Source organism: Vicia villosa, unplaced genomic scaffold (genome assembly GCF_029867415.1).
Source record: "Vicia villosa cultivar HV-30 ecotype Madison, WI unplaced genomic scaffold, Vvil1.0 ctg.001861F_1_1, whole genome shotgun sequence".
NCBI classification, from domain to species: Eukaryota; Viridiplantae; Streptophyta; class Magnoliopsida; order Fabales; family Fabaceae; genus Vicia; species Vicia villosa.
In genome coordinates, this window is record NW_026705753.1 from 7,887 (window position 1) to 79,975 (window position 72,089).

At 37.8% G+C, this 72,089-nt stretch overlaps 1 protein-coding gene across 1 annotated transcript in view; it reads right to left on the bottom strand.

Annotated features, from left to right (window-relative positions):
- LOC131636923 (protein ENHANCED PSEUDOMONAS SUSCEPTIBILITY 1-like) overlaps positions 1 to 155 on the bottom strand; it is a 1,414-nt gene extending 1,259 nt beyond the window's left edge. The window contains exon 1 of the mRNA XM_058907505.1: positions 1 to 155. This exon is cut by the window's left edge and continues 433 nt beyond it. Within this exon, the coding sequence (XP_058763488.1) occupies positions 1 to 126 (126 nt within the window). The 5' untranslated portion in view covers positions 127 to 155.
- Positions 156 to 72,089: the final 71,934 nt, after the last annotated feature.

Sequence of the window (72,089 nt, forward strand, 5' to 3'; positions counted from 1 at the left end):
ACTGTATCCAAATGGGAGGTATTGTAAATCCCATGGAGTTAGATCGATTGTACGAACTTTGGAGGCATATATATTATGATTTGGTGCATCAAGTATGGTGTTGGAAAGAACTTGGATGGAATTCATGGTATGTTAACTAAGGAATTAGGATTAGCTGTGATGTTATGAGACACCTATTTTATAAAAGAGAATGCTTAAAATGACGAAAATGTCCACAAGAATATAACATGACCCATCATTGTTTTATAGTTAACCCCACACCCATGATTTCTCTCAAGCTGGTACAAATTAGTTTCTATTCTTTTTTCACCTAAAGTTCATACTTAGTTTCACCCTTTTTACAAAAACAAAAAAAATATTAAGTATAAAAGATGATAAATTACAGTTTTTTCATAATTTTATCGGATTTACAAAATTAATCTCTTTACTTTAAATTCAAAAAATTTTAATCCTGTTATATTTTTTAATAAAATATTGATAAAATATTAATTTTTTTAATTTATATTTTTATTTATAAAATTCTATAGTACGTAATTTTATATACAATAATTTGCTATGTTTCAAAAAAAAGTTATTATTTAAAAATAGGAGTATTGTTAATTTTAAGTGAAAAAGTATTAAAAGTGTTAATTTTAGATCTTTCAATTAAAAAAATCATACTTTTCAAAAATTTATATGAATTTTAACATCTTGAATCAAAATATAAGGCGTTCGAAAATTGATTGACGTTCATCTTTTTATCACTCAATTAAATTATGTATGCATCTATACATATCTTTTTCACATAAAGTATATGAAAATTGAATACCAAAAACACCACACCCTTAAAACATATACGTATGTGTTAATTGCGTTGAAGCTTATTTTTAATTTATTCAAAGGAATATACTAAACATTTATTTATTAATGTTTTTAATAAATTACTGTCAAAATCAAAACAAATAACACATTACTTTGTTATGGGAAAAAAATAACACAAGTAGGGTACAAGGCATATGCCAGAAATTATAAGAGGACAAACAAAACATGAGACAACACATAATAATTCTAATAATAATTTCAGAAAAGCTGTTTGGACCCACTACAGGAATCTAAAACGTTTGGAGAATACAATCAAATGGATAAGAAAAAGATAAAATATGCATGGGCCACTTAATTATAACCATATTAAAGATAACACCATAATATCGATGTTATAAATATCAGATGGAATTGTCTGTTCAATCGATTGAACCAAGAACTAAAGCTAAGATTGGTCTGAACCATCATAAAATACCATCAATTTTAAAGAATTGAGGAAACGCTAAAAATTAAAGCAACCATCGGTAAAACCCCGAAGAATCGTTGAGCCGTATTTGATTTAAACTAATTGTCAGATTCAAAAATTGAATTAAAATTTATTATTGCTTTAAACTAATTAGAGAGATAACCGTGCGTTCGTACGAGTACAGTGTGATACGCTCCTTTGTTTTAAATGTTTTACTTTGAATAGAAAATCGAATAAGATAGTTAAATAAAAATTATATGAAATAATAAATATGAAGATATGAAATAATAAATAAAAAAATATTTTTTTTTTAAAAGAGATAATAAATCAGTGCCTATAATTCTTTTAATTAGTAATTTTATGTTTCTGTTAATATTTAATAATTTGAGCAATAACTTCATGTTGTCGTTAAATGATGTTTAGTGAAGATGCGGCATCCTTGTTATTGCTTTGCGTTTATTTATTTAATAAAGGGTTAAATATGTTTTTGGTCCCTCTAAATATAGCGGTTTTCAACTTTAGTCCCTATAAATATTTTCTTCAAAATTTTAATTTTAACTTTTGGTCCCTCATGGCAAAATCGTAGCTAAAACAGTATATAATTCCGTTGCTAAAACCGCCGCTAAAATCGTCACTAATTTGTAAAAACCGTCGCTAAATTACAAGAGGGACAAAAAGTTAAAATTAAAATTTTTAGGAGGACCATTCTTTGAAAAAAATGTTTAGAAGGACTAAAGTTAAAAACCGTTATATTTAGAGGGACCAAAAACTTATTTAACCCTTTAATAAATATTTGTGAAAATCGTGGGATTTTAGAAGGGTGTTAAAGGACACAAAGATGAGTCTTTTATTCTAGCCTCTCAAGCTAGACAAGTGTTATGTATCATTGATCCGACAAATATGAAATGGTCTATAGTGCTTTTATCTAACAGAGTAATTGATGAAAACATTGTAGATCAAGGTGACATTGACGTTGAGAATGAGTCATATATTAGAGGGAATGAATCGTATATTAGAAATGTTCAAGATGGGAATATTATAGCGAATGAATCATATATTAGAAATGATCATAATGAGGGAATTTGGATCAATCCATCCGTCCACGTTGTAAAGAGACAAGTAAATCATATTCCAACTAAAAAAAGAAAGAGATGTTAGTGAAAAAGGTACTACTAAAATGTTATTATGGATTTTTCAACAAAATTATATATTTTGTCATTCCATAAAATTATATATTTGTCATTTTATATATTCAATGGATTATGGATTTTTATACTGTGTTTATGTTTTTCTTTATTACAGGTCAAATGGCTAGTAACGAGGAAAACACACATGAAACTTCTAAGAATGACGGAAATGAATCAGTTCATGACGTGGAAGGAGAAATTACACGGGGAATAACTATTATGAATAGGGAATCATTTGTTCAAGAGATAAATGAATAAAATAGTACGTACATTGGAATCCAATGGACCAACTAGTTGAGCCTAACGGTGCAATGTTGACAAGTTACATTGGTGCAATTGTCCGTTTGCAAATTCCAATCACTTGTGATAATTGGAGAACTCCATCGTTGAAAACCTCTAAAGAAAAAATATGGAGTGAGATACATGTACCATATGTGATGTTATTTGTCTTTGTTGACGATTATGTCTTTAAATTACTTATACTAACACACTCTACATATGTTTTTCATAGAGATATTTTAACATTGGTGATGAACGACAAAATTATTGTCTTCAATGGGCTGGAAGAAGACACAAAGGGTTTTGAACTTTTTTAACAAACAAGTTTCTTAATGATGACTAATGAAAGTTTATTGAAGCAGAACTTCCAAAGAAGTATGCAGACTTGATTTCACCTGAAGAATGGGAAACTTTTGTAGCCAAACTAAGAACCCCAGATTTTCATACAATGAGAGACATAAATCGCCAACGAGCATCAAAACCCGTGTATCCATACAAAAAGGGCGTTTGGGATATGCACGCTTAGAGCAAAGAATAGTAAGTATATAAATGCTATGATATACTTGTTCTCCATGTGTTATAATTGATCTTATTATTATCTTAATGTGTAGTTAGTAGAGGATAAAAGTGAGTTAGTAGAGGAGACAGGTGAAGAAACATCTATTCTGAAACATGTTTTGTGGAAGGCTGCTCGTGTGGGTAAGGATGGAGTTGTTAAGGAAGATGTTCAACAAATTTTTGAGAAATTTTTAAGTATAACATTATTTATTTAATTAAATCAAAAGTTTATTAACATATGATATTTATACTTTTAATCCCAACTAATCTTTTTGATATACATAAGAATTTCAGGAGAATCTATCTCAGTCTTTATCTCTAGCTGAAGACCATGATTGCAAAATCAAACTAAGTCAAATATTATGTGAAGGATAGAAAAACACTTAGAAAGGGGGGGGGGGGGGTTTGAATAAGTGTAGCTTTAAAACTTGTAAGATAAAAATAATTTGCACAATGATTTTTATCCTGGTTCGTTGTTAACTAAACTACTCCAGTCCACCCCCTTGGAGTGATTTACCTCACCTGAGGATTTAATCCACTAATCACACGAGATTACAATGGTTTTCCACTTAGACAACTTCTAAGTCTTCTAGAGTATACTGATCACAACCTGATCACTCTAGGAACAATCTGCTTAGATACCCTCTAAGACTTTCTAGAGTATACTGATCAACAACCTGATCACTCTAGTTTTTACAACTTAATGTAAACAAATTCTAAGAGTTACAATGCTTCTTATAAAGCTATTATCACAACTGTGATTTTCTCTTAAGTTTAAACTTAATCTCACTAATATATTACAACAGCAATGTAGTGAGGTTGAAGATGAAGTTTGAGAGCTTTTGAATTGAACAGCGTTTCAGCGTTTTTGGATCGAGTGTTATGTTCAAAGTTCGTAACCTTGCTTCTTATCAGAACTTCATATTTATAGGCGTTTGAGAAGATGACCGTTGGGAGCATTTAATGCTTTGCGTATTCCGTACAGCATTGCATTTAATGTTTCACTCTTTTGTCAACTACCTCGAGCCTTGCTTTCGCTGTGTCTACTGACGTTGCCTTTAATAGCTTTCAACGTTCCTTTTGCAGTCAGCGTAGCCTGCCAGCTAGTACTTGCTTCTGATCTGATGTTTGTGTAAACAACGTTTGAATATCATCAGAGTCAAACAGCTAGGTGCAGAGCATCTTCTTGTCTTCTGACCTTGAAGTACTTCTGAGCGTGATACCATGAGAACTTCAGTGCTTCTGCTTCTGATCTCAAGTCCTTCTGATGCTTTCATAGACCATGTTCTGATTCTGCTTGACCATCTTCTGATGTCTTGCTAGACCATGTTCTGATGTTGCATGCTGAACCTTCTGAGTCAGTGCTTCTTGCGCTGATTTTGTGCATACTCTTTATATAATTCCTGAAATGGAAATTGCATAGTATTAGAGTACCACATTATCTCATACAAAATTCATATACATTGTTATCATCAAAACTAAGAATATTGATCAGAACAAATCTTGTTCTAACATTATGTCCCCGACTATTCTGGTAGTGTGCGGGGTAGGGGACATGGGTTCACTCCAACAACCTTGTATAAGCACCCAAAGAGTAAAAGTCCTAGCAATAAACAAGTGATGGAAGAGTTGGAAAAATTAAAACTAAAGTTTATGAATTGGAAAAGGATACAGAAAGATATATGTCAGAAAGTCGAGGTTCAAGTATTAAAGATATTAGCGACAATGATAGTATCAATTGTAATGTTCAACAAAAAAGTTCTAAGGTAATTATATGTATTGTTATGAAATTAAATTATCACAATTTTTTTAACTGACATATATACACATTTACAATTTCATATTTATTATTGGTTTAGGGCATTTCACCTTGCCAGCTCTATTTAACGTCACCGACCTATCGCATGGTTGGCAACAGAAAAGTACATAACACGTTGGAAGATGTACTTCATCATAAACCGCTCCCTGATGGGTTTTTGAAAGTATCAATTTATATTTCTTTAGAGGGGGTGCGCTATTACCTATACCTGACGATGTTTCAGATGCAACATTTGTGGGAGACACAATAGGATCGTATGTTGCATGGCTGTCAAACCTCATTTTCATAGATGATGAGGTATGTTGAAAATCATTATGAACCTTTGAGTATTCAAATGTTTTATGAGCAATGTAAGTTATTCTTACATTGACGTACATTTTATTTACATGAAAATGTTAGACTCCTACAAAATCCAAATCAAAAGATAAGGGGATTATGCGGCACAACGAGTCAGTTGCATAAAAAAAGAGGTACATTGATATATATATATATATATATATAATGTTAATTCTATCCTCCAAAATCAAAATCTTAATGATCTTATACATTATCTAACTTATATGATATTTAGATTCATGCTCAAGAGTTGCGACAAGTCAACAGGAATAAGAAGCCTGCATTTAGCAACATGTCCAAAAATACAGAATCTTGCAAAGTTCAGGCCTAAAAAAACATCTATTTCTCGATTTAGATCGTGCCTTGAAACATATGTCGGAACAACATATGTGATGGAAGGTGGAAGTCGTTATTTATTTATGGAGGAAGGTATTTTTGGTTTTTCTTATTCCGAAACAATTGCTAAATAGGATATGGATCAGATTTTTCATCATTCTAAATTAGGCCTCGGTGCTATCAATTCATACATCAGGTACTCCGATAAAATTTATTTAATTAATTGAACAATATATTTACTCATTTCAATGAATAGTTTAATGTCAAATATATTTTTGTTTGAGGTTCTTGTATGACAAATTGGTGCTGTCATACCCCAAAATTTGCCCATATTATTTCTCTTGTGCAAGTTCAAATCAACATACAAAATTCCAAGACCACAGTTAATTGAATTAAAATTGAGGGAGTTAGGGATGGCACAGGTCGGCTAAAATTTGAAGAATACATAAGTGCTAATTCAAAGAATTTAGAGATTTTTTCACTAATGGGCCTATCATGTGAAATCTAAAATGCCCATGACCTCATGAAGCCCATAAACCCATCCTTACCTATTTTATGATTTTTATTTTTGTTTTTGTATTTATTCATTTAAATACCAAAAAATCAAATAAATCATAAGTTGGCAATTAAAGGTCATACATTTGATTTTCAATCAATTCAGATCAATATCATGAATAATCTGAAACGTGGAAAAGGTGTGAAAAGTAGAGTTGGACCAATTTGGCAAAATCTCATAACCAATTTCAATCAAGTTTCAATAAAATCTCAATTATTGGAATCAATTGATTCTTCTCCAATTTCAGTAACCTAATCCATCTCATATAGGGGTGGAAATAGGCTGGGCCGAGCTAGGCTTTGCCAAGCCTAAGCCTGGCCTGTCAAAAAAACGGAAGCCTAAGCCTGGCCTGTGGCCTTTCGTAGGCTTATTTTTTAGGCCTGAGCCTGGCTTTTTCGAAGGCCTGATTAGCCTGTTAGCCTATATAAAAGCCTATTTGTTTTAGACATATGTATATAAGCAATTAAAATAATGTTTAAATAGACTAACTAACTAAAATATCAAGAGACTAAAAATTTGTTTGCATTGACTTATTTTAACTTATCTCTTAGTATAATTTTTACAAGACTATTTGTTTAAGAGAACTTATGAAAACAATGTTCATCAGATGTTTTCATCTTATTTTTACAAGTTCTTCAAGATAACCAAATTTTATTTATGTATTTTAATTCAAAGTATAAAACATAACATAATGATAATAAAAAAAGTATACATATTTATTTAAATAGGCCGGCCTGATAGGCTTAAAAGGCTTCTTTTAGGGCCTGAGGCATAGCCTTTTTAACTAAATAGGCTTATAAAAAAGCATAGACATTTTCTATTTAAAAATAATGTGTGGCCTGACCTGAGCCTATATAGGCTAGCCTGTAGGCCCCTGTTATTGGCCTGACCTATTTCCACCCCTAATCTCATATATAACAAAGGGTGATCAGATGAAAAAAAAAAAAAAAATGGTTACCGCAGCCAGAACCTTGACGAGAAGTTTCAAAAACCGTAAAAAAAAAAGCTACATAGCAGACAGAATCAGAGGCCAATTCAAGGAGATTTGTGAACTTTAACACGTTCCAGATGATTTGCTGAAGCTGCTCTCATCGCCATTCACGAGCAAAGCCGTCGGAATCACTCCTATGTGTCTTACGATTTGCATCAATTTCTTGTTTTCACTTCGGCTCGTATACTCATCATAAATCACATATGAATATATATTTGGAATCGTGATGATGTTTAGAAGCAGCCGGTACCGTTTAATTTGTGTTTAGCTTCGGATTGTAGAGGGTGCCATGGCTAGGGTTTCTGAGTTAAAAATTGGGAATTCTGGATACACGCAAAATCGGCCGAAACCAGGGGTTCTATTGGAATCGTGACGTATCAAATAGTTAATCTGGGCTATTGGTTTGTGTTTATTGTCTGATTATTGCAGGTTTCATGGAGGAAGTTCAAATGGTCATGACCTTCTGTTCTAACGAAGAAGAAGAACAAGGGCGCTGAGTTCTTGTTTTCATTTTTTTTTTTTTTTTATTTATTTCGCGTTATTTTTACATATGCCAATGGAAAGATTTTACTTTCAGCATATAGATGTAGCACAGATGGTAAAGGCGAATTTATATTGGGAGCTGGGACGCACCGGTTCGATCCCTAGCTCCATCAATATTTTTATTTCTTAATTTTCTGATTCTAGATTCCGTGCGTCACATACGTGGATGGTTACCCTGCGCCCTCACACTCAGGCCATAAGATCATCAGATCCCCAAATCCAACGCGCCTAGAGCTGAGGGTCTACCATGATCCCTCTTCGCCTGCCACACAGGATCCCAATGCTAAGTTTCCAAATTTTTTTCTTTTTTATTATATGAACCCATGTTTTGCTTATTTTATTAAATACTTTTTTTTTTCACTAAATAAAGCTCTTCTTCAAAGAATTGTTTCTTTTTCTTCATAATTTTTTTTTTTTACAATAAATAAAATATTTATTTATTTTAATATTTTGTTTCTTAATTGTTTTAAATTAATTTATTTTTGATTAAATTATTTGTTTAATTATTTAATCAATGCTTATAAATTAGTAAAAATAACTGTTAGGGTTATAGAATTTAATCGAAATCTTATTTTTGCCGATTTAATTAATTAGGTAGAATACCAATAATTAATTAAATTGATTTTATTTGTCCTATTAAACTTAGTCAATTTGCACCCGGATCAGGGTTTACGAGAATTTGACCTACACTTAAAAATATTTTCTTGTGTCCTTTTCAGGGTTTATTTTTAGATACGTTCCGATTACGCGCCACGCCTTTCACAAAGCTAAGTCCCGATTCAATTTTCTTCATTATTTCTTTTTCTTTTCTTTTTTATATTTAGTACAATATTATTTTTCCATTTATTCTTTTTAATTATTTATTTTGCCTCTTTAATTTAAAAGAACTTTCATACACTCACTTCTTTTTATTTTTTTTTGTTAATTCTCAGATGATCAGAGTCAATGCTCGAGGCAACCTCCAACTGTCAACCTTCTCAATCGAAGCTAAGTTTCTATATCTTTTTCCCCTTTTCTTTTATTCTTTTATTTTCTGATTAGGGTTAACATATTTGCCAAAGGAATTGATAATGCACTCACCTTTTTTTGGTTTTCTATTTTTCCCACCTTTTCAGGGTTTGCCAACCGCCAAAGCTCCAATAGTCGGTAACCCTAAAAACGGTTACCTCTTCTATTTTTGTCTAATTATTACTTATGCCAAACCCGCTGGTTTCTTATTCCCCTCCCCTATTATTATGTATTTTTACTGGCTTGTATTGGTTGGCCTTTTAAAGGCACTTAAACTGTATAATATTAATTGTTGTGGTTAGTAATTTAGGGAGTGCAAGTTTGAATTGAATTAGCCTCACTAATTATAAGATAATATATTGAATTAATCACGTGATTGTTGCATACACGCACCCTTTTGGGGTAACCTCTCTGTTGCCTGTTGCCTTGTTGCCTGTTGCCTTGTGTTTTTTGCAGAATAGCCATGTCCCTCGAATACGAGGATACCTCAGCCATGTTGCCTCGATTAAGATCATGGGTCCCTAATGATGCTGCCTTCGATACACTAACATGATCTCGACCCTCGGAAGTTGCCTACGAAAGGGCTGAGGTATCCTCTGGCTGCCTACGAAAAGGCTATTCTGATCCTTCCCTTAGACTACCTGCCTCTCTATGGCATGGGTCAGTCTTATGGCAAACGATAATGCGACGACCCTTCAACCTCCAAATGAAAGGCTTCCTGCCCAAGGATAGACCCTTTCACCCTGAAAGGCTAAAAGAACTCCTTTTTCAAACTATAAGGTAATTTGCCCTTAATTGCTTTGCCTTGCTCTAAAAAACTTTTTCATATTCTTTCTCATAAATCTTCAATAAGGCTACGCTCATTTGCGAGCTAAAGTCCTTATTACTCTTTTTCTACACCTTCTAAAACTTTTGGCTTCAAAACTAAAGAGCAAAGCAATTAAGAGCCCATGGAAAACCATGGATGCAAAGGGTGCCTTACACCTTCCCTTTGCATAATTACCCCCCGAACCCTATTTTATTTAAAAGGTTTTTCCTGTTCTTTTAGCCTTTCCTAAATTTGGATAAAATAAAAGTCTGTGGCGACTCATGCTTAACCGCGACATTTCGATATAAAAAGTCAGTTCACCGTATTACAGAACTGGCGACTCTGCTGGGGACACTTCGATTAAAAAGAGGGGTTACCTTAAAAGTTTAGGATTCACTTAATTGTTTTCTATTGTTTGCTTTGCTTGCTTTATTTTTTCAGGGCTGTTTTGGGAATAACTGAAGGACGAATCCTATACCCGGATTCAAGAACACTTAAGATTAGGAGTGGCATAGTCATGGCGACCTCTTTCACATATGTGGGAGATGAGTCAATATGAAGTTCACACTTGAGTTAGGACTCCATGGCATATGCACACCTTTCTCAAATGAGGGGGGTCTATGTATGTGTCTGTGGGTGCGCCGGAGCTCAAGGACCTTTAGTTACCTTTAACCCATCCTGGCCTTTAGGAACGCAGTGGGGGGACTACTCTTGACAAATGTTGAGAACTAGTCGCTACCCGATGCTACAATTCAGATAGGTCCTTTTTCAAAGTATCATTGCATGATGCGAATGTATCATGTCCGAGGGTGCTTTAGAAGGGCTGACAATTCTGGATAACTTGTAGAACCCGTTGCTGAAATCTCCTTATCCATAGAAATACCCTTGGGAAAGACACCTGATCAGACCCCACGCAAGCCTTAATCCAAAAAATGTGTGACTTGTGTGACTTGCGTGACTTGCATGTGTTTGCTACTAAACTCCATTTCCTTGCAGGTTTTGTTAAAAGGACTTGTTCGCCCTTACTGTCTCACGCTTTGACTAATGAACTGCATTCGCATAACATCATGACATCATAAGCATAATAGGATTTAACTAACCCTTTCAAGGATCTTAGGGATTTAGGGCGCACGATTTCAGGTGCTCTTATCAAGGACTGGATTCCTAATCAAGGGGCAAGAGGATTTATTTTTCTCTAGCCATATACTTTCCGATTCAGAAATAGCCGGAATTAGAGGCGATGACCCACTCGATATGGTGAGCTTGATTCTCAAAGAAATACGTTCAAAGACAAAATTCAGATTTCTTCAGACAAAGGCGCGACCAAATCATTTTCTAATGTTGCTAACTAAATGCCTAAAAATCTTTGAAAATATTGCATTTGCACTCATAACATCGCATTGAAGGATAGAAAAACACTTAGAAAGGGGGGGTTTGAATAAGTGTAGCTTTAAAAACTAGACAGATAAAAATAAATTGCACAGTTATTTTTATCCTGGTTCGTTGTTAACTAAACTACTCCAGTCCACCCCCGCAGAGATGATTTACCTCAACTGAGGATTTAATCCACTAATCGCACGGATTACAATGGTTTTCCACTTAGTCAGCAACTAAGTCTTCCAGAGTCTTCTGATCACACACTGATCACTCCAGGAACAACTGCTTAGATACCCTCTAAGACTTTTCTAGAGTATACTGATCCACACGATCACTCTAGTTACAACCTGCTTAGATAACTTCTAAGACTTCCTAGAGTATTCTGATCCACACGATCACTCTAGTTCCTTACAACTTAATGTAATCAATTCTAAGAGTATTACAAATGCTTCTTAAAAGCGATAATCACAAACTGTGATATTTCTCTTAATCGTTTAAGCTTAATCTCACTAATATATTACAACAGCAATGTAGTGAGCTTTGATGAAGATGAAGATTCTGAGTTTTGATTTTAACAGCGTTTCAGCAAGTTTGATATGAGTTGTTTTGGTGCAGAATCGTTAACCTTGCTTCTCATCAGAACTTCATATTTATAGGCGTTGGAGAAGATGACCGTTGAGTGCATTTAATGCTTTGCGTGTTCCGTACAGCATCGCATTTAATGTTATACGCTTTTGTCAACTACCTCGAGCCTTGTTCACGCTGTGTCTACTGACATAGCCTTTAATAGCTTTTAACGTTCCTTTTGTCAGTCAGCGTAGCTTGCCACTTGTACTTTCTTCTGATCTGATGTTTGTGAATACAACGTTTGAATATCATCAGAGTCAAACAGCTTGGTGCATAGCATCTTCTGATCTTCTGACCTTGAAGTGCTTTTGAGCGTGATACCATCAGAACTTCAGTGCTTCTGTTCTCTTGTTCTTCTGATGCTTCCATAGACCCATGTTCTAATTCTGCTTCGACCATCTTCTGATGTCTTGCCAGACCATGTTCTGATGTTGCATGCTGAACCCTTTGAGACAAAGCTTCTGAGCGCTGAATTATGCGTACTCTTTATATATATTTCCTGAAAAGGAAATTGCATTGGATTAGAGTACCATATAATCTTAAGCAAAATTCATATTATTGTTATCATCAAAACTAAGATAATTGATCAGAACAAATCTTGTTCTAACAATCTCCCCCTTTTTGATGATGACAAAAACATATATAAATGATATGAATTTGCGATCAGAAAGAACAGACGGCAAAAGACAAATTACACAGCTATAGCATAAGCATATGAATATGTCTCCCCCTGAGATTAACAATCTCCCCCTGAGATAAATAATCTCCCCCTGAAATAAATACTCGAAGAACTTTAATAAAAGACTTCCCTGATTATTTCGGTAGAGACGATCATATAAGCTGTTAGAACAAGATTTGTTCTTATCAATTATCTTAGTTTTGATGATAACAATAATATGAATTTTGCTTAAGATAATATGGTACTCTAATCCAATGCAATTTCCCTTTCAGGAAATATATATAAAGAGTACGCATAATTCAGCGCTCAGAAGTTGTATCTCAAATGGTTCAGCATGCAACATCAGAACATGGTCTGGCAAGACATCAGAAGATGGTCGAAGCAGAATCAGAACATGGGTCTATGGAAGCATCAGAAGAACATGAGATCAGAAGCACTGAAGATCAGAAGATGGTATCACGCTCAGAAGCACTTCAAGGTCAGAAGATCAGAAGATGCTATGCACCAAGCTGTTTTAACTCTGATGATATTCAAACGTCGTATTCACAAACATCAGATCAGAAGGAAGTACAGGTGGCAGACTACGCTGACTGACAAAAGGAACGTTAAAAGCTACTAAAGGCTACGTCAGTAGACACAGCGTGAACAAGGCTCGAGGTAGTTGACAAAAGCGTATAACATTAAATGCGATGCTGTACGGAACACGCAAAGCATTAAATGCATTCAACGGTCATCTTCTCAACGCCTATAAATATGAAGTTCTGATGAGAAGCAAGGTTACCAATTTCTACATCTATTCTGTGAATATCAAACTTGCTGAAACGCTGTTCAATCAAAGCTCAGAATCTTCATCAACTCACTACATTGCTGTTGTAATATTTTAGTGAGATTAAGCTTAAACGTTAAGAGAAATATCACAGTTGTGATTATCGCTTTTAAGAAGCATTTGTAAACTCTTGAATAGATTACATTAAGTTGTAAGGAACTAGAGTGATCGCGTGATCAGTATACTCTAGGAAGTCTTAGCAGTTGGCTGAGCAGTTTGTAACTAGAGTGATCGTGTTGATCAGAATACTCTAGGGAAGTCTTAGGAGTGAACTAAGCCTAGAGTGATCGTGTTGATCAGTAGACTCTAGAAAAGTCTTAGAGGGTATCTAAGCAGTTGTTCCTGGAGTGATCAGTGTGTGATCAGAAGACTCTGGAAGACTTAGTTGCGGACTAAGTGGAAAACCATTGTAATCCGTGCGATTAGTGGATTAAATCCTCAGGTTGAGGTAAATCATCTCTGCGGGGGTGGACTGGAGTAGCTTCGTTAACAGCGAACCAGGATAAAAATAATTGTGCAATTTATTTTTATCGTCCAAGATTTAAAGTCACACTTATTCAATCCCCCCCTTTCTAAGTGTTTTTCTATCCTTCAATTGGCATCAGAGCGCCGGTTCTAAGGTGCAAGCACTTAACCGTGTTTAGAAAAGATTCAGGAAGAGAAAAACGCTTCATTTAAAAGATGGCTGGTGAAACTCCGACAAATCCACCTGCATCTACATCTGGCTCTGCTGAGCAATACAATGGTAACAATGGTTATACTAGACCGCCGGTATATGATGGTGAAAACTTTGAATACTGGAAAGATAAACTGGAAAGTTACTTTCTGGGTCTAGATGGTGATCTATGGGATCTTCTAATGGATGGTTACAAACATCCAGTAAATGCCAGTGGCGTGAAGCTGTCAAGGCAAGAAATGAATGATGATCAAAAGAAGCTTTTCAGGAATCATCATAAATGTAGAACTGTTTTGCTGAATGCTATCTCTCATGCTGAGTATGAGAAGATATCTAACAGGGAAACGGCCTATGACATATATGAGTCCTTGAAAATGACTCATGAAGGAAATGCTCAAGTCAAGGAGACTAAAGCTCTAGCCTTAATCCAGAAGTATGAAGCCTTCAAGATGGAGGATGATGAAGACATTGAAAAGATGTTTTCAAGATTTCAAACTCTTACTGCTGGATTGAGAGTTCTTGACAAGGGATACACCAAGGCTGATCACGTAAAGAAGATCATCAGAAGCTTACCCAGAAGATGGGGTCCTATGGTGACTGCATTCAAGATTGCAAAGAATCTGAATGAAGTTTCTCTGGAAGAGCTTATCAGCGCCTTGAGAAGTCATGAAATAGAGCTGGACGCAAATGAGCCTCAAAAGAAAGGTAAGTCTATTGCATTAAAATCAAATATCAAGAAATGCACTAACGCTTTTCAGGCCAGAGAAGAAGATCCTGAAGAATCAGAATCTGAAGAAGAAGATGAACTGTCCCTGATCTCCAGAAGGCTAAATCAACTCTGGAAGACCAAGCAAAGGAAGTTCAGAGGCTTCAGAAGTTCAAGGAAATTTGAACGTGGAGAATCTTCTGATGAAAGAAGATTTGACAAGAAGAAGGTCATGTGCTATGAATGCAATGAGCCTGGACACTACAAGAATGAATGTCCAAATCTTCAGAAGGAAAGTCCCAAGAAAAAGTTTCATAAGAAGAAAGGTCTTATGGCAACCTGGGATGAGTCAGAAGATGATTCAGAAGATGAGCAGGCCAACTGTGCGCTGATGGCGACAGAAGATGACGGATCAGAATCTACATCAGAATCAGATTCTGAAGAGGTATTTTCTGAACTTACTAGAGATGAGTTAGTTTCCGGTCTAACTGAACTTCTGGAACTCAAGTCTCAGATGAGTCTCAAATACAAAAAGCTGAAAAAGCAATTTGAATTTGAAACAAAGAAGCTTGAGTTGGAGAATTCTGAATTAAAAGAAAAACTTTTAAAATTATCCAATAATGTTGGATCTCCTTCTGATTCAGAAAAATCCACTCCTAGTCTAAACCATATTCTGAAAGAATATGATTTAAGCTTCAGGAAGTTCTTATCCAGAAGTATTGGCAAAAGTCAGCTAGCTTCTATGATATATGCCGTATCTGGAAACAAAAGAGTTGGCATTGGTTTTGAGGGTGAAACCCCATACAAACTTGAACCTGTTGATGAAATGAAAATTACATACAAGCCATTGTATGATCAGTTCAAGTATGGTCACTCTCATGATATTAGGCACACTTCACATGCTCAAAGTTTTCACATAACACACACCAAGAAGCATGTGACACAACCTAGGAAATATCATGAAACTCACATTAAAAATTATCATGCTGTTCCTCCTATTGCTTATAATGTTAAACCCAAGTTCAATCAGAACTTGAGAAAATCTAACAAGAAAGGACCCAAGAAAATGTGGGTACCTAAGGATAAGATTATTCCTATTGCAGATATCCTTGGCTGCAAGAAGGACAAAGCACAACATGTCATGGTACCTGGACTCTGGATGCTCACGACACATGACAGGAAGAAGGTCTATGTTCCAAGACCTGGTGCTTAAGTCTGGAGGAGAAGTCAAGTTTGGAGGAGATCAGAAGGGCAAGATAATTGGCTCTGGAACTATAAAGTCTGGTAACTCTCCTTCCATTTCTAATGTACTTCTTGTAGAAGGATTAACTCATAACCTCTTATCTATCAGTCAATTGAGTGACAATGGTTATGATATAATCTTTAATCAAAAGTCTTGCAAGGCTGTAAATCAGAAGGATGGCTCAATCCTATTTACAGGCAAGAGGAAGAACAACATTTATAAGACAGATCTGCAAGATCTTATGAGTCAGAAGGTGACCTGTCTTATGTCTGTTTCTGAAGAGCAGTGGGTCTGGCACAGAAGATTAGGTCATGCTAGTTTGAGAAAGATTTCTCAGATTAACAAACTGAATCTGGTCAGAGGACTCCCTAATCTGAAATTCAAATCAGATGCTCTTTGTGAAGCATGTCAGAAGGGCAAGTTCTCCAAACCTGCATTCAAGCCTAAGAATGTTGTTTCTACCTCAAGGCCATTAGAACTCTTGCACATTGATCTGTTTGGACCAGTCAAAACAGCATCTGTCAGAGGAAAGAAATATGGATTAGTCATCGTAGATGATTATAGCCGCTGGACTTGGGTAAAATTCTTAAAACACAAGGATGAGACTCATTCAGTGTTCTTTGATTTCTGCATTCAGATTCAATCTGAAAAAGAGTGTAAAATCATAAAGGTCAGAAGTGATCATGGTGGTGAATTTGAGAACGGATCCTTTGAAGAATTCTTCAAAGAGAATGGTATTGCCCATGATTTATCTTGTCCTAGAACTCCATAGCAAAATGGGGTTGTAGAACGAAAGAATAGGACTCTGCAAGAAATGGCCAGAACCATGATCAATGAAACCAATATGGCTAAGCATTTCTGGGCAGAAGCAATAAACACTGCATGCTATATTCAGAATAGAATCTCTATCAGACCTATTCTAAATAAGACTCCTTATGAATTGTGGAAGAATAGAAAGCCCAACATTTCATATTTCCATCCTTTTGGATGTGTATGCTTTATTCTGAACACTAAAGATCATCTTGGTAAGTTTGATTCCAAAGCTCAAAAGTGTTTCCTTCTTGGATATTCTGAACGCTCAAAAGGCTACAGAGTATACAATACTGAAACATTGGTTGTAGAAGAATCAATCAATATCAGGTTTGATGATAAGCTTGGTTCTGAAAAACCAAAGCAGTTTGATAATTTTGCAGATTGTGATATTGATATATCAGAAGTTGTTGAGCCAAGAAGCAACGCATCAGAAGCAGAGCTCCTCAGAAGCAAAGAACCAGAAGATCAAGTATCAGCTTCTCTGGAGGATCTAAGTATTTCTGAAGAACCATCTGTCAGAAGATCATCCAGACTCATCTCTGGTCATTCAGAAGATGTCATTCTTGGAAAGAAGGATGATCCAATCAGAACAAGAGCATTCCTTAAGAACAATGCAGACTGTCAATTAGGTCTTGTATCTTTGATCGAGCCAACTTCTGTTGATCATGCTCTAGAAGATCCAGACTGGATAATTGCTATGCAAGAAGAACTGAATCAGTTTACAAGGAATGATGTTTGGGATCTTGTTCCTAGACCAGATGGATTCAATATAATTGGTACAAAATGGGTCTTCAGAAACAAGCTCAGAATGAGAAGATGAGAAATTCTTACGTATGAGTATCCTTTGATATGAAATTCTTTTTAAGAAGTTCTGATAGAAATCAATTAGAAACTGTGATTCAGTTATTACTAACGTTTCAGTGTCTAAGTTGATTCAGAATCTCTCTAAAAGCAAAACAGCTGTAACTGGCTATCCAGATGGTAAACACGTGTTCACTATTCCTGGACAAGCGTGCGTGCAGTTGAGGGGACGTCTACTTAGGTAACTGTGCAAATCACGTCTTTTGTCATTATTATCTCTCCTCATGTCACGTAACATTAAATGCTTTTCATCATTTACTCTCTTTCAGTTTTTTTTTATATACTCTTCAAACGTTTCTTTTCCCTCTCATATTTCTCTCTCTCTGCATTCGGTTTCTTTTTCATCTCTCTCTTTTCATATCATAAACCCTAGCAGTTTCCAATATCTGAAAAATCATCATGAATCCATCGTCAAGCTCTGGGAATCAAGACAATGATAGGAAACAAAAGAGAAAGGCATCTGCTGAACCAGAAACCAAACCTAAAAGAGTTAGGATCTCCTATGACCCTCTCAAAGTGTATCAACCCCTTGACGGTTCCCGTCAATCACCTCCCTCTTCAAAGACCTCCACCACCTCTTCCTCCTCATTCATCCTCTCGGAACCACCTTCTTCACCATCTGATATCTCCTCTCCTTTAACCCCTCCATCAGATATTTCTTCATCCCTCTCATACCCTTTTCCCACCAGAACACCTAATCCCTATAGTGTTGTTCTTCCCGACTCAAGGTTCACTGTCAACCCTCCAACCCCTACCACTCAAACATATCTGGAGCTTTTACATGCTGATGTAAATGGCTGGTTGGAGATTCTAGGTGCTGCTCACCTTAATCATCTGGATGAGTATGCTACAAACAACCTCTGGAATACCTTTCGTCAGGATTTTCTGGATAAGGCTACAGACACTCAGAGAAGGATTATGTCTGAAGCTCCTGGTGTTCGTGGTCTCCGGTTGGAAGTTGGTGAGAGCAGCCACCACTGTCTCATCAGGAACAGAAGCGTTCTTGAAGAGAAGATACCTGCAGATGAGTTGGAAGAAGAAAATCTCTGCAGAGATATCGTGGTGTGGAAACCCCGGTCTTCTGTGCTCTGGTTTCCTGTGCTGACTGGAGACTTTCAGTGGCTGTTCAACTGGTTCAGAATGAACCCTTCTGAAAAAGCACCTCTCATGGTCTTTCCAGTAGTGGTTTATCGTGCTGAAGTTGCTAGTCCTACTCCTCCAACAAACCTAGCAGCTATTCTTCAAGCATTGGAAGATGGAACTTCTGAGCTGCCTGAACCAGAATATGCCAAGGCTCCTTCTGAGTCAGACTCAGATGAGGAAATGGGAGATGCACAAGCTGAAGATCTTCCAGAAGATCACCCTGCTGAGATTGCTGTCCCTCTGGGCAGAAATACTGGTGCTTCTTCTTCTGGTGAAACCTCAGCTCTGATGGAGACCTTGGAAACTCTTCATCAGAATCAAGCTATGCTGGCTTCTCGTTTGGACGCGCAAGAAGCAGCCAATGCTGAGTTTCGTTCCTTCATGACAAGGCAAGCTACAAGCACTGACGGGATTCATGATGTTCTGGCGCGGATTTTGCGTAGGCTAGGATCTTAGGATTTGGTCTTTGTAGTTTCCTTTTCTTGTTGCATCTGTTTTCCTGCATTCCTGACTTGTAAACCTTTTTGATTTTCAATGAAAAAGCTTCTTTGATTTACTTTCCAGTGACTCAATTTGTCGTTTTATACATCTGAATCTTTTTAAATTTTCTTTTTGATGTTATGACAAAAAGGGGGAGAAGATAAATGATAAATGATTTGATTAATCTATCAGTTGCTGGGTAAAGGCTCCCACACATTCACTAACAAGAACTGCAAGTTCTATATGGTTTGAGTGTTTTGCAGGTACAAAAGTGAAGTGGATCTTCAGAAGCAAACACAAGAAGCAAAACCATGGAAACTGAAGCAAGCTGAGTGCTGTCAAGCTTCAGAGATCAGAAGCAAGAAAGAAGAATGAATCAGAAGCACTGATAATAGAATTTGAATATCATTGTCTATCCTGTTCTGACAAAATTCTATTTGCTCTGATACATATAATGTTATGGCTCTGATACATTATTTGTTCTGATACATTATTTCAGCCTATATGGCTCTGATACATATAATGTGTTCAAACATACATTTTATGTTCTAACTCGTTCATGCTGACTTTTGTCGTTTAGTTTTTGTTCTGTAACATTTCAGGATGTAGAGATGCTCTGATGATGCTCTGGTACATTCAACAATGTTCTGATACAAATCTAGCATGAAGTGATGTTGGTAGACATTCAAAGTTCTGAAGCTATCCGAGGGAAGCAGAAGTCAGAAGCTGTGAATGTTCTGAAGATCAAAGAAATTCAAGTTCTGAAGCTGTCCACGATGGAAGCAGGAATCAGAAGCTGTGAGTGTTCTAAGGATCTAAAGAAATTCAAGATTCTGAAGCTGTCCAATGGAAGCAGAAGTCAGAAGCTATGAATTCTCTGAAGGCAGAAGCTTATATGATCGTCTCTACCGAAATAATCAGGGAAGTCTTTTATCAAAGTTCTTCTAGTATTTATTTCAGGGGGAGATTATTTATCTCAGGGGGAGATTGTTAATCTCAGGGGGAGACATATTCATATGCTTATGCTATAGCTGTGTAATTTGTCTTTTGCCGTCTACTCTTTCTGATCGCAAATTCATATCATTTATATATGTTTTTGTCATCATCAAAAAGGGGGAGATTGTTAGAACAAGATTTGTTCTTATCAATTATCTTAGTTTTGATGATAACAATAATATGAATTTTGCTTAAGATAATATGGTACTCTAATCCAATGCAATTTCCCTTTCAGGAAATATATATAAAGAGTACGCATAATTCAGCGCTCAGAAGTTGTATCTCAAATGGTTCAGCATGCAACATCAGAACATGGTCTGGCAAGACATCAGAAGATGGTCGAAGCAGAATCAGAACATGGGTCTATGGAAGCATCAGAAGAACATGAGATCAGAAGCACTGAAGATCAGAAGATGGTATCACGCTCAGAAGCACTTCAAGGTCAGAAGATCAGAAGATGCTATGCACCAAGCTGTTTTGACTCTGATGATATTCAAACGTCGTATTCACAAACATCAGATCAGAAGGAAGTACAGGTGGCAGACTACGCTGACTGACAAAAGGAACGTTAAAAGCTACTAAAGGCTACGTCAGTAGACACAGCGTGAACAAGGCTCGAGGTAGTTGACAAAAGCGTATAACATTAAATGCGATGCTGTACGGAACACGCAAAGCATTAAATGCATTCAACGGTCATCTTCTCAACGCCTATAAATATGAAGTTCTGATGAGAAGCAAGGTTACCAATTTCTACATCTATTCTGTGAATATCAAACTTGCTGAAACGCTGTTCAATCAAAGCTCAGAATCTTCATCAACTCACTACATTGCTGTTGTAATATTTTAGTGAGATTAAGCTTAAACGTTAAGAGAAATATCACAGTTGTGATTATCGCTTTTAAGAAGCATTTGTAAACTCTTGAATAGATTACATTAAGTTGTAAGGAACTAGAGTGATCGTGTGATCAGTATACTCTAGGAAGTCTTAGCAGTTGGCTGAGCAGTTTGTAACTAGAGTGATCGTGTTGATCAGAATACTCTAGGGAAGTCTTAGGAGTGAACTAAGCCTAGAGTGATCGTGTTGATCAGTAGACTCTAGAAAAGTCTTAGAGGGTATCTAAGCAGTTGTTCCTGGAGTGATCAGTGTGTGATCAGAAGACTCTGGAAGACTTAGTTGCGGACTAAGTGGAAAACCATTGTAATCCGTGCGATTAGTGGATTAAATCCTCAGGTTGAGGTAAATCATCTCTGCGGGGGTGGACTGGAGTAGCTTCGTTAACAGCGAACCAGGATAAAAATAATTGTGCAATTTATTTTTATCGTCCAAGATTTAAAGTCACACTTATTCAATCCCCCCCTTTCTAAGTGTTTTTCTATCCTTCATAAGCTTCTGTCTTCAGAGAATTCATAGCTTCTGACTTCTGCTTCCATAGGACAGCTTCAGAACTAGAATTTCTTTAGATCCCTAGAACACTCACAGCTTCTGATTCCTGCTTCCATCTAGGACAGCTTCAGAACTTGAATTTCTTTGATCTTCTGAACATTCACAGCTTCTGACTTCTGCTTCCATCTAGGACAGCTTCAGAACTTGAATTTCTTTGATCTTCTGAACATTCACAGCTTTGAATTTCTGCTTCCCTCGGATAGCTTCAGAGCTTGAATTTCTACCAACATCACTTCATGCTAGATTTGTATCAGAACATTGTTGAATGTACCAGAGCATCATCAGAGCATCTCTACATCCTGAAATGTTACAGAACAAAAACTAAACGACAAAAGTCAGCATGAACGAGTCAGAACATAAAATGTATATTCGAACACATTATATGTATCAGAGACATATAGGCTAAAATAATGTATCAGAGCAAATAGACTTTTGTCAAAACAAATAGACAAATATGGATCAAATTCTATTATCAGTGCTTCTGATTCATTCTTCTTTCTTGCTTCTGATCTCTGAAGCTTGACAGCACTCGGCTTGCTTCAGTTTCCATGGTTTTGCTTCTTGTGTTTGCTTTGAAGATTCTCTTCACTTTATACCTGCAAAACACTTAAACCATATAGAACTTGCAGTTCTTGTTAGTGAATGTGTGGGAGCTTTACCCAGCAACTGATAGATTAATCAAATCATTTATCATTTATCTTCTCCCCCTTTCTGTCATATCATCAAAAAGCAAAAAAGATTCAGAGACAAACAAAACGAAACACACGGAGGAAGAAGATGATTTCATTGAAGTTCAAACAGCAGATACAGAAGTATATGAAGATAATTAAGATCAGATGCACAAAGACAGATGCAACGAAAAGAAAGAAACAACACAGACTCAATCTAAGATGGCCCTAGTCTTGACAAGATCTTGGTCAGCATCTCTTGAACCATATTGTTGTGTCCTTCTTGCCTCACCATGAAAGCGCTATACTCAGCATTGAGTGAGCTTTGCTCATCCTGTCTCTTCTGAATTTCTTCTAGAGTCCTTGCAAGACGAGAAGATTCATCAGAAGAAGCTTCACCGCTTTCAACCACAGGGATGACATGTTGATCTGTAGCTTCCATGGATAGATCATTTACAGGTATTTCCTCAACAGGAACAGTTTTAGCAACATGATCTTCAGCATCTGCTTCTTGCATAGAAGCATCTCCATATTCTGCAGCAGGAATTTCCGAGTCTCCATTCTCAAGTGCCTGAAGAATGACAGCTAGATTCCTGGGAGCAGAAGGACCTTCAACTTCTGGTGGGTCAACAACTTCTGGAATGACCAAGCTTGGGTCTTTCTCAGACGGGTTTTCCCTCAGATAGTCAAAGAGAGTCTTGAAGTCTCCTAGCAGAACAGGATAATCAGGAACAAAGATAACAATATCCCTGCATGGATTTGCTTCCATTTCAGCAGCCAATCTTAATTGTTCCATCTCATCCAAGAAGGGCTTCTCTTCCAACAGATGTCTTCCTTTGAGACTAGCAAACCAGAAGTCTTCATAATTCCTCAGAATTCCACGAGGCCGTGGGGCAGCAGCTACACAGGCTTCCTGAAGTTCTAAAAACAGAGCATCTGATTCTCTGCGAAAGATCCTCCAGAAGTTCCGCATAGCAACATCATTCAATCCAGAACTTTCAGCAATTCTGAGAGTATCAAAGGTACTTCTGAGATTTCTCTTTATGTTTTCAAAAACTACACCAATAGGATATACAGGGCGGAATTTTATTTGGGTTTTTGAAAAGGCAGGGTTGGAAGTGAAGTACGGATGAGGTTCTCTATCCAACCTATAAGAAGATTCTGCTTCAGTGTCAGAATCTAACACTACCACTTCAGCTTCAGGACGAGGCTTGGGAGTGTAGTTGCAATCACGGAGCAGCTGCTCATGTGATGCAGAGGTTGGAAGAGGGGAATCACAAAGATTGTTTTGAGAGGTGGAGGGAGTATGTTCAAGAGTGGCATTGAGAGAAGGTTGAGATGGAAAGAGAGTTTGAAGAGGTGGTATATCCAGAACAGGATTTATGGTAGGTGGAGAGGAAGGAATGGTTAAAGGAGAAGATGGAGGTGTAAGAACATGGACAAAGACTGGTGATTCTGATGTGGCTTTTTCTGGTTCAGGTGTAGGGACAACCTCTATTGGTGCAGCTTCTGAACAAACAGCAGGAACATAATTAGGTTCAGAAATGCATATACCTTTGGAACCTCTCAGAAAAGCTTTGGCCACATCCTCAGTCTTCTTCTGCTTCTTACTCTTCGGCTCTTCAAAAATCTTTGTTTTGCCGCTAGCGATTTCTTTCCTTCTGACATATGCCAGAACTTCTGGTTGATTCTCAGCCTCTTGAGAGATATTTTCTTCATCAGATTCTTGAAGAATCATCTTTCTTTTTCCGATTTTCTTCTTCTCAACAACTTCAACAATCTCAGCATTGTTATTACACTTCTTCTTCTTTTTCTCAGCTTCCTTCTTTTTCTTCTCAAAATCAGCAGAGACAGCCTTAGCAACCTTTGCAATGACTTCTTCTGGGACCACTTCTTTATTGGTGGTAGCAGCAGGATGATCAAACTTTCTTTTGGTCCTTTCTTCCTTCTTACGATTCACTTTAATAGGAGCACCTTTGTCTTGATCTTTAAGACTCTTATCCTCTTTTTGTGACTTCAGATACTTAGTTCTGACTTCAGGTACCTCACTATTGAAGAAGGTTTCAAAGTCAGCTAGTACTGGTTTTCTTCTGATTCTTGTTCCAGCTAGAGGTTGAGGAACTTTGAGGATAGTGTCAATAATTTTCATCTTCTTCAAAGAAAAAGCATTCAGACAGGCTCCAGAGGTGACAGCAAGGTTTTTGATAATACCTTCAGACTCCAGACTCTCAACAATCTTGGAATGCACCAGAAGGTTTGTAATAATTCTACCAAAAGGAATGATTGTTCCACCATTTTCTTTTCTGAAAGCGTTTCTGGAATCCTTTACTGCTTTCCACATATGGTTGAAGATAATGTAAATCGCATCAACCTTTTTCTGAGTGGCAATGCAATAAAGAATATACCTTTGATCATTACTGATGAAATCCGAGGCATGTGTTGATTTCCTATGGTAGAAACACCCAAGAAGGATCTTTGTCCAGATTCTGTAGACATCTCTCAATTCCTTGACATATTTTGTTTTCTTGACATTTGGATAAAGAGTGGATAGAACATCTCCCATATCTGCCCTTTGATCAAACTCAAAAACCCCTTCAGGGTTTTTCAGATCAAACATCATTCTTAGGATGTTTTCAGTAATAACGACAAACTTTCCATGGACGAAAGAAAGTATAGATTTTGGAGCAACCACAACATGTACCCAGAACTCCTTGACAAGATCCGGATAAACTGGACCAACGAACTCAGCGAACAACGAGGTCCATCCTTGAAAGATGATGTCTTCTTTAAGGTGAAATTGGTTTTCTTCAATGTTGTCAAAGTCAACCATGAGTTCACACAGAACTTCCAATTCATCTTTAGGAATGGAGCATGCAACAACAGGGGTGAGTTGCAAAGTTTCTTCTTGGAGATGATGAGGAACAGATGACTCAGCATTTTGGGATGAGAAGGCAGCCATGGATGCAGAATGAACAAAAACGAACAAGAAAAGCGAACTGGTTTTTCGATTAGGGTTTTTAGAAAACGGCTAAGAACTTTTCAAACGAGAGAATGCAAAGAGAGAGAGAGAGAGAGAGACAAGGGAGCGAAAAAGGATGTAAGATATGATTTGAAAAGAATATATAGAGACGGATTTGAAAAGGAAAATAATAAGAAATATAAACTGAACAGTTCCAGAATCAAAAGAAATCAATTTTATTAAATGATGAGTGACGTAAGGAGAGAGAACGTGGTAAATGAAATGATTTAAAACAGTTACCTAGGTCGGCGTCTTTTCAACTGCACGCTTTGTACAAACCGTACAGACACGTGTTCACCATAAGATAATAGATGACAGCTGTAAATTTCAGAATAGACTTTACGCCTTCAGATTCAGATCACTGCTTCTGATCTGATCAAGTTTCTCTTCTGGAAACATTCCTTCTGAAGTGTGCTGATATAAATCTGAATGATCTTCTGATCCATTACTTCTGATATACACAGCTTCTGGAGATTCACTTCTTTGTTCTGCAGCTTCTGATACGACAAAATTGTATCTGCAGAAATCCTTAAGCTGCTTTGATTCATCAGAAACAAGTTTATCATCAAACCAGATATTTATTGATTCATCCACAATCAATGTTTCAATATTGTATATTCTGTAGCATTAAGAGCATTCAGAATAATCAAGAACGAAACATCAATGCTTTAGAGACAAACAAAACAGATGGTTCCAAGACTAATAAACTTTCTCTTCTGATTTCCTACGAACATAGATTCTTCAACATATTTAGGTACCAGAACTTGGAAGACTATCCTTCTTCCCTTCAAGTGTTGAGACCAACTTGAGTCCAGGTGACATGTCATGTTGATTTTTATCTTCTTTGTCGCCAAGAGAATCTGCAAAAGAAATAGTCTTTTTCTTTGGTACCCACATTTTCTTGGGTCCTTTCTTGTTAGATTTTCTCAAGTTCTGATTGAACTTGGGTTTAACATTGTAAGCAATAGGAGGAACAGCATGATAATTTTTAATGTGAGTTTCATGATATTTCCTAGGTTGTGTCACATGCTTTTTGGTGTGTGTTATGTGAAAACTTTGAGCATGTGAAGTGTGCCTAATATCATGGGAGTGGCCATACTTGAACTGATCATACAATGGCTTGTATGTGAATTTCATTTCATCAACAGGTTCAAGTTTGTATGGGGTTTCACCCTCAAAACCAATGCCGACTCTTTTGTTTCCAGACACAGCATATATCATAGAAGCTAGCTGACTTCTGCCAATACTTCTAGATAAGAACTTCCTGAAACTTAAATCATATTCTTTCAGAATATGGTTTAGACTAGGAGTGGATTTTTCTGAATCAGAAGGAGATCCAACATTATTGGATAATTTTAAAAGTTTTTCTTTTAATTCAGAATTTTCCAACTCAAGCTTCTTTGTTTCAAATTCAAATAGCTTTTTCAGCTTTTTGTATTTGAGACTAATCTGAGACTTGAGTTCCAGAAGTTCAGTTAGACCGGAAACTAACTCATCTCTAGTAAGTTCAGAAAATACCTCTTCAGAATCTGATTCTGATGTAGATTCTGATCCGTCATCTTCTGTCGCCATCAGCGCACAGTTGGCCTGCTCATCTTCAGAGTCTAAATCATCTTCTGACTCATCCCAGGTTGCCATAAGACCTTTCTTCTTATGAAATTTCTTCTTGGGATTTTCCTTCTGAAGATTTGGACATTCATTCTTGAAGTGTCCAGGCTCATTGCATTCATAGCACATGACCTTTTTCTTGTCAAATCTTCTGTCATCAGAAGATTCTCCTCGTTCAAATTTCTTTGAACTTCTGAAGCCTCTGAACTTCCTTTGCTTGGTCTTCCAGAGTTGATTTAGCCTTCTGGAGATCAGGGACAGTTCATCTTCTTCTTCAAATTCTGATTCTTCAGGATCTTCTTCTCTAGCCTGAAAAGCGTTAGTGCATTTCTTGATATTGGATTTTAATGCAATAGACTTACCTTTCTTTTGAGGCTCATTTGCGTCCAGCTCTATTTCATGACTTCTCAAGGCACTGATGAGCTCTTCCAGAGAAACTTCATTCAGATTCTTTGCAATCTTGAATGCAGTCACCATAGGACCCCATCTTCTGGGTAAGCTTCTGATGATCTTCTTTACGTGATCATCCTTGGTGTATCCCTTGTCAAGAACTCTCAATCCAGCAGTAAGAGTTTGAAATCTTGAAAACATCTTTTCAATGTCTTCATCATCCTCCATCTTGAAGGCTTCATACTTCTGGATTAAAGCTAGAGCTTTAGTCTCCTTGACTTGAGCATTTCCTTCATGAGTCATTTTCAAGGACTCATATATGTCATAGGCCGTTTCCCTGTTAGATATCTTCTCATACTCAGCATGAGAGATAGCATTCAGCAAAACAGTTCTGCATTTATGATGATTCCTGAAAAGCTTTTTCTGATCATCATTCATTTCTTGCCTTGTCAGCTTTACGCCTCTGGCATTTACTGGATGTTTGTAACCATCCATCAGAAGATCCCATAGATCACCATCTAGACCAAGAAAGTAACTTTCCAGTTTATCTTTCCAGTATTCAAAGTTTTCACCATCAAATACCGGCGGTCTAGTATAACCATTGTTACCGTTGTATTGCTCAGCAGAGCCAGATGTAGATGCAGGTGTAGACTTTTCACTTTCATCAACCATCTTTTACTGAAGCGTTTTTCTCTTCCTGAATCTTTTCTAAACACGGTTAAGTGCTTGCACCTTAGAACCGGCGCTCTGATGCCAATTGAAGGATAGAAAAACACTTAGAAAGGGGGGGTTTGAATAAGTGTAGCTTTAAAAACTAGACAGATAAAAATAAATTGCACAGTTATTTTTATCCTGGTTCGTTGTTAACTAAACTACTCCAGTCCACCCCCGCAGAGATGATTTACCTCAACTGAGGATTTAATCCACTAATCGCACGGATTACAATGGTTTTCCACTTAGTCAGCAACTAAGTCTTCCAGAGTCTTCTGATCACACACTGATCACTCCAGGAACAACTGCTTAGATACCCACTAAGACTTTTCTAGAGTATACTGATCCACACGATCACTCTAGTTACAACCTGCTTAGATAACTTCTAAGACTTCCTAGAGTATTCTGATCCACACGATCACTCTAGTTCCTTACAACTTAATGTAATCAATTCTAAGAGTATTACAAATGCTTCTTAAAAGCGATAATCACAAACTGTGATATTTCTCTTAATCGTTTAAGCTTAATCTCACTAATATATTACAACAGCAATGTAGTGAGCTTTGATGAAGATGAAGATTCTGAGTTTTGATTTTAACAGCGTTTCAGCAAGTTTGATATGAGTTGTTTTGGTGCAGAATCGTTAACCTTGCTTCTCATCAGAACTTCATATTTATAGGCGTTGGAGAAGATGACCGTTGAGTGCATTTAATGCTTTGCGTGTTCCGTACAGCATCGCATTTAATGTTATACGCTTTTGTCAACTACCTCGAGCCTTGTTCACGCTGTGTCTACTGACGTAGCCTTTAATAGCTTTTAACGTTCCTTTTGTCAGTCAGCGTAGCTTGCCACTTGTACTTTCTTCTGATCTGATGTTTGTGAATACAACGTTTGAATATCATCAGAGTCAAACAGCTTGGTGCATAGCATCTTCTGATCTTCTGACCTTGAAGTGCTTCTGAGCGTGATACCATCAGAACTTCAGTGCTTCTGTTCTCTTGTTCTTCTGATGCTTCCATAGACCCATGTTCTGATTCTGCTTCGACCATCTTCTGATGTCTTGCCAGACCATGTTCTGATGTTGCATGCTGAACCCTTTGAGACAAAGCTTCTGAGCGCTGAATTATGCGTACTCTTTATATATATTTCCTGAAAAGGAAATTGCATTGGATTAGAGTACCATATAATCTTAAGCAAAATTCATATTATTGTTATCATCAAAACTAAGATAATTGATCAGAACAAATCTTGTTCTAACACGCATAACAGGTTTCTCACAACAGGTATCTCATCCTCTCTTGCTGTTTACTTCAGCACAAATGGATTTCGAGCAATCAGTCAAACACCTTCAGGCTCAGAACATCCGATCCCAAACTTTGATTCTGAACTCAGCCAAGGGGCAAGAAGAATTGAAGGCACTCCTATTCTTGGGGTACAATTACAATGCGAGATGCGCTAATTATTCGAACAATCCTGGTTATGGTGTAAAGGATGGTAGACCGTTGAAGCGTGCGATTAAAGATTTAATCATGACACTCAAATCAGAAAAGACCACGACAATGAAGTCACGACAACTGAGTCACGACAATAAAGTCACGACAACTGAGTCACGATAACGAAATCACGACAACTGAGTCACGATAATGGAATCACGACAACTGAGTCACGATAATGGAATCACGACAACTGAGTCACGACAACAAAGTTACGACAACTGAGTCACGATAATGGAATCACGACAACTGAGTCACGATAATGGAATCACGACAACGAAGTCACGACAACTGAGTCACGATAATGGAATCATGACAACTGAGTCACGATAATGGAATCACGACAACAAAGTCACGACAACTGAGTCACGATAATGGAATCACGACAACTGAGTCACAACAATCAATTCACTCATATGATCCAGACATTCAGGGCAATCGAGCCAACGAATTCTAACACCTACACTCCTGACTATAAACCCAATGCGAGGTGCGCGTACCATTCCAACAGTCTTGGACATTACACAAACAATTGCTGGACATTAAAGAATAAGATTCAAGATCTGATCAATGACGGAGAAATCAAATCCAACCCTCCTGAAACCCCTGTGGTGATCACCGCTCCTTTGCCTAATCATGACAAGACTAACTGATGTCTAGACGGACGAACTTTTGGATCATTAGTTTTACTTTCATTTGCGTAAATTCTATTCTGTTTGTTTAAACATTCGACTTATGATAGACATTATCTGTTTTAATAATCGTCATTAGTGCATTGCATATGTTCGTCTTGAATAAATTATTTCGCTATCACTTATTTTAAATTATGTCTTTACTTTGCATATGTTTTGTGTATATTCAACTCCTGTTAAGCTGTATGCCTTTTAAGGGAGGATGACGAAAACGATACCGCAACCTCATACAGTTTGCTTTTGAACGGACTATGCTGACGATGTACAGGCATTGTTTCAATCCCTAAACAGTGAAGATATAAGGATGTTAATCCCTTGTCAACCCCTTTGAGCCTAAGAAGTAGAAGTTTCTTTCTTGTACTAATTAAAACCCTTGATAAGAACCTGGGGCAGGGTAGTTCTCAGTTAATTTGACTGTGCATTCTATTTTAAGAGAATCATTCAGTACACCTTTCAACAAAGGTTTCAATCACAAGCGTTCATCCGCACACATCAAAGAAGTGTTGGAGATGTCAATCAAAAGCCAATGATGGTTCATCGATCATTAAGCAAAGCAGTCAATATCTTTCAAAAAGAAAAAAACGAAAAAACCATATATACAAAGAAAAGCCTGCTAAGTCAAAAATCAAAAAGATGACTTAGGCAAAAATCAAGGCATCCCGCTGACTGTAATCTCAAAAATAAACAGTTCAGGCAAAAGTTAGGGATATCAAAAAGATGAAAAAAAAAAGAGAAGTCAACTCAAAGTTGTGACTACCAAAAGGAAGAAGTGACTGCCATCTCAAAAGTTCTCTCTGCTTGTGAACCATCATTATTATCAAAGGTGCAAATCCAAAAGTTTCTTGGAACCTGAATGCATAAGTTGAATCAACTGAGCTTAGGACTGAAGATCATCACGAAGAGGGGTGGGTACAAATAAACTTTGAGTCTTTATCCTTTGTTTCTTAAAACGATGAACCAAGCCACGTTACAACCCTTGAAAGTCCTAATTGAAGCATGGTTAGTTCGAAAGCATACTGTCACCAAACGATATCCTGACTCCTTTAGGTTTACCAAAAAATGCTGAGTTGATGTTTCCTTTTTACAAACGTCACGTTGTTACAAATATCATGTTTTTACAAATATCACGTTTTTACATCTCTTGTTTTAATGTTTGTTCAAAACTCAAGACAAACGTATGCATTGCATCTCATGAATTCATTATTAAACATATTCTGCTACATAATTTCAAATGTTAGCATCAGAAAGAACTTGCACAGGGTATAACTAATGACTGGAAGTTATCCCGATAGACAAGATTACTCCGAGAAGCAACGTCTCCTACATATACAAGGGGCATGGCACGTTTGCCCAATCAATCCGGGGCAATCAAGTCAAGATTCGAAGAATCTCTCAAATGCCAAAAAGTCAAAGGCATACATCACAAGTAGATTTCAAACTATTTCCCGATCAGCCTGGGGCATCATACTAAGTACTAAGGGCATGTCGCCCATAGTGCACATCTCATAAAATCCTCACGAGGCGAATTTTTCCAAAGTTCCTACTAGCAGGGGCAAATCTATACAAGTCAAGTTTGACATCTTGATCAATACTCAGTGATGTGTCCTAATCAAATCCAGGAATGGTAGTTACTATAATACTAGGGGCAATATCCAAGATATCCATGCCTTCCCGCAACTCCGATTTCACAAGATCATATCCCCACAGAGAAATCCTCAAGAAGAGATCTTCAAACATACTCGCCCTGACACTTTGCTCTCCTCCAACATGGTTTATCAATATCTCTTATCCCCAGTCTGGGCACATCAAATTACTGATCATCCCCAAGCAAGAAATCATAAATCCCCAGCTGAGCATCTTCAAGATAAGATCAAACATCAAAATTACAATGACATGGAGATCCACCTTCTCAATCAAGATGTATCAAATAGCATAAATCATAGTCATACGTCATAAATCATAAACATATTCATACAATTGCATACATGTTCATACATAATACATAATGCATCGCGACAAATGCATACATAACATGCAAGGTTCTCATTTATTTTAAGAGTCCCGTCACATAAACGCATTACATGCATCATGACATGGCATAAAAAAAACTAACTTTGCCTTTTTCAGGTTACTGCTGCAGTCAAATAAACAACTTCAAAACCCTTCAGATCTAAGTCGATACCTTGGACGGTTCCTTAATGATCTACCTTCGGATCTAAGTCGATACCTTGGACGGTTCCTTAATGATCTACCTTTGGATCTAAGTCGATACCTTGGACGGTTCCTTAATGATCTACCTTCGGATCTAAGTCGATACCTTGGACGGTTCCTTAATGATCTACCTTTGGATCTAAGTCGATACCTTGGACGGTTCCTTAATGATCTACCTTTGGATCTAAGTCGATACCTTGGACGGTTCCTTAATGATCTACCTTCGGATCTAAGTCGATACCTTGGACGGTTCCTTAATGATCTACCTTCGGATCTAAGTCGATACCTTGGACGGTTCCTTAATGATCTACCTTCGGATCTAAGTCGATACCTTGGACGGTTCCTTAATGATCTACCTTCATATTTAAAGTCGATACCTCAGACGGTTTCTTAAACAATCTACCCTCAGATTTAAGTTGATACCTCGGACGGTTCCTTAAACAATTAACTTTCAAAATCTAAAAGCGGTAACCTCTGACGGTTCCGTAACGATCAACTCTCAGAGATCTAATTCCATCATCACGAACGGTGTGGACACGATCAACGGTTTCTAAAAGTCTAATTCAGCTACTACGAACGGTGCTGACACGACAAGAGATCTAATTCTATCATCACGAACGGTATAGACATGATCATCTTTCAAAGATCTAATTCGTCTACTACGAACAGTAATGACACGATCAACACTTAAAAAACTACTTCTCAAACACTCCAAACATAATCTAATGCATGATTTACTGGATGGCATCTTTAATCCCATCCCCATCATACACCTGGATGGCATCTTCAAGCCCATCTCCGACAAAAGTCCCTTTATCATCAGCAGGGGCAAATTCTTGGGTATTCTAGTGTTCAATCCTCTTCCACCTTCAGATTCCGACTGACATACAAACCACTCTACATATTCAGGTTTAAGAAAATTGAACAGGGGCAGCTGTCATACCCCAAAATTTGCCCATACGATTTCTCTTATACAAATTCAAATCAATACATAAAGCTCCAAGACACATTCTCCTATACAAGGCTCGGAAACTAGGGTTTGGTTTGTTCAAGGGAAAATCAATGAATCAATGGCTCCAAGGAATCCCATATGGCTCAAAGTATCTTACATTACCTCCATGACAAGTCCTGGGTCTCAGCTCAAAGGATTGGTCACTCAATTGCTCAGAAAATCAACAGACGACCGATTTGACTTAAAAGTCAATTGTGGTCAAAGTACAGTCAAAACTCCTGATTTTTGCCAAACATCCTCATATTGAAGTATCATTAATCATTTGATCAAGTATTGATCATGATTCATCGAGAAAGTATCGGAAATCCACAAAAGGACAAGTTCCTAAATTAGGGTTTTGGATTAAAAGTCAACTGAACTTTGACCAACCATAACTTTCACATGGAACATCAGAAATTTCCCATCCAAAGCTCATTTTGAAGGAAATTGAACTCTCTACAACTTTGTCTCTCACATGCCAAGGCCAGAAATGCACCATTTGGGAGATATGAGCCAAAACATTACAGGTCCTTCTAAAGGATCGCAAAAAGTCATTTTTTCTCAAAGCTCATAACATGAACATGGAAGACTCAATTGAGATAAAACCAAAAGGATCCTTTAGGGGACTCTTTGATCTTTCTAAAAAGTATGGGAACACCTTCATATGATTAAAAATGAGGGAGATACGCGTTGCACAAGTTGGCTAAAAATCAAGAAGCACATGAAACCCTAATTGCATGTTCTTGGGTTTTTAAACTTTTGGGCCCAAGTTTTGGACTTCAAACATGCCCATGAGCTAAAAGAGGACCTCTAAAGCAATTCCCATATTTATTATTTTATTTGACATTTGTTTGAATTTTATTTCAAATAAAAGAAAGATAAATTAATTAAAAATACAAAAATAACCAAATCAATTCACATGGCTTTGGTTTCAATCATTGGGAAGCCCAAATAACATCTCATACAAGTCCAAACACGTGATAAGTTTGTTCATGAAGGAAAAATCCCAAGATAGAAAGGTTTATATTATAGTTTCTTCAAAATTTCAAGGAACCTAATAAGCAAAGGTCCAAGCCCAAAGTTTGACCTAAAAACTGCTCATATATATACCTAATAGGTTCAGACGAAAAAGGGGGAGCAAGGATAAGGGTTTCAAAGTGGTGGAAAACAAAGAACACTAGGGCATAAAAGATCTTTCGTTACAGCCAACCCTAAGCGATTTTAGGTCTTGGATCATCTTCCTGAGTAGCTCACGAGCTCATCCCAATCGCCATACACGCCCACCACTGCCCAGAAGATTCTCGTTCGTCCTCACCTAAGGTAAGTATGTTCAAACTTTGAAATCGTTGATTCATGTGTTAACGACCTATTTCTCTTGCATAGCTGTGTTCAGGACCTTCATTAAAAGAGCTTTGAACCCTCACATGGAAGGTATGACGTCACAATCCTAAACCACCATTGTTAGGGCTTAACATGGTGTAACTTCGGTTTCCCATATATGTGCCGTTTTAGGTCACGATTCTAGGTTCATTGAATCCGCAAGGAGGTAATTAATTGATTTGGGCATTTAATTTGTTTTACTAACGTCCGTCTCGCTGAGTTTTTAAGGTGTGCAGAATTTGAAGGTTTATCCGCATGAAAAACCGCAGTGGAATTCAAAGCTGAATCCGCAGGTAAGCATCAAGAGGAAGATGAACAGTAACCAAGACCTTTGACTGCACGTTGTTACGATTTCATTGGCCAGTCAATGAAAGGATCCACTCTCCCTTCACTCCATTGGTTTACACATGAACCAGCGGGCCCCAGTTTTGACTAACTTTTTGAAATTTCTAATTATGATTTGTTTTTATATATTTACTTTGTTTCTGATCATAATATCAGCGAAAACATTCAGCATAGGTGGCTTGAGTGAGGATCCTAACATTAACATGACCTGGGTTCGAACCCCAGGTCTTACCACTTATTTTTACTCTTTGGTTGATCACAGATCCAACACAAGAGTCCAGTGAGCTCCCATGATGCATCCTTGCCGCATTTACCATCGGATCGTTTCAGATTCCAATCTAACGCTCCTAAGAATGAAGTCGCACCATGCACCCTCACAAACGTGATGCACAAGATGCCACGTCTTGGTCCCAGCTTCCAATATTGGGCCTGCTGTGTTCACACCTCTCTCTTTTCATATTACACCCCAGGTTCTTTAATTTATTTATTTTTTATTATTTTATCCTCTTATATTTGTTTTTATCTTCTCTTTTCTTTTTCTACATTAATCACTAATTATATTTTTTATACAATCAAACTCTAAATATAATTGAAATTAGGTTTTTATATATAACAAATTAATTTTTACAATTGTTTTAATTAGTTAATTTTAAAAAACACAATAAAAGTTGATTTTTTTAATAGGGTTTAGGTTAATTAAAATTAGGATTTAGTTGATTTTTAGGTTAAAAATATTTAGACATAGGTTTTAATCAATTTTTCGTTTTTTATTTTTATTTTATTTTTTGTTAATTTAATTAAATGAGTAATTAATTATTATTAGTTTTAATTTAGTAATTAGGTTAAATTAGATTTAGGTTCTAATCCTGATTTTCTCTCAAGTATTCAAACCTTCTACTAAATTCTAGTTTCAATGCGATTCTCTTCTCATCTTAAACTCTCTATGAATGTCGCATGTTTGTTTAATTTGCGCCTTTTATTTATTTATTTATTGTTTAATTTCCGCCTTTATTTAATTATTTATTTTTGTATTTATTTAAATTCTAGAAGGTGTATAGGTTGCACATTTTTGGATGTAATAGTAACTAGGATTTAATTTCTGTTTTCCGCATCCCCCGGTTTTATTATGTATCCCCCAATCCCGAAGCCATGTAATAGCGTAGGATTTAAATTTCGCACTTTATTTTTCTGTAAATATATTAACTGCGTGGTTAGTAAATAGGGAGTGACAAGATAATCAATCAATCGCTAGCTAATCATAACTCAAAGATAAATATCTGAATTTGAACACATGATTGCTACACACACTCACCTCTAAGGTAATCCCTCTTGGTTGCCTTCTCGATCAAAATAGTCAAGTCCCTCGGATATAGGGATACCTTAGCTTGCTGCCTACGAATTCAAATCATCATAGTCCCTCGGAATAAAAGATCATAGTCCCTTCGAGTTGCCTACGAATAAAGTGATCTCGTCCCTCGATGTTGCCTCGATAAATGATGATAGTCCCTTCGAATGCTAAGGTATCCTTATTGTTGCCTAAATGACTATTATATCCTTCCCTTAGACTACCTGCCTTCTTTATGGTAGGGATAGTCTTGTGGCGAACGATTATTCTCGATGACCCTTCGATGACCCGCACATCCAATTGAAAGACTTCCCGCCCTCTCATGGTATGGATAGACCCTTTCGCCCAAAAGACTTAAAGAACACGAAAGACAACTTAGGGTAGGTAGTTCTCAATTGCTTGCTCACACATTCAAAAATCAAATGCTTTTCACACCTCTTTTCAAATACTTTCAAACAAGGCTACGCTTATTTACAAGCTAAAGTCCTTAATGAAATCTTTTACTATTCACACACGACACTTCAAACTTTTCAAAACAATTCAAACAAGTGAGCTAATCAATTAAGAGCCCATGGATAACCATGGATGCAAAGGGTGCCTTACACCTTCCCTTTGTATAACTTACCCCCCCGAACTCAAAATCTTTCAAAAGGTCTTTCCTGTTCTTTTAGCCTTTCCAATTGGATAAAATAAAAGTCGGTGGCGACTCTTGCTATCCGCACATTTCAAATAAAGTCAGTTCACCGTATTACAGGTGCGCTCACGTCAATTGACAGAAAAAGTCTCTTTCTTATCTCTAACCTGTATCAACACACAATTAATCAATCAAGATCCAAATTCAATCAAAGAGTACCTAGTCGGTGCATGTATGGCCAACAAAGATATAGAAAAGTTGTTTCTTTTACCATATAATATTGGCCATGGGTTAGATTTTCATTCTAACTTCATTTATTATAATTTTTGGTTTTTGGACGCTGTGTAGAAAATTTCCATCTAAACTTTTGTTTTATTTTACAGTGGACACTGGTTGTTGGTTGTGATTAGTCCTATAAGAGAAATAGTATATTATCTATATTATCAGAAAGTACAAGGAAGATGCATAGAAGACAGATGCAAGAAACAAAGAGAAACTACTAAGACACAAAAGGACTAAGACGACCCTAGCTTAGACATAATCTTGGCCAGCATGTCATGAATCCCAGCATTGCTCTCAGTCTGCCTCTCCATGAAAGAGCGGAACTCAGCATTGGTGTCCTCTTGCTTGTCCATACGAGAAGCTAGCTCAGCTTGGTTCTTCTGAATAACCTCTAAAGTCTTCACCAGAAGAGAGGGTTCACCAGAAGAAGCTTCACAACTTCTGTTCAGAGGGACAACATTCTGAACTGCAGCTTCCATTGTAAGATCATCATCTTGATTTTCCTCAACAGGAATAGACTCAGCAAGATGATCTTCAGCTTCAGCTTCTCCCATATCAGCATCTTCTTCATACTCAGGAGCAGGAAGATCAGAATCTCCATTCTCAAGAGCTTGAAGAATGGCAGCAAGATTCCTTGGGGCAGAAGGACCTTCAACTTCTGGCGGGTCAACAACTTCTGGAATGACCAAATTGGGGTCTTCCTTAGAAGGATTTCCCCTCAGAAAGTCAAACAAGGACTTGAAGTCTCCAGTCATAACTGGATACTTAGGTCTCCAGACCATAATCTCCCTACAAGGATCGTCCAGCAATTCATCAACAAACATCTTCTCCTCAAGAACTCTCCTGTTTCTGATGGGATGATAATAGACACCATTATCAACTTCAAGAAGATACCCAGCATAACCAGGAGCAGCAGCCACTAGTCTCTTCTGAACAGCCATAGCTCCCACCTAAAAATCTTGGAGAAAGCTTCTCCAGAGGTTTCTAGTAGAAACATCATCAAGGTCATTGAAGAAGGCATCCTTTAAGAGATCCAGCCTACTGATAACTTCATTTCTGAACAGCTCCAGGTAAATATGAGGTTCAGGTTCAGGAGGATTGAAGGTGAATTTGTAGTCAGGGTAGAGAAGGCAGTATGGGTTGGATTTTCTGGTAGGAAAGGGATGGGATATAGAAAGTGGAGGTGTTGTGGTTGAAGAAGATGGAATATCTGTGGAGATGGTTGATAAGGATGGTATATCAGTGGTGTTAGAACAAGATTTGTTCTGATCAATATTCTTAGTTTTGATGATAACAAGGATATGAATTTTATGTGAGATAATGTGGTACTCTAATACATTGCAATTTCCCTTTCAGGAAATATATAAAGAGTATGCACAAATCAGCGCTCAGAAGCTTTGACTCAGAAGGTTCAGCATGCAACATCAGAACATGGTCTGACAAGACATCAGAAGATGGTCAAGGCAGAATCAGAACATGGGTCTATGGAAGCATCAAAAGAACTTGAGATCAGAAGCAGAAGCACTGAAGTTCTCATGGTATCACGCTCAGAAGCACTTCAAGGTCAGAAGACAAGAAGATGCTATGCACCAAGCTGTTTGACTCTGATGATATTCAAACGTTGTATACACAAACATCAGATCAGAAGAAAGTACAGGTGGCAGGCTACGCTGACTGACAAAAGGAACATTGGAAGCTATTAAAGGCAACGTCAGTAGACACAGCGTGAACAAGGCTCGAGGTAGTTGACAAAAGCGTGAAACATTAAATGCTATGCTGTACGGAATACGCAAAGCATTAAATGCTCCCAACGGTCATCTTCTCAAGTGCCTATAAATATGAAGTTCTGATGAGAAGCAAGGTTACCAATTCTGAACGAACTTATTCTGAAAAACTTGCTGAAACGCTGTTCAACTCAAAGCTCAGAAACTTCATCTTCATCAAAGCTCACTACATTGCTGTTGTAATATATTAGTGAGATTAAGCTTAAACGTTAAGAGAAATATCACTGTTGTGATTATAGCTTTTCAAAAGCATTGTAAAACTCTTATTTGATTACATTAATTTGTAAGCAACTAGAGTGATCAAGTGTTGATCAGAATACTCTAGGAAGTCTTAGCTTGAGTCTAAGCAGTTGTAATTAGAGTGATCACGTGGTGGTCAGGATACTCTAAGAAAGTCTTAGCTTGTGTCTAAGCATTTGTTCCTAGAGTGATCAGGTTGTGATCAGGATACTCTAGAAGACTTAGTCGCGGACTAAGTGGAAAACCATTGTAATCTGTTGCGATTAGTGGATTAAATCCTCAGGTGAGGTAAATCACTCCGTGGGGGTGGACTGGAGTAGTTTAGTTAACAACGAACCAAGATAAAAATAACTGTGCAATTTGTTTTTATCGTTCAAGTTTTTAGACTACACTTATTCAAACCCCCCCCCCTTTCTAAGTGTTTTTCTATCCTTCAAGTGGGTGTGGGAGGATAGACATTTAGTGGAGTGGGGTTCAAAATAGGTGTGGAAAGAGATGGCTGAGGGGGATTTGGAATAGTGAAGGTGTTGTGATGTTCAGAAGGAGGAGGTTGGATAGAAGATTGAGATTTAGAAGGAGGTGGTTGATATACTTGCCTGGAGAAATTACCCGTTCTTATTGCTTGAAAAGAATCAACTTTAAGAGGGTCATAAGTAACCTTCTGCTTCTTAGCTTCCTTAGCAGCTTCTTCTACAGCCTTTCTCTTCAGCCTTGCTTCTTGCTTCTTCTGATCCTTCTTCTGAAGGTCAGCTTGAGAAGGAAGCACTCTTCCACGGATCCACGCAGGATCAACAGAAGATTGAGTTCTTACAGAAGCTTCTAAATAATGCTTAACAACCTTGCGAAGTTCTGCTTGGAACAAGGTAGCAAAGCCTTCAACTGGAATTCTTCTGGTCAAAATATCTGAGAAGACAAAAGGAACAGAAGTTATCTACTTGATAAGTTCCATTCTTAGCGGATCAAAACCATTGAAGATATGACCCTGAGTGACTCTAAAGAATTTAGACGTCCCAATAGTCTTTAGAGAGTCCATCAAATCACTTTCTATCAGAATGTCTGAAATCATTCTGGCGTAAGGAATAGCCTTTCTTTGAAGATGTGGATACTTCTCACGTTCTTCATCTCTTGACTCTTCAATAGCCATCTTCAGATTCTGAAACAGAATGTTGGAGATGTTGAGTTCAATTCTTCTTCCAATGCAGAAGAGAGTATATTTGTGATCAGGACTAATGTAAGAGGAGGAGAACAATCTTCTTCTGTGAAGGAGAGAACCCAGAATAATCTCAGCCTAGACTTGGTAGAACGCCCTCAATGTACCAGTTTTATGAGATTCAATACCGGTAGCAAACGATATTTGTTTTTCAACCTGTAGCCAACTAACTCTGCCATGAAGAGGACCAGTGCATCCTTCTTCATCTTCCAAGTTGTACAGCTTCCTGATCAACTTCTCAGTTATCACAACTTCATGCCCTAACACGAAGGAGATGATAGCAGTTGGGGTAACGGTTGCATGAGCCCAGAAATCTTTCACAAGAGCCGGATAAATTGGTCCAACCAATCTATCAAGATAGTTTGACCATCCTTGTGCCATAATTTTTGCATCAGGATTGAAACCATATGCTTTCAGATTCTCAAAATCCACCGAGGACTCACAAAGATCTTCTATTTCTGATGGAGGAATGGAACATGTCTTCAATGGAGCATACCTATGCTTGCTGAAAACCAGTTGAGTGGAAGACATTTCTTCTGCTTGGTTTGAGGAACTTGAAGGATTCATGATGAAATGCTAAGTTTCAGACACAACTAGGGTTTATGCGATGAATGCAAAGAGAGAGAGAGAGAGAGACGAATGAAGAAATAGAGTGAAAAGAATGAAATGAAGATGAAGAGAGATATTTAAAAGAAAGTGTCATACCCTAATTTTTGACCCCCCTGAGATGACATATCTTCAGGCTTTTCATCAGGTCAAAGCAAGTGCCCAGAGCAGTCACTTCTTCATCTGGCATTTAATCGAGGATGTTCAAAGACAAGAAAACTCAGGCAAAGGATCAATCAATAGAAGGATTGGTCTCTAACACAATCATAGGACTCAAAAGCTTCATTTTTATATTCACCTATAATTGATTAGACACCCAGTCATCTGAGTACAGGTTTACTCAGGTCACCAGACTAGGGTTCTTGAGCCTATCAAGGACTGAAATCAGGGATCACCTTTGGGAAACCCTAAAAAGCTCCAGGACATCTATTAAATACTTCAATCATCTTAAAATGATCCATACAATAAGATCCATTGGACATCACACCTCAATTCAAGATCCACAGTCACCAATTTCATCTGGTCGACAATTAGGGTTTTTGACCTAATTCATCTGGATAATTAACTTTTAATCAGGGCATGGATCCAAAACTCAAGACATGATTCAAGAACCTCTAATACCTCAATATAACCCATTTACATCACTCATTTGAGGAGAAGATCTTGATTCCACACAAAAGTCCAAAATCTCACTTTATCTGGAAAAAGTCAACTGTATGGGATCACCTTTGACTTTTAAGATTTTTGGTCAAACCATGACTTTCAAAGATCAATATCATCAATATATGGATATTAAAGTCATTTGACCAAAGAAATTCAAGAAGAATCATCAAGGAGCAAAAAGTCGGGAATTAGGGTTTTTAAGGGCATTGTGGGAACTCAAAATTTCACCTACACAACTCAAAAAACTTCCAACATGAAAGTTGTAGATCTTGCAAAATAAAACAACATCTTAAAATGCAACTTTTTTCAAGAAATCAATCATTTAAGAGATTTGGAATTTTCAAGCTTTAGGTTATAAAAACTTAGAAATTTTTCTAAGTGTTTTTAACCTAGTTTTCATCCAACTTTGGGCTCATTTTTCACAAATTTCCCAAATGATTCTGAAGAAACTCCAAACTAATGATTTGAAGTAGATGTTTAGGGCTTTCCAAATTATGCTCAACCTTCCCCAAATTCATTTTGAGCTAGGAGTTATGCTTGTTCAAAGTTGGCCTCATGAAGTAAAATTATAGGTCATGCATCATTTTTGAACTTTGCAATTTTGTGCACATGACCTCACTTATGGATGCTACACGACCCATAACACATCTGAAAACATGCCATGCATTCATTTTCACCATGACATGAGAATTGAGGAAGATTCCCAAAACAAGAACATGTGATTATGTAATGATTACATTTGGGAATTTATGGCAAATTGATGAATCACCCAAGGAATCTTCTCACCAACCAATTAGAGCTCACTCTGTATCAGAAATGTTCCCTAAGATCAGATAGGATCAATGGATGGGGAGCTGGCTCGAAAATGCAATGATCACTCTTGGATATTCCTTGAAATTTCTTCATGGCTAAGAAACCAAACTCACTTCACTAAGCAAGCTCACTATACACAATTGCTCTGAATCAATTGCCTATAAATAGAGGGCTCTTTCTCATTCAGAAAACACACCAAAGCAAACATAATCCTTGCTTTCTCTTTCTCTTCTCATGCTTATGGTTTTTCAAAGTTCTTTGGCAAGAAGAATCGTTTTCTTCAAACCAGAGCTTCTCTTTGGAAAGTAAGCATTCTACCATATCAAGGGGGTTCATTTGAGGTGATCCAAGCACCTGGATCACTTCTGTAAGTGGAGGAACGCCATTGTTGCTTTCACTTTGGAGCATTTGCAGTTGGAGGACCACAGAGCAATTCAGAAGGTTCCAAGCAAGGCCAAGCATCCAGGCACATTCCTTAGGGTGTAGTGAAGCTATTCAGATGGTCGCAGCTCATCTGTAACTGCAGATTCGTCATCCTCCATGTTCACTTGAAGCTCAAATTGAAGGAGTCGGGTAGAGCAATTCAGAAGGTTTGAGGTCACAACAAGCATCCAGTTAGCATCACTGAGTCCCAAGGAAGCTTTTAGGATCATTCATACAAGCCCAGGTGCTCTCTAACATCCTCACGATCTCCATTTTCAGAGGTAAGTTTCTCAACTCCACCTCTTTAATTTGTGTATCTTTTTGGTTAAAACTCAACACCATTCCATTCAGCATCATAAGAGGATTAAAAACCCTCTATCATCAGTCATTTATGCTTCAGTATAGCCATTTAATTTAAATTTCAAATTTTAGGGTTCTTCACGTATTTTAGATAATTCAGTAGATGTAGTTAATATAAATTCATATTAGTTACATATTTGGAATCGTGAGTGAATTTAGAGCAAGTTTGGTCTTTACATCTTTGCAAATGGTTGAGAGTTGAGAGATTTCAGAATTTCAAAATATAGAAGCTTGAGGTTGAAGATGACCATGGTGGTGGCGCGCAAAATTAAAATCCAAGGCTAGAGTTTATTTTATTTTGAATGGTAGTTGTTTCATAAACGACTAAAACGTGATAGCCCAGTGGTAAAGAGTGTTTGTGTGTTGCGCGTGCCCAAGGTCTGGGGTTCGAATCCCCCTCGCCCCAGACCTTTTGATTTTATTTTCTTTTTTGTTCTATGCACTTGAATAACATATGTATTGCATTGGAGTCATTCCTTTGACACCAAGCGCGCGTTGGCCCAGTGGTGTTGTTTTGAGTAATTGATTGCAAGGGCGTGGGTTCAAGCCATGGTGAGACCAAAACATTTTTTTACCACTATTTTCTTTAATTTCTCTTCACAATTTTAACTAATTCATTCACATATCAAATTAAATCATTTTCACTTCATTTTTCATACACTTGTTAATTAATATATATATATTTTATGAATAATAAAAAAAAATCACAAAAATATTATGTATTTTATATATTTTTATTAGGTTAAAAATAGTGTTATTTTAAGTGTTTTAAATATATTCATATATATTTTTTTTATTAAAATTTCAAAACCTAATATCTCATAAATATTTTAGTGGTAAAACCCTAATTATTTAGGTCTTAATTAGGTATAGATTTTTATCTTTACCTTGATTAAATTGACTTTTGTCAATTTTCAAAACTGTTTTCAATCTCCGATTAAACAGATGATTAAGGTTTTCAAACAACAAAACCTTATATCATTCCAATCTTCTTCCAACTGTTTTCATAAACAGTAAATCATTTTTAAGTGGGCCTCTAATAGAGTGTAAGTCCCAACACCTTTTTCTTTTCATAGTTTGTTTTTCAAAACTGTATTTACAAAATCTTCTTTCTATTTTCAAAATATTCTTCTGGTATTTGAAGGGCAGTATTCCCGGTGAAACTCTTCGGATACCTATGTGACCTATGTCCATCTTCACTTCTTCTGTTTTCAAAAAAACCATTAACTGTTTATCATATATATTCAACTGTTATCCATCAACTGTTGGTGAGGCTTTGTACATACTTCTTCAAAGGCCTCCACTCCATCCAGGTTAGGCTTTACAAGCTTTCAATTTACAGTCTTTGTTTAAATTACTGTCAAATATAAACTGTGCATATATTTGTTTAGAACTACGTCTGAGTGTAAACCTTAGGACAGTTAAACTATATATATATATATATTATAGGAATATCGCCTAGGATTGAGAATGTCTTCCCGGTGAAGGCTCTTTCCTAATTAGAGATCTGTAGTTCAAACCCCCAAGATGAATTATTCCCGGTGAAACATCTTGGCAAAAACCTTAGAATCCAAAAAAATAGGACACATCCACCCAAGAGGAATTATTCCCGGTGAAACCTCTTACCCATTTGCTTAGAGCTAAAATAAGTTCAAAACCACATAGCTTTCTCTTGTGCTATAACATGGACCCTCGATTAGCCTCCTCTTGGGCTTTGTACAAGGACCCACAGGCTTCTTAAAAGCATTTCCAACTTCCTCTTGAGCTTGTATACAAGGACCCATCAGGTTTCTTATAAACATAGGAACAGGTCTTTAGTCACCTTTTAACATACCCTGGTGAGTTTCTTCCAATTTAAACCAGACTTTAAACAAGCTAAGTTTGTCTCAATTTTACATTGAGTACACCTTTTGGAATGAGAGACATGGACAGTCTCTGTCACCCTTATCTTCATTAATCTTCCTTAGCAGAGTCTAGGATCCATACTTGTTTACCCTCAATAAGTGTCAGCCTTCATCTTGGGCTTTAAACAAGAAGTCTCATTAGATAATCTTTCTGCCATCATTTTAATAAATCCCCTGGAAAGGGTTAGCCTCCAAAGTCAATTAATAAAAATCTGTTTAAAAGAACAAATCCCCTGGAAAGGGTTAGCCTCCAAAGTCAATTAATAAAAATCTGTTTAAAAGAATAAATCCCCTGGAAAGGGTTAGCCTCCAAAGTCAATTAATAAAAATCGGTTTAAAAGAACAAATCCCCTGGAAAGGGTTAGCCTCCAAGTTCAGTCAATAAACAGTTAAAATCCCTGGAAAGGGTTAGCTTCCAAAAAACCTCATTCTTAAAAAAGATAAATTCACCAGCTGAGTCAAAATCCCTGGAAAGGGTTAGCTTCCAAAAAAATCAGTCTTTTAATAAATAAATCTTTCAGTAGAGTCAAAACCCAACAAGAATAGTTAGCCTCAACCTTGGGCTTCATACAAGGCACCAAAACAATAAAACTCCCCTGTTAATAGTCAGCCTCAACCTTGGGCATTGTACAAGGCAGATAATAGAGTCTCCCCAGTGAGTCCTTCATCATTCAGGTAGCCACAACCTTGGGCTTTGTACAAGGCAGATAAACCATATTTCATGTGTCAAAGATTCCTAACATCTAGGATCTTTTCCCTATTAGAGTCATTCATACTCAGTCAGCCACAACCTTGGGCTTTGTACAAGGCAGAAAATAATATTTTTCCTAGCTAGAGTCAGCCTCAATTCTGGGCTTTGTACAGAATACAAAAATTCCTTGTAATTAACCCCCAGTGGAGTCATCTCCCAGAGTCAATAAATAATACATTAAATCAAAAAGCCTCAAGCTTGGGCCTCATACAAGCCAGTTAAAAAATCAAATCTTTTATACAGTAGATAGACATAGCTTATCTCTATAGAGAGATCTTTCTTCTATCTCACCACATTCAAACAAACAAACATTACATTTCATTTTAATCAAGTCTCCCACTTAGGATTTTGAAAGGCATGAGCTGGCAGTAAAACCCAGACATGTGGTAACTTTCCCTAATTTGGATGAGCATCTTTCTTTCATTTAAGAGGCATTTGACTGGTATACTTGCACATACACAAGTAAGGTCCCCCTCTTGAATGAAATGAATTCAGTTATTCTGTCACTCTTTTAATGTTTGTGGTGGAATAGTAGAAATACCTCTCTGTAAAGATAAATTCATGTCTCTTTACTGTAAACAGAGATTTAATTCAAGCTTCAAGCAAGGCACCCAAAAATAATTAATAATTAATTAGTTCCCCGAACTACATTAAGCTCTGACTTCCATTAGGGATATGTAGGAATGAGGTTCACAAGGAATCTCAGCGAGCTAATAAAACACCAAAAAATAGTCAGTCTGTCTGTCTGTCTTTCTTTTATTCAATTCAATTCCTTCTCCTAATACAAAGGAGAAACATTCCCAATAATCATTAGCAGCACAAACACATTTAGACACAGAGAAGGTTCCTGTAGAGTACTACAGATATGTAGGGTGCTTAAACTCTTCCCTATGTATAACCGACCCCCTGGACTCAAGAATTTCTAGTCTAGGTGAATCCCCACACTTAGCAAACTCCTAGGGTTTAGTTGAGATCTTTTTTCCCCTTTCCTACTCGTAGGACAAATAAGAAAGTTCGTGTGATATCGTAGGAAGAACTGAAACAAAATTCATCCCACCACGGGCGCATTCTCCTTCAAAATTTCGCGTGAAGGGTCTAGCGTGCCGTCCTCCCAAGTGAAACGGGGAGGTAAAAAAAAACGACACCACAGAAAAATGGCGACTCTGCTGGGGATATAAGTGTTAAAAACCTTGGTTTTTCATCCAAACCAATGGTTGACCTGTTGCTGGTCCAGCCCCAATGAGGAATTAGGGATGCCAAATTCCCCCTCAAATAAGAGAGGTCCTGCCTAGCCTCTGTGTCATTTCATGTGTTTGCTGCATTTATATTTGATTATTTTATTTATTCTGTATCGGGAAAGGGCTTGATTCCCCCTTATGGTGAGAAATCCTATACCCGGATTTGAGTGCAACATAAGATAGGATGGAGGATGTCTTCCCGGTGAAGACCCTCTAATCTTGGTTCACAATTCTACTCTTGGGATTTACCTGGCTGGTTGTGATTAACTGCGCCAATGCATTCCGAGGCTGATTTGTACCAGGAGGACCTAGAAACCCATTAACCCCACTTAAAGCCTTTTGTTAGGACGTAGAGCGGTGATTACAAAAGTAATTGTCACGCAGATACTACACTCAGAGAAAACTCTCTTATAGATACCAGTCAACGTATCTTTAAGATTGAGCAAAAGCTCTGAGACCCCTTAGAACCCGTTCTACAGGTACAAAAATCATTATCCTTAGTTTACCATGGGGCGAGGTTTGCGTTTTGACTTCATGACCACTATACCCTTCTGCGCCATGTTTGTTTAAAACCTCTTGTGTGTGCATTCATGCATTCATGCATCATTCATTAATAACAACTAAAAACAAAAGAGTCTTTTTCGAGTCGTTTTTCAAGGAAACTAAATAACGAACGTTTTGAACTTCATAGAAAGAGAGAAACGGAGAAAGGACTTAAGGATCTATACCATGGATTATGGGAGAAAGAGAGCTAGGAAATACACCTTCAAGATTCCCCAGGTCGAGGAACTGGGAAAGCTCGGAAAACTGGTGGTCAACCCCCAGGCTTTCAAGGAGAAGTATGGAAAACTTCTGCCTTTGCTCAATACCAACATTGTGGATGGGATCCTTCCCACCTTGGTACAGTTCTACGATCCAACGTATCACTGCTTCACCTTTCCAGATTATCAGCTCATGCCTACATTGGAGGAGTACTCTCGTCTGATTGGAATACCCGTGTACGCGCAAGATCCGTACTCCGGTTTGGAAAAGAATCCTGACGACATTATCATTGCTGCAACTACTCCTTTGAACGTAGTCGACATCAGAACTCATATGGTGAGTAGAGGAGGAATTCAAGGATTGCCCTCCAAATTCCTGTTTGATCAAGCTCGGTACTTCGCCGGCATCCAAGATATGAGCGCTTTTGAGGAAATCTTGGCTTTGCTTATCTACGGATTGTTTTTGTTCCCTAACATTAACGATTTCGTCGACATCAACGCAATTAAGATCTTCTTAATTGGAAATCCAGTTCCAACCTTGCTTGCGGATGCTTATCACTCTGTGCATTCAAGAAACCTGCAGCGAGGAGGATTAATCACATGCTGCGTACCGTTGTTATACGAATGGTTCGTTTCGCACCTGCCAAAGTCTAGCACTTTCTGGAACATGAGGGATGGCCTTTACTGGTCACAGAAAATCATGTCCCTCACTCATACGGACATTGAGTGGTATAGTCCTGACAACAACGAAACCAAGATCATCTTCAGTTGCGGAAGTTTTCCCAACATACCCCTTATTGGAACTAAGGGAGGAATCAGTTACAATCCAGCTTTAGCCCGTCGTCAATACGGCTATCCCATGAAAAATATACCAAGTAACATCCAATTGGAGGGTCTGTTCTTCAAGAACATCGACGATCATGGCAACATGCTGAAGAAGGAAATTGTCCAAGCCTGGCGTCTTGTTCACAGCAAAGGGAGAAGATTGTTAGGAAAACATCTTTGCATTTCCCTGGATCCTTACCTCCAATGGGTACGCGTCAGGGCATTCAAGCTCAGGATGCCATATCAGCTTCAAGAACCCATTCCCCTAAGGGAACCAATATACCTTTTCTCCACCGATGTTGAAAAACTGCAAGCGGCATTATGTTAGAACAAGATTTGTTCTTATCAATTATCTTAGTTTTGATGATAACAATAATATGAATTTTGCTTAAGATAATATGGTACTCTAATCCAATGCAATTTCCCTTTCAGGAAATATATATAAAGAGTACGCATAATTCAGCGCTCAGAAGTTGTATCTCAAATGGTTCAGCATGCAACATCAGAACATGGTCTGGCAAGACATCAGAAGATGGTCGAAGCAGAATCAGAACATGGGTCTATGGAAGCATCAGAAGAACATGAGATCAGAAGCACTGAAGATCAGAAGATGGTATCACGCTCAGAAGCACTTCAGGTCAGAAGATCAGAAGATGCTTTGCACCAAGCTGTTTTTGACTCTGATGATATTCAAACGTCGTATTCACAAACATCAGATCAGAAGGAAGTACAGGTGGCAGACTACGCTGACTGACAAAAGGAACGTTAAAAGCTACTAAAGGCTACGTCAGTAGACACAGCGTGAACAAGGCTCGAGGTAGTTGACAAAAGCGTATAACATTAAGTGCAATGCTGTACGGAACACGCAAAGCATTAAATGCATTCAACGGTCATCTTCTCAACGCCTATAAATATGAAGTTCTGATGAGAAGCAAGGTTAACGATTCTGCACCAAAACAACTTATATCAAACTTGCTGAAACGCTGTTCAATCAAAACTCAGAATCTTCATCTTCATCAAAGCTCACTACATTGCTGTTGTAATATTTTAGTGAGATTAAGCTTAAACGTTAAGAGAAATATCACAGTTGTGATTATCGCTTTTAAGAAGCATTTGTAAACTCTTGAATAGATTACATTAAGTTGTAAGGAACTAGAGTGATCAGTGTGATCAGTATACTCTAGGAAGTCTTAGCAGTTGGCTGAGCAGTTTGTAACTAGAGTGATCGTGTTGATCAGAATACTCTAGGGAAGTCTTAGGAGTGAACTAAGCCTAGAGTGATCGTGTTGATCAGTAGACTCTAGAAAAGTCTTAGAGGGTATCTAAGCAGTTGTTCCTGGAGTGATCAGTGTGTGATCAGAAGACTCTGGAAGACTTAGTTGCGGACTAAGTGGAAAACCATTGTAATCCGTGCGATTAGTGGATTAAATCCTCAAATTACAACAATCGGTCGCAGCAACCTCAACAGCAGGTTCGACCTCCAAATTACAACAATCGGGCTCCAAGGTATCCTGCCTTCGACCCAGTACCAAGGTCGTATGCGGAATTGTTTCCAACATTACTGGCAAAAGGACTCATTCAGACAAGGAGTCCTCCAAATCCTACAAACAGTTCCTCACCATGGTATAAGGCTGACCAATCTTGTCCCTATCATCAGGGGGCACCAGGTCACAATATTGAGAACTGTTTCCCTTTCAAGATTGACGTCCAACGATTAGTGAAGAGCGGAATGCTATCCTTCAAAGATACTAGTCCAAACGTCCAAGCAAATCCTTTGCCGCAGCATAAAGAAGCTTCAGTGAATTGGATAGATCAACACCCTAACGTCATTCAAATCTACGACATTCGTCAGATAAGGGAAAATCTTGTCAAGATGCACGCTAAACAAGCTGGGTACGGCCACGTACCACCTCACAACTACTTCACATGCGATATTTGTCCAAAGAATAATCAAGGATGTGCCGTAGTTCAAGCTGCATTACAAGAACAAATGTACTTAGGATGGATTCAACATATCCGAGTCAAAACTGAACATGACATCAACATGGTTCAAGGATGTCCAGGAGAATACAAAATCTACAAAGTTGAAGATCTTGAAGGATCGGTAGTCAGGTTCCATAAAACTTTAAATGGACTTTCCTATTTTGGAACAGATTTCCACGCTTACAGTAGATGCAGAATTTGTCGAAGAAATTCACGAGGATGTTTACATGTTCGCAACGACATTCAAAAAATGATGGATGACAATACCATTACTGTTCTTGCCAACAGAGAAGCTGATGAAGTCTTTACCGTATCTCCTCAAATTAATCAAGTTGAACCAATGCAAGTTAAGTATGATAGCAGGAAGACAGCAGTTGCTCCACTAGTCATCTACTTACCAGGTCCTGTACCGTATGAGTTCAGCAAGGCTATACCATACAAGTACAATGCTACATACATTGAAAATGGTAAGGAAATACCATTACTGTCTGTTGTCAACATTGCTGATGTTAGTCGAGTCACCAGAAGGGGACGAGTCTTAAACAGAACAACAGAAAATGTGGAGAAACCTTCGGAGGAAGTACCACATAGGCAAGACAATCATCCGACCAATGCTGTTCAAGCGAAAGAAAATGATGAGATCTTGAAGTTAATCCAGAGGAGTGAATACAACATTGTAGATCAATTACTACATACTCCGTCTAGGATATCTGTTCTCTCCCTGCTATTGAGTTCTAAAGCTCATAGGGAAGCTCTACAGAAAGTTTTGGAACAAGCTTTTGTAGAACCTGGCGTTACAATAAGCCAATTCAACAATATCGTTGCCAACATCTCCGCGGGAACTAGCCTGAGTTTCTGTGACGAAGATCTTCCTGAAGAAGGAGTAGAACACAATTTTCCACTTCACATCTCAGTTGGCTGCATGGGTGATACACTCACAGGAGTCCTAATAGACAACAGATCCTCTCTCAACGTCATGCCGAAATCAACATTGTCAAGATTATCCTTCGAAGATTACCCTCTAAGAAAAAGTCATGTCATCGTCAAAGCATTTGATGGATCAAGGAAGTCAGTTTTTGGAGAAGTGGATCTTCCCATAACTATTGGACCTCAGACGTTCAAAATCACTTTCCAAGTTATGGATATTCCAGCACAATACAGTTGTTTGCTAGGTCGCCCATGGATTCATGAGGCTGGGGCAATTACTTCAACACTTCATCAGAAACTGAAGTTCATAAGAAATGACAAATTGGTAACCGTATGTGGAGAACGAGCTCTGATTGTCAGCAACCTGTCATCATTCTCTGACATAGAACCAAAAGAAGTCGTTGGAACTAAATTCCAAGCACTTTCCTTGGATAAGGGAAAAGGAAAGGAGAAAGCAGCGTCTATTTCTTCCTACAGAGATGCAATCCAAGTTGTAAAGGATGGCACTACCAGTGGTTGGGGGCACATTAATATTCCTACCAACAACAAGAACAGAACAGGAGTTGGATTCTTTCCAACATCATCAAAGACTATTCCAGGAATTGAGGTAGTTCTTCCAATTCAAGAAACTTTCCACAGCGGAGGTTTTCTTCAACCTGTTCAACAAACAGTCAATACCATCGGTACGGAAAACACCGATGAAGAGGAATGGCTATCCTATCTTAACAAAGCAGGATACATCTCCCTATCAGAGTCTGAACCACTTTGCTGTTATCCGACTAAAGGATCTGAAAGTAAGACTCAACCAAGCAGTGACGAAGTTACAAACAACTTCACCACCAGAAGTCATGGATCATCAGAAGAAGTTCCTCCTATCCCCGAAGAAACTTGGGATACATTAGGAGAACCAAGCGGAAAATTCGACTACATGGTGAAATACTCCGCTCTTGAAAGCTCAAAAACCTCTTTTGAAGATATCGTTCCAACTGGATGGAACATTGATTACGAGTACCTTACTCAGCCAAAAGAGATATATAACCCTTGCTATTCATCATCATCAACTGGTGAAATCATCATTGAGGATTATATCCCCAAGTTACCTTCCGTGGCTACGGATCTAGAGTATACATATCTAGTCAATGCCATCTTGGGAGAAGAGCAAGACCAAAATACAGAAGAGGATGATCTCGAAAGTGTCTCCGACAACGAGTCTCTCCATTCAGAAGATTGGAAGTTTCCTCAAAAGAAAGTTCGACATACTCCACTTGGAAATGGGTATGCTCACACCGCTCAGTCTGCTGAAGTAGAAGAAGATCGTCTGAGTGTTGCAAAGACAGTGGTTGGTAAATCAAGACCTACCACAGGCCAGCTTAAGCCTAAGGTTCCAGATTACCTAGTGCACAATGGGGTTCGCCACTATTGGACAGCTGTTGAAGTTACAACTGTTGTTCGCACTCCTAAGTAGGAACTTTCACCGTATTTTGTCCTCTCACCATAGCCCAGGGTGAAGAGATGTTTCATAGGGCTTTGCATTTTACTATTTCTTAGAAAAATGTCCCTCTTTGCTTCGCCCAAAGCAATAGAGTTTTGTTTTATAGGGTCTTTGTTTCAAGAAATGACTGTCGATAAATAAAAATGTCATTTTGTTCCGTCGTTAGTTTTTCCTTTTCTTTTTTCGGAAATTGGTAATCCTAAAAAACACCCTAAAAAAACATCAAAATATTCCATTAACTGCATACACCGAGTCTTCCCTCGTTGTCTAAATAAAATCATCACACATATGCAGATTAATCATAAAATACCCCGTTGAAACGCGCGATCGTATGACTTCTCCAAGCTTTGAGTTTCCTGTATTCGAGGCAGAGGAAGAAGAAGACGAAGAAATATCAAAGGAAATTTCATGGTTACTTCAACAAAAGGAAGGGCCATTCAGCCATACAATGAGCCTCTAGAGATCATTAACCTCGCTTCCGATGGAAACAGAAAAGAGGTTAAGATTGGAGCTTCGCTCAGTTCAGAGATCAGAGAGAGTTTGATACAGCTACTCAAAGAATTCTCAGATGTCTTTGCTTGGTCTTATCAAGATATTCCAGGGTTGGATACCAGTATAGTGGAGCATCACTTACCACTAAAAGCAGAATGCCCTCCGGTCAAGTAAAAGTTGAGAAGAACTCATCGGAAATGGCTATGAAAATCAAAGAGGAAGTTCAAAAGCAGATCAACGCAGGTTTCCTTGTCACTTCAGAATACCCTCAGTGGTTATCGAACATTGTTCCCGTTCCTAAGAAAGACGGAAAAGTCCGCATGTGCGTCGACTACAGAGATTTGAACAAAGCTAGCCCTAAGGATGATTTTCCTTTACCACATATTGATATGTTGGTAGACAGTACAGCAAAATCCAAAGTTTTCTCATTCATGGACGGATTTTCAGGATACAATCAAATCAAGATGGCACCTGAAGACATGGAAAAAACAACTTTCATCACCCCCTGGGGCACGTTCTGCTACCGCGTTATGCCTTTTGGACTAAAGAACGCAGGGGCAACTTATCAAAGAGCCATGACTACGCTTTTCCACGACATGATGCATAAAGAGGTGAAAGTCTATGTGGACGACATGATTGCCAAATCAGAAAATGAGGAAGATCACATACAAAATCTGACAAAGTTATTTCAACGCTTACGGAAGTTTCAGCTTCGCCTGAACCCCAACAAGTGCACCTTTGGTGTCTACTCAGGAAAACTCCTTGGTTTCATTGTCAGCAAACGAGGAATTGAAGTAGATCCAGACAAAGTCAAGGCAATTCAAGAAATGCCTTCACCCAGAACCGAGAAACAAGTTAGAGGATTTCTTGGACGTCTGGATTACATCTCGAGATTCATATATCTCATGACTGCAACTTGTGCTCCTATTTTCAAACTTCTACGGAAAAATCAAAGTTGCGTTTGGACAGACGATTGTCAGAAAGCGTTCGACAGCATTAAAGAATATCTGCTCGAACCACCCATTTTGTCTCCTCCAGTGGAAGGAAGACCTTTGATAATGTACTTAACCATTTTAGAAGATTCCATGGGTTGTGTCCTTGGACAGCAAGACGAGACGAAAAGAAAAGAACATGCCATTTACTACCTAAGCAAGAAATTCACTGACTGTGAATCCCGCTACTCCATGCTCGAGAAGACGTGTTGTGCTTTGGCCTGGGCTGCCAAGCGTCTCCGCCAGTACATGATTCGACATACTACTTGTTTGATCTCTCATATGGATCCAATCAAGTACATCTTTGAGAAGCCTGCCTTAACTAGGAGAATTGCCCGTTGGCAGATGTTGTTATCAGAATATGACATTGAGTATCACGCTCAGAAAGCCGTGAAAGGAAGTATCCTAGCTGAGCACCTGGCTCACCACCCACTCAATGGTCATGAATCAACCAGTTTTGACTTTCCGGACGAGGACGTCATGTACCTCAAGATGAAAGATTGCGACGAGCCACTACCAGACGAAGGACCTGAGATAGGATCCCAGTGGGGCTTAATCTTTGACGGAGCTGTCAACGCTTATGGACGTGGAATTGGGGCAATCATTGTTACTCCTCGGGGTACCCATATTCCATTTACTGCCAAATTAACTTTCAAGTGCACAAACAATGAGGCCGAATATGAAGCTTGCATCATGGGTCTCGAAGAAGCCGTGGATCTAAGAATTAAACACTTAGATGTATACGGAGATTCTGCTTTGGTCATTAATCAAATCAAAGGAGAATGGGAAACACGCCAACCAGGGCTAATTCCTTACAAAGACTACGCGAGAAGATTGTTACCATTCTTCGACAGGGTAGATTTTCATCACATTCCTCGCGAAGAAACAACTTGGCTGATGCATTAGCCACACTCTCTTCCATGATTAGGATAAATCATTGGAATGACATTCCTCGAATCGATGTTATGCGCCTGGATAGGCCCGCTCATGTTTTCACAGTAGAAGCAATCATCGACGACAAACCGTGGTATAACGACATCAAGAACTTTCTTCAAAAGCAAGAGTACCCTCTCGGGACGTCAAAGAAAGATAGAAAGAATTTGAGAAAGTTAACTTGTAGTTTCTTCCTGAATGAAGATGTTCTGTACAAGAGAAACTTCGACATGGTTATGCTCAGATGCGTTGACAGAAAAGAAGCAGAAGTACTCATGAGAGAAATACATGAAGGTTCCTTTGGTACTCACACCAATGGACATACCATGACAAGGAAAATACTGAGAGCAGGATATTATTGGCTGACGATGGAGTCAGATTGCTACCAGTACGCAAAGAGGTGTCACAAATGTCAGATCTACGCCGATAGAATTCATGTGCCACCATCTCTTCTCAACATACTCTCTTCCCCTTGGCCTTTCTCCATGTGGGGAATCGACATGATTGGAATGATCGAGCCAAAAGCGTCCAACAGACATCGCTTCATCTTGGTAGCTATAGACTATTTCACCAAATGGGTCGAAGCAGCTTCATATGCAAACGTTACAAGTTGTCGTCAGGTTTATCAAGAATCACATCATCTGTCGCTACGACATTCCTAGCAAGATAATCACTGACAATGGGTCAAATTTGAATAACAAAATGATGAAGGAACTTTGTGAAGAATTCAAGATTGAACATCACAACTCATCTCCTTACAGACCAAAGATGAATGGAGCTGTAGAAGCAGCTAACAAAAACATCAAGAAAATCGTTCAGAAGATGGTCATCACTTACAAAGATTGGCATGAAATGCTCCCGTATGCTCATCATGGTTACCGTACATCAGTACGTACTTCGACTGGAGCAACTCCTTTCTCCCTTGTATATGGCATGGAAGCAGTCCTACCCATAGAGGTTGAGATCCCATCAATGAGAGTCTTGATGGAGGCAAAATTAACAGAAGCCGAGTGGTGTCAAAGCAGATTCGATGAATTGAACTTGATCGAAGAAAAGCGCATGACAGCTTTATGCCACGGTCAGCTATATCAACAAAGAATGAAGAAAGCTTTCGACAAAAAGGTTCGACCTCGCACAATCAAAGAAGGCGACCTTGTACTCAAAAAGATTCAATCTTTTCTCACAGATTCGAGAGGGAAATGGACTCCCAATTATGACGGCCCCTACGTGGTCAAGAGAGCTTTCTCAGGAGGAGCCTTAATACTCACAACTATGGATGGAGAAGAATTCACCCGTCCTGTGAACGTCGACGCAGTCAAGAAATACTTCGCCTAAATAATTAAAAGAACAGCTCGCTAAGTTGAAAACTCGCAAAGAGCGACTTAGGCAAAAAAGAGCGTCTCGGTGAATCGAAAACCCGAAAGGGCGATTCAGGCAAAAGTTAGAGACATAAAAAATAAATAATCAATCCCGGTAGACTTAAAACCCGAGAGGGGTAGTTTACGCAAAAGTTAGGGATATATGGCAAGTAACTGTGTTCAGGACAAACTTGATCATTCAAAAATCCATAGCGGAGTATTCATCAGTAGTAGGTCATCTTCTACGAAGCACGAATACAGCGCAACTCGGAGTGGAAGGGAAAGATAACGGTCGTCACGTTTCATCGTAGCCCTTTTTCCAAAAAAATTACCAATTTCCAACTTTGTAAATACTCCATGGAATCAAGCATTTGGCTGATTACCATTTCATAAATAATAATTTGAGCCTTGTGCCTTTCTTTGCAATCAAGTCTTTTTCAGTTTCTTAAAATGTGTTTTTTAATTTAAACAGTCATTTTTTTGAAACGAAATGTTTTCATAAAATAAAAATGAATTTACTTGCAAAAAAAATAGAGGTGAAATTTTCTTCCTAAGGTTTACAAACAATAGGAAGAATGCAAACAGCTACTCCGAGAACGGTTGAGACTCCGGGAACCAAGATTTCCCCATGAGGTCGCTTTGCGAACATCTCCCGATGACGGATCTTCACTTCAATTCATATCACTCACTTCGGACAGCGGACAACTGATAACCAGGTATCCCCAACAGAGTTCGAACTACAAGAAGAAGACATCTTCTGATCAACAGGATTCAAGTCGTATCATAGGATTTTACATCCGCGACAATTCTATTCACATTCACTTTGCATTTCATAATCATCGTAATATTCATGCATTTTGTCTCACACCATATTTGCGTAATTAGCATAGTCTAGTGAGGTTTTGATCGTGTTAATGTTAGAACAAGATTTGTTCTGATCAATTATTTTAGTTTTGATGATAACAATAATATGAATTTTGCTTAAGATAATATGGTACTCTAATCCAATGCAATTTCCCTTTCAGGAAATATATAAAGAGTACGCATAATTCAGCGCTCAGAAGCTTTGTCTCAAGGGTTCAGCATGCAACATCAGAACATGGTCTGGCAAGACATCAGAAGATGGTCGAAGCAGAATCAGAACATGGGTCTATGGAAGCATCAGAAGAACATGAGATCAGAAGCACTGAAGCTCAGAAGATGGTATCACGCTCAGAAGCACTTCACGGTCAGAAGATCAGAAGATGCTATGCACCAAGCTGTTTGACTCTGATGATATTCAAACGTTGTATTCACAAACATCAGATCAGAAGAAAGTACAAGTGGCAAGCTACGCTGACTGACAAAAGGAACGTTAAAAGCTACTAAAGGCTACGTCAGTAGACACAGCGTGAACAAGGCTCGAGGTAGTTGACAAAAGCGTATAACATTAAATGCGATGCTGTACGGAACACGCAAAGCATTAAATGCACTCAACGGTCATCTTCTCAAACGCCTATAAATATGAAGTTCTGATGAGAAGCAAGGTTAACGATTTTGAACAATATAATTCAAATTAACTTGCTGAAACTCTGTTCAAATCCAAAGCTCAGAATCTTCATCTTCATCAAAGCTCACTACATTGCTTTTGTAATATATTAGTGAGATTAAGCTTAAACGTTAAGAGAAATATCACAGTTGTGATTATCGCTTTTAAGAAGCATTTGTAAACTCTTAGAATTGATTACATTAAGTTGTAAGGAACTAGAGTGATCGTGTTGATTAGAATACTCTAGGAAGTCTTAGGAGTGAACTAAGCAGATTGTAACTAGAGTGATCGTGTTGATCAGTAGACTCTAGAAAAGTCTTAGAGGGTATCTAAGCAGTTGTTCCTGGAGTGATCAGTGTGTGATCAGAAGACTCTGGAAGACTTAGTTGCGGACTAAGTGGAAAACCATTGTAATCCGTGCGATTAGTGGATTAAATCCTCAGTTGAGGTAAATCATCTCTGCGGGGGTGGACTGGAGTAGTTTAGTTAACAACGAACCAGGATAAAAATAACTGTGCAATTTATTTTTATCTGTCAAGTTTTTAAAGCTACACTTATTCAAACCCCCCCTTTCTAAGTGTTTTTCTATCCTTCAATTGGCATCAGAGCGCCGGTTCTAAGGTGCAAGCACTTAACCGTGTTTAGAAAAGATTCAGGAAGAGAAAAACGCTTCAGTAAAAGATGGTTGATGAAAGTGAAAAGTCTACACCTACACCTGCATCTACATCTGGCTCTGCTGAGCAATACAACGGTAACAATGGTTATACTAGACCGCCGGTATTTGATGGTGAAAACTTTGAATACTGGAAAGATAAACTGGAAAGTTACTTTCTGGGTCTAGATGGTGATCTATGGGATCTTCTGATGGATGGTTACAAACATCCTGTAAATGCCAGAGGCGTAAAGCTAACAAGGCAAGAAATGGATGATGATCAGAAAAAGCTTTTCAGGAATCATCATAAATGCAGAACTGTTTTGCTGAATGCTATCTCTCATGCTGAGTATGAGAAGATATCTAACAGGGAAACGGCCTATGACATATATGAGTCCTTGAAAATGACTCATGAAGGAAATTCTCAAGTCAAGGAAACTAAAGCTCTAGCTTTAATCCAGAAGTATGAAGCCTTCAAGATGGAGGATGATGAAGACATTGAAAAGATGTTTTCAAGATTTCAAACTCTTACTGCTGGATTGAGAGTTCTTGACAAGGGATACACCAAGGCTGATCACGTAAAGAAGATCATCAGAAGCTTACCCAGAAGATGGGGTCCTATGGTGACTGCATTCAAGATTGCAAAGAATCTGAATGAAGTTTCTCTGGAAGAGCTCATCAGTGCCTTGAGAAGTCATGAAATAGAGCTGGACGCAAATGAGCCTCAAAAGAAAGGTAAGTCTATTGCATTAAAATCTAATATCAAGAAATGCACTAACGCTTTTCAGGCCAGAGAAGAAGATCCTGAAGAATCAGAATCTGAAGAAGAAGATGAACTGTCCCTGATCTCCAGAAGGCTAAATCAACTCTGGAAGACCAAGCAAAGGAAGTTCAGAGGCTTCAGAAGTTCAAAGAAATTTGAACGTGGAGAATCTTCCGATGACAGAAGATTTGACAAGAAGAAAGTCATGTGCTATGAATGCAATGAGCCTGGACACTACAAGAACGAATGTCCAAATCTTCAGAAGGAAAGTCCCAAGAAAAAGTTTCATAAGAAGAAAGGTCTTATGGCAACCTGGGATGAGTCAGAAGATGACTCAGAAGATGAGCAGGCTAACTGTGCGCTGATGGCGACAGAAGATGACGGATCAGAATCTACATCAGAATCAGATTCTGAAGAGGTATTTTCTGAACTTACTAGAGATGAGTTAGTTTCCGGTCTAACTGAACTACTGGAACTCAAGTCTCAGATTAGTCTCAAATACAAAAAGCTGAAAAAGCAATTTGAATTTGAAACAAAGAAGCTTGAGTTGGAAAATTCTGAATTAAAAGAAAAACTTTTAAAATTATCCAATAATGTTGGATCTCCTTCTGATTCAGAAAAATCCACTCCTAGTCTAAACCATATTCTGAAAGAATATGATTTAAGTTTCAGGAAGTTCTTATCCAGAAGTATTGGCAGAAGTCAGCTAGCTTCTATGATATATGCTGTGTCTGGAAACAAAAGAGTCGGCATTGGTTTTGAGGGTGAAACCCCATACAAACTTGAACCTGTCGATGAAATGAAAATCACATACAAGCCATTGTATGATCAGTTCAAGTATGGCCACTCCCATGATATTAGGCACACTTCACATGCTCAAAGTTTTCACATAACACACACCAAAAAGCATGTGACACAACCTAGGAAATATCATGAAACTCACATTAAAAATTATCATGCTGTTCCTCCTATTGCTTACAATGTTAAACCCAAGTTCAATCAGAACTTGAGAAAATCTAACAAGAAAGGACCCAAGAAAATGTGGGTACCTAAGGATAAGATTATTCCTATTGCAGATATCCTTGACTGCAAAAAGGACAAAGCACAACATGTCATGGTACCTGGACTCTGGATGCTCGCGACACATGACAGGAAGAAGGTCTATGTTCCAAGACCTGGTGCTTAAGTCTGGAGGAGAAGTCAAGTTTGGAGGAGATCAGAAGGGCAAGATAATTGGCTCTGAAACTATAAAGTCTGGTAACTCTCCTTCCATTTCTAATGTACTTCTTGTAGAAGGATTAACACATAACCTCTTATCTATCAGTCAATTAAGTGACAATGGTTATGATATAATCTTTAATCAAGAGTCTTGCAAGGCTGTAAATCAGAAGGATGGCTCAATCCTATTTACAGGCAAGAGGAAGAACAACATTTATAAGACAGATCTGCAAGATCTTATGAGTCAGAAGGTGACTTGTCTTATGTCTATTTCTGAAGAGCAGTGGGTCTGGCACAGAAGATTAGGTCATGCTAGTTTGAGAAAGATTTCTCAGATTAACAAACTGAATCTGGTCAGAGGACTCCCTAATCTGAAATTCAAATCAGATGCTCTTTGTGAAGCATGTCAAAAGGGCAAGTTCTCCAAACCTGCATTCAAGTCCAAGAATGTTGTTTCTACCTCAAGGCCATTAGAACTCTTGCACATTGATCTGTTTGGCCCAGTCAAAACAGCATCTGTCAGAGGGAAGAAATATGGATTAGTCATCGTAGATGATTATAGCCGCTGGACATGGGTAAAATTCTTGAAACACAAGGATGAGACTCATTCAGTGTTCTTTGATTTCTGCATTCAGATTCAATCTGAAAAAGAGTGTAAAATCATAAAGGTCAGAAGTGATCATGGTGGTGAATTTGAGAACAGATCCTTTGAAGAGTTCTTCAAAGAAAATGGTATTGCCCATGATTTCTCTTGTCCTAGAACTCCACAGCAAAATGGGGTTGTAGAACGAAAAAATAGGACTCTGCAAGAAATGGCCAGAACCATGATCAATGAAACCAATATGGCTAAGCATTTCTGGGCAGAAGCAATAAACACTGCATGCTATATTCAGAATAGAATCTCTATCAGACCTATTCTAAATAAGACTCCCTATGAATTGTGGAAGAATAGAAAGCCCAACATTTCATATTTCCATCCTTTTGGATGTGTATGCTTTATTCTGAACACTAAAGATTATCTTGGTAAGTTTGATTCCAAAGCACAGAAATGTTTCCTTCTTGGATATTCTGAACGCTCAAAAGGCTACAGAGTATACAATACTGAAACATTGATTGTAGAAGAATCAATCAATATCAGGTTTGATGATAAGCTTGGTTCTGAAAAACCAAAGCAGTTTGATAATTTTGCAGATTGTGATATTGATATATCAGAAGTTGTTGAGCCAAGAAGCAACGCATCAGAAGCAGAGCTTCTCAGAAGCAAAGAATCTGAAGATCAAGTATCAGCTTCTCTGGAGGATCTAAGCATTTCTGAAGAACCATCTGTCAGAAGATCATCCAGACTCATCTCTGGTCATTCAGAAGATGTCATTCTTGGAAAGAAGGATGATCCAATCAGAACAAGAGCATTCCTTAAGAACAATGCGGACTGTCAATTAGGTCTTGTATCTTTGATCGAGCCAACTTCTGTTGATCATGCTCTAGAAGATCCAGACTGGATAATTGCTATGCAAGAAGAACTGAATCAGTTTACAAGGAATGATGTTTGGGATCTTATTCCTAGACCAGATGGATTCAATATAATTGGTACAAAATGGGTCTTCAGAAACAAGCTCAGTGAGAAAGGTGAAGTGGTAAGGAACAAAGCCAGACTGGTGGCTCAGGGTTATAGTCAGCAAGAAGGGATTGATTATACAGAAACCTTTGCACCAGTGGCCAGGTTAGAATCTATTCGTCTATTAATTTCATTTGCCACTCAACATAACATCACTCTTTATCAGATGGATGTCAAGAGTGCCTTCTTAAATGGTTATATAGATGAAGAAGTTTATGTCCATCAACCTCCTGGTTTTGAAGACTCTATGTCTCCTAATCATGTTTTTAAACTTAAGAAATCATTGTATGGATTGAAACAGGCTCCCAGAGCTTGGTATGAACGCTTAAGTTCTTTCCTTCTGGATAATGGTTTCACTAGAGGAAAAGTGGACACTACTCTCTTTTGTAAAACCTTTAAAAGGGATATTTTAATTTGTCAAATATATGTAGATGATATTATTTTTGGAACATCTAATGCTACACTTGGAAAGGAGTTTGCTAAGTCTATGCAGGCTGAGTTTGAAATGAGCATGATGGGAGAACTCAAGTATTTCCTTGGAATACAAATAAATCAAACATCAGAAGGAACGTATGTTCATCAAACCAAGTATGTGAAGGAACTTCTGAAGAAGTTTAATCTTCTAGACTGCAAAGAAGCCAAAACTCCTATGCATCCAACATGCATCCTAGGTAAGGATGAGGTAAGTAAGAAGGTAGATCAGAAGTTATACAGAGGTATGATTGGATCTCTTCTATATCTGACTGCTTCTAGACCTGACATTCTGTTCAGTGTTTGTTTGTGTGCTAGATTCCAATCAGATCCTAGAGAATCTCATTTAACTGCTGTTAAGAGAATTCTAAGGTATCTGAAAGGTACTACTAATGTTGGCTTAGTTTACAGAAAATCTAAAGAATACAACTTAGTAGGATTCTGCGATGCTGATTATGCTGGAGACAGAATTGAAAGAAAAAGTACTTCAGGAAGTTGCCAATTTCTTGGAAGTCATTTGATCTCTTGGTATAGCAAGAAGCAAGCAACTATTGCTCTATCAACAACAGAAGCAGAATATGTCGCTGCTGCTGGTTGTAGTACACAGATGCTCTGGATGAAGAGTCAGTTAGAAGATTATCAGATATTTGAGAGTAACATTCCTATATTCTGTGATAATACTTCTGCTATATGTTTATCTAAGAATCCTATTCTTCATTCAAAAGCTAAACATATTGAGATTAAACATCATTTCATAAGGGACTATGTTTAGAAGGGTGTTATATCTTTAAACTTTGTTGATACAGACCATCAATGGGCTGATATCTTTACAAAACCCCTGGCTGAAGATAGGTTTAAGTTCATTCTGAAGAACATCAGTATGGATTTATGCCCAGAATGAGAAGATGAGAAGTTCTCATGTATGAGTATCTTCTGAAATGAAAATGGATTATTTTTTTATATCAGAAGTTCTGATTGAAATCGTTTAGAAATTATGATTCGGTTATTACTAACGTTTCATTGTCTAAGTTGATTCAGAACCTCTTTTAAAGCAAAACAGCTGTTACGTTTTATCTCGGGATGGTAAACCTGTTGTTACTATTCATGGATAAACGTGCGTGCAGTTGAAGGGACACCGACCATAGGTAACTGTGCTAGTCACCTCATTTGTCATTATTATCTCTCCTCATGTCACGTAACGTTAAATGCTATTCATCATTCGTTTCATTTTATTTTCTTTTAAATACTCTTCAAACTCTTCTCTTTCCCTCTCATCTTTCTCTATCTCTTTGCATTCCTCATCAAGTTTTTTTTTTCTCTCTCTCTTCCATATCAAACCCTACCTGTTCATTTTTCTGCAAACCCATCATGAACTCTTCATCAAGCCCAGGAAATAATGAAAATGATCAAAACAACAAAAGAAAAGCTGTTGAAACATCACCTTCCAAACCCAAAAAGATCAAAATCACCTATGATCCTCTCAAGGTGAATCCATTCGAAGCAATGTTGTCTGGAAACTATTCTAGACGTGTGTTTCATCCTCCTGGTGAAAGCCCTCCATCATCTCCATCTTCTTCCTCATCTTTCGACCTTCAAGACTCAGCTTCCTCTTCATCTAACCCTTCCTCTCCCTTAATCTCTTCTGAAGAAATCTCTTCATCTTCACCCGCTGAGAATGTTGTCTATGGCAAAGATGGTGGAAGATCTGCATCAGGACCAAGTCTCCCTGATCCCTCGCCTGAAAGCCCAAGAAGCAGTCAATGAGGCTTTTCACTCCTTCATGGCATGCTGGCACAGACGTTGTCTTAGCTAGGGTCCTAGGATTTGGTCTTAGTAGTTTCATTTTCCTTGTTGCATCTGCTTGTTAAACAACTTCTTGTAATCCTTTTTTGATTATCAATGAAAAAGTTTCTTTGTTTTTACATTCCAGTGACTCTATTTGTCGTTTTATGCATCTAAATCTTTTGAAATATTCTTTTTGATGTTATGACAAAAAGGGGGAGAAGATAAATGATAAATGATTTGATTAATCTATCAGTTGCTGGGTAAAGCTCCCACACATTCACTAACAAGAACTGCAAGTTCTACATGGTTTAAGTGTTTTGCAGGTATAAAGAAGTGAAGAGAATCTTCAAAGCAAAAAGCAAACACAAGAAGCAAAACCATGGAAACTGAAGCAAGCCGAGTGCTGTCAAGCTTCAGAAATCAGAAGCAAGAAAGAAGAATGAATCAGAAGCACTGATAATAGAATTTGATCTATATTTGTCTACTTGATTTGACAAAATTCTATTTGCTCTGATACATTATTTGCTCTGATACATATAATGTTATGGCTCTGATACATATAATGTGTTCTAACATACATTTTATGTTCTAACTCGTTCATGCTGACTTTTGTCGTTTAGTGTTTGTTCTGTAACATTTCAGGATGTAGAGATGCTCAGATGATGCTCTGGTACATTCAACAATGTTCTGATACAAATCTAGCATGAAGTGATGTTGGTAGAAATTCAAAGTTCTGAAGCTATCCGAGGGAAGCAGAAATCAGAAGCTGCGAATGTTCTAAAGATCCAGAAAACTCAAGTTCTGAAGCTGTCCTGAATGAAAGCAGAAATCAGAAGCTGTGAATGTTCAGAAGATCAAAGAAATTCAAGTTCTGAAGCTGTCCTGAATGGAAGCAGAAATCAGAAGCTGTGAATGTTCAGAAGATCAAAGAAATTCAAGTTCTGAAGCTGTCCTAGATGGAAGCAGGAATCAGAAGCTGTGAGTGTTCTAAGGATCTAAGGAAATTCTAGTTCTGAAGCTGTCCTATGGAAGCAGAAGTCAGAAGCTATGAATTCTCTGAAGACAAAAGCTTATATGATCGTCTCTACCGAAATAATCAGGGAAGTCTTTTATTAAAGTTCTTCGAGTATTTATTTCAGGGGGAGATTATTTATCTCAGGGGGAGATTGTTAATCTCAGGGGGAGACATATTCATATGCTTATGCTATAGCTGTGTAATTTGTCTTTTGCCAACTGTTCTTTCTGATCGCAAATTCATATCATTTATATATGTTTTTGTCATCATCAAAAAGGGGGAGATTGTTAGAACAAGATTTGTTCTGATCAATTATCTTAGTTTTGATGATAACAATAATATGAATTTTGCTTAAGATAATATGGTACTCTAATCCAATGCAATTTCCCTTTCAGGAAATATATAAAGAGTACGCATAATTCAGCGCTCAGAAGCTTTGTCTCAAGGGTTCAGCATGCAACATCAGAACATGGTCTGGCAAGACATCAGAAGATGGTCGAAGCAGAATCAGAACATGGGTCTATGGAAGCATCAGAAGAACATGAGATCAGAAGCACTGAAGCTCAGAAGATGGTATCACGCTCAGAAGCACTTCACGGTCAGAAGATCAGAAGATGCTATGCACCAAGCTGTTTGACTCTGATGATATTCAAACGTTGTATTCACAAACATCAGATCAGAAGAAAGTACAAGTGGCAAGCTACGCTGACTGACAAAAGGAACGTTAAAAGCTACTAAAGGCTACGTCAGTAGACACAGCGTGAACAAGGCTCGAGGTAGTTGACAAAAGCGTATAACATTAAATGCGATGCTGTACGGAACACGCAAAGCATTAAATGCACTCAACGGTCATCTTCTCAAACGCCTATAAATATGAAGTTCTGATGAGAAGCAAGGTTAACGATTTTGAACAATATAATTCAAATTAACTTGCTGAAACTCTGTTCAAATCCAAAGCTCAGAATCTTCATCTTCATCAAAGCTCACTACATTGCTTTTGTAATATATTAGTGAGATTAAGCTTAAACGTTAAGAGAAATATCACAGTTGTGATTATCGCTTTTAAGAAGCATTTGTAAACTCTTAGAATTGATTACATTAAGTTGTAAGGAACTAGAGTGATCGTGTTGATCAGAATACTCTAGGAAGTCTTAGGAGTGAACTAAGCAGATTGTAACTAGAGTGATCGTGTTGATCAGTAGACTCTAGAAAAGTCTTAGAGGGTATCTAAGCAGTTGTTCCTGGAGTGATCAGTGTGTGATCAGAAGACTCTGGAAGACTTAGTTGCGGACTAAGTGGAAAACCATTGTAATCCGTGCGATTAGTGGATTAAATCCTCAGTTGAGGTAAATCATCTCTGCGGGGGTGGACTGGAGTAGTTTAGTTAACAACGAACCAGGATAAAAATAACTGTGCAATTTATTTTTATCTGTCAAGTTTTTAAAGCTACACTTATTCAAACCCCCCCTTTCTAAGTGTTTTTCTATCCTTCAGTTAATACCCAAATTACTTGGGCATATACTCAAGATTCCCCTGCAAAGTTGTGAAAGGGTTTTCTTCTTCATGAAGAAGGTTCATACACCCAAATTCCCCAAGCAAGTCAACAAATGGTAGTCTCCCTCAAAGAGATAGTTTGTTCACTTTTGGAATTCCCCAACTGAGAATCTCCTGCAGAGCGACGCTCGACAATCTTCTTCAAATAAGATAGTTTGTTTCGCATTTTAAATTCCTCAGAAGTTTGGTATTTCCCCAGCGGATCGACAAATGATCCCCAACGGAGTCAGTGAATGGTATTCTTCGTCAAGAAGATAGTTCAGATTCCTCAGCGTAAGTAGGTGAATGGTAGTCTTCTTCCCGAAGACAGTTCATCCACTTTCGAGCAAAGTCATTAGCCCTTCAAAAGAGCGCGGGAGCATATGACAATCCTTCAAAAACGTCAAGTTGAAAGGAGGGATGGTGAAGTTTCTTTATTTACCGTCAAATGGTATCTTACCTCCAAGTGCTGGTAAGAAGTTTGATGAGGAAACAAACCTTTGAAGTTTCTTTATTTACCATCAAATGGTATCTTACCTCCAAGTGCTGGTAAGAAGTTTGATGAGGAAACAAACCTTTGAAGTTTCTTTATTACCATCAAATGGTATCTCATCTCCAAGTGCTGATGAGAAGTTTGATGAGGAAACAAATCTTTGGAGAATTTCTCTTTATCTGAGATATTGTCCAAAATCACAACTTAGACCAGTTTCGAGATGTAGACATCCGAAACAAGGGGAGGTTGCTTGCCTTTTTCTAAGTGTCAACACTTAGTTAAAGAAGATGGATTGCGCATCCTACATTGCCATCCATTCACCAGAATCCACATAACGTATTCCTACAGGAGTTTGTCTCCTCATCTCCCACTAAGTGCGACAACGGGATCAGTTCATGTAAAGATTTTATCAATTACAACATCTCAGGAGCGCCCAAAATTCGGGCATTCTTTGATATTTAAGTCTCTTTCACGCAGGAGAGATCGAGATATCAATCTCTCTCCCTCCGGATAAAAGAAACTTAAATAGGGGCATCTGTCATACCCTAATTTTTGACCCCCCTGAGATGACATATCTTCAGGCTTTTCATCAGGTCAAAGCAAGTGCCCAGAGCAGTCACTTCTTCATCTGGCATTTAATCGAGGATGTTCAAAGACAAGAAAACTCAGGCAAAGGATCAATCAATAGAATGATTGGTCTCTAACACAATCATAGGACTCAAAAGCTTCATTTTTATATTCACCTATGATTGATTAGACACCCAGTCATCTGAGTACAGGTTTACTCAGGTCACTAGACTAGGGTTCTTGAGCCTATCAAGGACTGAAATCAGGGATCACCTTTGGGAAACCCTAAAAAGCTCTAGGACATATATTAAAGACTTAAATCATCTTTAAATGATCCATACAATAAGATCCACTGGACATCACACCTCAATTCAAGATCCACAGTCACCAATTTCATCTGGTCGACAATTAGGGTTTTTGACCTAATTCACCTGGATAATTGACTTTTAATCAGGGCATGGATCCAAAACTCAAGACATGATTCAAGAACCTCTACTACCTCAATATAACCCATTTACATCACTCATTTGAGGAGAAGATCTTGATTCCACACAAAAGTCCAAAATCTCACTTTATCTGGAAAAAGTCAACTGTATGGGATCACCTTTGACTTTTAAGATTTTTGGTCAAACCATGACTTTCAAAGATCAATATCATCAATATATGGATATTAAAGTCATTTGACCAAAGAAATTCAAGAAGAATCATCAAGGAGCAAAAAGTTGGGAATTAGGGTTTTTAAGGGCATTGTGGGAACTCAAAATTTCACCTACACAACTCAAAAAACTTTCAACATGAAAGTTGTAGATCTTGCAAAATAAAACAACATCTTAAAATGCAACTTTTTTCAAGAAATCAATCATTTAAGAGATTTGGAATTTTCAAGCTTTAGGTTATAAAAACTTAGAAATTTTTCTAAGTGTTTTTAACCTAGTTTTCATCCAACTTTGGGCTCATTTTTCACAAATTTCCCAAATGATTCTGAAGAAACTCCAAACTAATGATTTGAAGTAGATGTTTAGGGCTTTCCAAATTGTGCTCAACCTTCCCCAAATTCATTTTGAGCTAGGAGTTATGCTTGTTCAAAGTTGGCCTCATGAAGTAAAATTATAGGTCATGCATCATTTTTGAACTTTGCAATTTTGTGCACATGACCTCACTTATGGATGCTACACGACCCATAACACATCTGAAAACATGCCATGCATTCATTTTCACCATGACATGAGAATTGAGGAAGATTCCCAAAACAAGAACATGTGATTATGTAATGATTACATTTGGGAATTTATGGCAAATTGATGAATCACCCAAGGAATCTTCTCACCAACCAATTAGAGCTCACTCTGTATCAGAAATGTTCCCTAAGATCAGATAGGATCAATGGATGGGGAGCTGGCTCGAAAATGCAATGATCACTCTTGGATATTCCTTGAAATTTCTTCATGGCTAAGAAACCAAACTCACTTCACTAAGCAAGCTCACTATACACAATTGCTCTGAATCAATTGCCTATAAATAGAGGGCTCTTTCTCATTCAGAAAACACACCAAAGCAACCATAATCCTTGCTTTCTCTTTCTCTTCTCATGCTTATGGTTTTTCAAAGTTCTTTGGCAAGAAGAATCGTTTTCTTCAAACCAGAGCTTCTCTTTGGAAAGTAAGCATTCTAACATCTCAAGGGGGTTCATTTGAGGTGATCCAAGCACCTGGATCACTTCTGTAAGTGGAGGAACGCCATTGTTGCTTTCACTTTGGAGCATTTGCAGTTGGAGGACCACAGAGCAATTCAGAAGGTTCCAAGCAAGGCCAAGCATCCAGGCACATTCCTTAGGGTGTAGTGAAGCTATTCAGATGGTCGCAGCTCATCTGTAACTGCAGATTCGTCATCCTCCATGTTCACTTGAAGCTCAAATTGAAGGAGTCGGGTAGAGCAATTCAGAAGGTTTGAGGTCACAACAAGCATCCAGTTAGCATCACTGAGTCCCAAGGAAGCTTTTAGGATCATTCATACAAGCCCAGGTGCTCTCTAACATCCTCACGATCTCCATTTTCAGAGGTAAGTTTCTCAACTCCACCTCTTTAATTTGTGTATCTTTTTGGTTAAAACTCAACACCATTCCATTCAGCATCATAAGAGGATTAAAAACCCTCTATCATCAGTCATTTATGCTTCAGTATAGCCATTTAATTTAAATTTCAAATTTTAGGGTTCTTCACGTATTTTAGATAATTCAGTAGATGTAGTTAATATAAATTCATATTAGTTACATATTTGGAATCGTGAGTGAATTTAGAGCAAGTTTGGTCTTTACATCTTTGCAAATGGTTGAGAGTTGAGAGATTTCAGAATTTCAAAATATAGAAGCTTGAGGTTGAAGATGACCATGGTGGTGGCGCGCAAAATTCAAATCCAAGGCTAGAGTTTATTTTATTTTGAATGGTAGTTGTTTCATAAACGACTAAAACGTGATAGCCCAGTGGTAAAGAGTGTTTGTGTGTTGCGCGTGCCCAAGGTCTGGGGTTCGAATCCCCCTCGCCCCAGACCTTTTGATTTTATTTTCTTTTTTGTTCTATGCACTTGAATAACATATGTATTGCATTGGAGTCATTCCTTTGACACCAAGCGCGCGTTGGCCCAGTGGTGTTGTTTTGAGTAATTGATTGCAAGGGCGTGGGTTCAAGCCATGGTGAGACCAAAACATTTTTTTACCACTATTTTCTTTAATTTCTCTTCACAATTTTAACTAATTCATTCACATATCAAATTAAATCATTTTCACTTCATTTTTCATACACTTGTTAATTAATATATATATTTTATGAATAATAAAAAAAATCACAAAAATATTATTTATTTTATATATTTTTATTAGGTTAAAAATAGTGTTAGTTTAAGTGTTTTAAATATATTCATATATATGTTTTTTTATTAAAATTTCAAAACCTAATATCTCATAAATATTTTAGTGGTAAAACCCTAATTATTTAGGTCTTAATTAGGTATAGATTTTTATCTTTACCTTGATTAAGTTGACTTTTGTCAATTTTCAAAACTGTTTTCATTCTCCGATTAAACAGATGATTAAGGTTTTCAAACAACAAAACCTTATATCATTCCAATCTTCTTCCAACTGTTTTCATAAACAGTAAATCATTTTTAAGTGGGCCTCTAATAGAGTGTAAGTCCCAACACCTTTTTCTTTTCATAGTTTGTTTTTCAAAACTGTATTTACAAAATCTTCTTTCTGTTTTCAAAATATTCTTCTGGTATTTGAAGGGCATTATTCCCGGTGAAACTCTTCAGATACCTATGTGACCTATGTCCATCTTTACTTCTTCTGTTTTCAAAAAAACCATTAACTGT